The sequence below is a fragment of the Coffea arabica genome, chromosome 5c (genome assembly GCF_036785885.1).
Source record: "Coffea arabica cultivar ET-39 chromosome 5c, Coffea Arabica ET-39 HiFi, whole genome shotgun sequence".
In the NCBI taxonomy this organism is placed as follows: domain Eukaryota; kingdom Viridiplantae; phylum Streptophyta; class Magnoliopsida; order Gentianales; family Rubiaceae; genus Coffea; species Coffea arabica.
In genome coordinates, this window is record NC_092319.1 from 35,588,251 (window position 1) to 35,647,924 (window position 59,674).

Here is a 59,674-nt window from a genome sequence, read left to right on the forward strand (position 1 = left end):
AATATTGTGGTGGTGGAGGTAACCAATAAAGGTGCTACAAGATGGTTAGTGGTGAGACTAGTAAAAGCAGTGGTGATAGAAGTGAATTTGTTGTCTTTTGCTTCAAATTTGGCACATGTTGATCTACTTATGTGGTTTTCTTTTTTAACAATCTTTCATCTAAAAAATGAAGGAATTAAAAGAATAATTTGGAAAGGTTAAAGAGAATGAGGCCTATATGTTTTTTAGTTTAAATTCTTTGAGTTGTCTTTTGCCCTTACTAATCAAATATGTGGTATATGAATTTATTGTCTTTTGCTTCAAATTTGTCACATATTGATCTAGTTATATGTTTTTCTTTTTTGTACAACCTTTCATCCGAAAGATGAAGAAATAAGAATAATTTGGAAGGGTTAAAGAGAATGAGACCTATATATTGTTTGGTGTATACACTGACAGTGTATACACTATCAGCGTTGGATGAATGACAACTATGCAAAATTTAATTTGAAATTTAACTTTTGCACACATGTCATGAATCAAACGGTGATACTTTATACACTGTTAGTATATATAAAATTTACTCTTAAATTATTTGAGCTATTTTTTGCCCTTACTAATCAAATATGTGATATATGAATTTGTTGTCTTTTGCTTCAGATTTGGCACATGTTGATCTAGTTATGTATTTTTCCTTTTTTACAACCTTCATTCAAAAGATAAAGAATTTAAAAGAATAATTTGGAAAAGTTAAAGAGAATGAGGCCTATATGTTGTTTGGTTTAAATTGTTTGAGTTGCCTGTTGCCCTTACTAATCAATTATGTGATATATGCATGACTTTCTCTGATGACAACATATGATAAAAGAGTGTTTAGTTGGGAGGGGGGATGGTGCATTTTGAATTTTTGCAGTGACAAATTGCTTCATTTTGCTTGTATGAGATGAAAAATCAATATCACCAAAATGTGATGGATGACTAATGTGGATTTTCCATAACCAATTAGTTGGCAATTGAATTTGTTTACGTTTTATTATAGGATAATTATAAAGGCCAATGAAATATATATATATATATATATATATATATATATATATATATATATATATATATATATATATATATATATATATATATATAACATTGGACCTGTTTGGAAGGTGAGTTTTTTGGGTGTTTATATAAAATTTTACTTTAGATCACTGTAAAAGTTGTGGAAAAACTTTGTAAGATGAAAAAACTTTTTTTTTCCTTTTCCTTTCTTTCTTTTTCTTTTTTCTTTTTTTTTCCTTTCCTTTCCTTTTTTTTTTTCTTTTTCCTTCCTCCCTTCCTCTTCCCCCTCCCTTGTTCCCTCTCCCGAACTCTGCAAACACATACAAATTTTTTTTTTTTTTTTTGCTTTTCTCCTCTCCCTCCTCCCCCACCATCCCTTTCCTCCCCCCACTGCCCACCATCCCTTTCCTCCCCTCTTCCCCGCCACCCCTCCCTCTCCCTCCACCGTCATCCCTTTCCTCCCCTCTCCCTCTCCTCACCCCTCCCCCTTGCACTCCGACTCCAGAGGAAGGCCGTCCATGGATTTTTATTTTTTATTTTTAGTTTTTTCTCTCTCCCTCCTCCCCTCCCCCGCCACCCCTCTCCCTCCCTTAGCTGCAATCTGCGACCAGACCGCAATGGGTCCCCCTCCCCCTTTGCGGTCTAGTCGCAGATCGCAGCTAAGGGAGGGAGAGGGGTGGCAGGGGAGGGAGAGGGGAGTGGAGGAGAGGGGCAGAAAAAAAAAACTTTTGAGGTGATCGGCGGTGGAATAGGTGGCCGACGCCGGGAGAGGTGGTGGTTGGCGTGGTGGGTTGGGTGAGGGAGGAAAAAGAAGAAAAGTTGAAGAGAAATTTTTTGTGTATTAGATTTTTTGAAGTGTGTAAGTAAAAAATAGGGATGGCAATGGGGCACCCGCCCCTGCGGGGGGCTCTCGGGGCGGGGGTTGGGGCGGGGGGGGGGGGAATTTTTTCCTCCCGCTTAGAAACGGGGCGGGGGGCAGGGGTATACCCCCGCCCCGCCACCCGCAAAACAAAAAATATATATATAATTATATATAATATGTAAGTTAATTAGTTATAAACTTATGATAATGATATTATTAATTAGATGTATTATATAATGTATATTAATTTATGTAATATAATTGATATTATCAATTATATGAATAATTATACATGTCTACTAATAGAATTTATTAATTAGTTATACTAAATTTACTAATACATTTATACTAAATTTCTAATTACACTTAATAGAATAACACTTTTTTCTAAAAAAAAAAAGCACAAACACAATAATAAATTAGTGATTGCATTTGTACTAAAAGTGAAAACTTGACTATTTTAGTTATATTTATTTCATTATATTGGATTGTATTCAAATAACTTTTGTTTGATTGTTTTTATGAGTTTCAATTGTAAAATTACAATGAATAATAATTTGGTGATGTGTTGATATTTTAGTACTTGATTATTTATTAAAATTTAATTATAATAAAATTATATAATAAAATTTTATTAACCCCGCGGGAGCACCCGCGGGGGAAGCGGGGCAAGGCGGGGCGGGGCGGGGGGAGCGGGAGGCGGGGGACGGGGGAAACTAATAAGCAACGGGGCGGGGGGCGGGGGAGGGGTCCCTCGCCCCAACCCCGCCCCGTTGTCATCCCTAGTAAAAAACTTTGAGAAGTTTTTTGAGATTCCTGTAGCAAAAGTTGTTAAAAAACTAATTTTATATAAACTTGTTAAAAAACTACACTTTCAAACAAGCCCATTGTTTAATTATATAGCAGTAGAGAAACGCTATGAGGGAAATAAAATTGAGCATTGTTCCGTATTGAAAAGACAACATTCAGCAATCTAAGTAGAATTGCAGTTGAATTGTAAATTTGGATTCTAAAGCAATAAGGTATGACTAGAGCACAAAATTCCGTGAAAAAACAACATTCAAGACTCAAAGTAGAATTGCAATTGATTTGTAAATTTGGATTCTAAAACAATAAGGAACGATCAAAGTACCGAATTCCAACAACTTAAATGAATATAACATTGAACACCAAATGTCAACTTTACTAAATATATGTTCACATTTTCTTAAAAAAATGAAAAAAATCAAAAAATAACAAAAAAAACTTTTTGCTATGTGATTGTATGTAATTTTTTTTTGAAAGAAGAAACATTTTGATTAATATTAGAGTATGTTTGATAAAATAAAAAATTAAAAGTTGATATAGTATCTGAATATGGAAACTTAATTTTTAAAGTTTTAATTTGCTGAACCATATAGGTGAATTGGTTTGATAATCAGTTAATGTATAAGTGATTTGAAATATTTTAGTCCATATGTATAATAGTTTAAGTAATAATATGTTTATATTTATATTATATTTATTTTTTAATTAGTAATTTTTAATACTAATAAACTATATGCTAATATGGAAAGTGTATTTGTGTGCGTGAGAAAGAGAATGTGTTTTATGTGTAAGATGCCTATACCTGACAAAAGAGAAATGCAAATCTATATGTTTGATAGAGAGATTATATTTTAAAATGTGTAGTATAAAAGAAAAATATGTGCATATGTGTAAAGCTCTGTTTGATAACTCAATTCAGCATTTAAATTTAATGGATTCAAATCTTAACATATTTAGACATATTTGATGATAAAAAATAAAACATTTGAGTTAATTAAATGACATTGAATTTCTTAGGCCAAATTTGTTTCAAAAAATAAGTGATAAGTTATTCACTTATCACTTAAATGATATACACTTAAATGCATCAAAATTTAGTACTTAATAATACAATAACTTAAAAAATTCAAACTTTAGATTTCAGATTCCAGATTTCAATTTTATCGAATGCACTCTAAATATGTGATAGATTTTGAATATGTATACTTTTTAAGAGACGATATGTATATGTTTGTAAGAATATGTAGAAGTATGAGGGAAAAAAGATTTTTTGAGTAAGTGTTTTAGTTTAACAATTCAATAAATTAAGAGATATAATTCTGGCTAAAAATGAGTATATAAAAATTAAGTGAATCATGAAACAAACACAATAGATGAAGCAGTTTGGATTGTAGTTTTCTAACAAAAATTTTTAAATGTTTCATATACACATTTTTCATTCATTTTTCTATCTCACATATATTAAATTGCTACAGTATATATATATATTTTTTATAAAAACTTCAAAAAATAGCAATCCAAATAGCACCTTAATTCTTTAATTCCAAGTGGTTAATGGAGTTCGTTAACACACACTTTTACCTAGGAGTGGGCAAAATTACCCACTAAATCGAAAATCCACTGTGTCTAATATGATCTGATCCAAAAATTAGGATACTCGATTCGTATTATTTGATCGAGTCAAAAGAGGATCTGGTATATTTAAAAAAAGGTGCTACTTATTTCAAATTTTTATTAATTTTGAATTCTTTTAAATTTTTTCATTTTTCTTGTATTCTCTTTGCATGATTATTTCTTGGTGGAAGACTTTTTTTGAAAAAAAAAAATCTTTGTTAAATATTATATGAATATGTAAAATACAAATTTAAATTAGTGCATAAATTATTTTTTTAAAAAATTCAATAATAAGTGGAGTGGGGCGAATACCCCTTGATCCGATCAAATAACCGGATACCTCTGATATTTGGGACGGATAAAAATAAAAAAATAGTTGACCTACAAGTATAGATTAAGTCAGCCAAGTGGTACATGAGACGGATACCCTGCTCGTGCCTAGGGTTGCAAACGAATCGAGCCGCTCGCGAGCTGCTCGAGTCAAGCTCGAGTCGAGCTCGTTCAATATCGAGCTCGAGTTGAGTTCGAGCTGACTCGAGTCGAAATCGAGTTCGAACTCGAGCTCAAAATATTAAGCTCGTTAGCTCGCGAGTTCGAGTATATATATATAATATTTTTTATTTTAAGTATATATATTTTTTATTTTAATTATATATATATTTTATTTTCTTATTATAATAGTAAAATTACATATATATTCTTAATATTTTATTATTTATTAAGAAAAAAAATATTATATTATTTATTTTTTTAAAAAATAAAATAATTATTTTTTATTTTTTTTGAGCTCGAGTTCGAGTTTTAAATTGCCGGCTCGTCGAGTTCAAACTCGAGTTCGAATTTGATAAAATTTAGTCGAGACTCGATTCGATTAGTCCAAATTTTGCCTCGACTCGTTTGCAACCCTTGCCCAACCTGCTTTTACCACCCTACTTTTACATCTAGCAAAAAGGCTTAGAAAAAGACTAGCTAGAAAGTCTAGGGAGGTACCACAGTATCAACTCCTATCCAAGCACCCACCCGACCAAGTCTCATTTCTTCCGACCCCTCTCCTCCGCCTTCTATCTCTTTCTCTCTCTCCGTTTCCCCCTATTTTCCAGCAACTAGGGTTTCTGCTTCCCTCTTCACTGCTCTATTTCCCATAAACCCAGCAAGACTTCTCAGTCTTCGGCTTTTCTCAGTATTGTCCAAGCCTTTTAACCCAAAAATAAACATAAAAAACGATTTTTCATATTTTTCTCAGTCCTTTTCGTTTTCCCACTTACTGATTTTCCCAGAAAATTTTTTTATCATTTTTCAGGGTTTTTGAGTAGTCAAAGCTAAAGGGCTTCTACTGAAACTGAGAGTTATGGCGAAGACTAAACCTGGGAAGAAGGACCTGGATTCTTACTATATTAAGGGCACCAACAAAGTTGTCAGACGTAATTTTTTTTTTCTAATTTTTGGTTATTTTGTTATTTTGTTTTTGGCTTTGTGTTGTGCAAATTACAATGCCTGTTGATATTTGTGTTTTTTGTTGATGGGTTTAAGGTCAATGGCTTTATTTTGCAGTAATCAAGTTTTTAACATGCGTTTTAGAGTGTAAATGTGGAAGTCTGTTACTTTGGTTGTTTCATTGCTCTTGTTTTTATTGGCACGGCTTGTTTTCGCACATTTGAGCTGGTTTGAATTTTTGGAGTTTGATTGCAAGCAGAAATGTTTGTTGATTTTGAAAAGTTTGAATTTTGTTTTTTTGGGGGGGGGGGGGGGGGAGGGCTATGACAAATGTGCTTATGTACTGAAAATCAATGTATTTCGGTTGACTTGGTGGTAAGTAAAGATTGAGGTTTGGTCTGTTGTATTAGTGGACATGTTTGGTTCATTTTTGGCTTTGTTAACTGTGACCTTTATCAGGTCATGGGGCCCGGAGTCTTGTAGACGTTTTTTCTTGTATTGTAAGCTTTGGACTTGGACTCTTTTGACCAGAATCTAACTGTTTGTACTTGCGCATTTATATGAGATCATGATTTTTCTGTCAGTAGAAAGTGATTTGCCAGCTATGTTTGCAGCTGGAGATTGTGTCTTGATGAGGCCATCTGATCCCGATAAGCCCCCATATGTGGCACGAGTGGAGAAGATTGAGGCAGACCATCGAAACAATGTGAAAGTCCGGGTAAGGTGGTATTACCGGCCTGAGGAGTCTATTGGGGGTCGCAGACAATTCCATGGGGCCAAGGAACTTTTCCTTTCAGACCACTACGATGTGCAGAGCGCTCACACCATTGAAGGAAAGTGCATTGTGCACTCATTCAAGAATTACACCAAGCTCGAGAATGTGGGTGTTGAAGATTACTTTTGTAGGTTTGAGTACAAAGCAGCCACTGGAGGCTTCACCCCCGATCGTGTTGCTGTGTGAGTTTTAATGTCTCGCATCTGTATGATGGATGGCACAAGTTAAGTTCCTTAAGGCGTTTAATGGTTTTTTCTTTTTTGTGTTTTGTTCTTTCTATAGGTATTGCAAATGTGAGATGCCTTACAACCCAGATGACCTGATGGTGCAATGTGAAGGGTGCAAAGACTGGTAAAACTATTATTTATATTCAGTCTATATATGTGGTTTTAAAACTACTAATTTACATGTAAGTTGAACTAGTGTGTAAAAGTGAAATAAGTTTCTTTATCTCTTTGTTTTGGTCATGGCTCATTTTAGGCACTGCTGATTGAGACTTGTTCTTTATCTGGTACTTTAAAATCAATTTAGAAATTTAATTTGTTTCGTGCACCTGTACTTTTGCAGATGGTTAATCCGTGGTTATCCACTCTGGACAATTAGTTTTTGTGGTAACTTAGAGGATTACGAGAAGGAATATTTTATATTTGGTAAATATAAGAATAGAAATCATGAACTTGTTTACCAAATGAGCCATGTAAGAGAATCCTTTGTCCTTTGATAACAAAATGTAAAGATCTTTGCTTCAAAAGAAAAAGAAACTAAAAGAAACCCAGAGGTAATGGAGTAAAAGAAATTGTATCCATAACACTTTATAATGATGACTGAAGGTCCACCAATAGTCGATCTTTTCCAGTGGCCATTCAGAGTTAGGACTAGTTATAGCAGGAAGCAGTGTGTTAATGGATCACTAAATGGCATTTGGGGTTCAGAGACACCAAAGTACAATCTGACAAGAAGGAAATTATTTAAGGAGCAGAAAATTTGAAACTAGATGAAGATTTCTTGCCATTTTTCTCCTGAGTTTACCGGAACCCAAGACATAGAAAAGTGCAAGGACTGATCCATCATTCACTCAAGAGTATTATAAAGAAATTATCACTAAATGAAGTGTATTGACTATAGTTTTATAGCAAATTTAGAGAAAATACTGCATATTAAACACATCTTTATAAGAAAAGATTGACATTTTACTGTAGATTCTTAGCATTATTCTTCAAGCAGGCGCTCTAAGTTAGTATGGTGCATGACCAACTAAACTAGATTTGACATGCCCTTTGGCCGCCAAAAAGCAGAGCATCACTGTAGTGAGAGAAAAAGGAAATGAAAAAGAAGCAACATGGATTGTAAGACACATTTGTGGTCATAATTGTTGTAATTTTATAGTTGCAGTCAACCAATCTGGTGAAATGTTGTTCCTTTAGGTTGTGTTAGTTGGGTTCTTTTAGTGACAAATTATTCGTAAACCAGTTCAGAATTTGGAAGATTTTCTGTATAATTATTCGCCAAAGTGTATTATGGATATTTAAAAAATTATTACTAAAAAGATTAGGGAGAGAATGAATAATCGTGAATGTAAAAGTACACTAGAAGTTTCATTGCACTAATACATAGTTTATGTCTTCTCTTGGAATGTCCTAATTAGATCCAATTATAAAACACCATTTCCTTAGGCCTTAATTGAGGAAAGAAAATTAACTGTTTAATGACTTTGGAAGCCTGACCTGTTGACGAAATTCAACTATTTTACACCTTTACAGTTTGATGGTTCGTCACATTACTCTTCAATGGCCCTTGGAATTTAAATTGTAATTTTGAATAGTATCTGACGGTCCACTGACAAAGTTAAAAGAGGTTTTGGGCTTTTAGCAATTTGGCATTTAAGAACGAGGACATTAACTATTATATCACAAGAAATGCACATTTTGAAAATGTTTGTCTTTGCACTTGTATGTGTTTATGCGGTTCATATGGTTCTTGATTATGCATGTTTGATTCATAAGATGCTTAAATGTTCTGACTTGATCTTCTCTTGATGTAATATCTTTATCATGTTTTTGTTGTTTCAGCCAGCTGATTGCCTTAAGGAGAAAAATATAATTTAATTAGGCATCAAAACTGCGAACTGCCACTTCAACTGGTTTTCCTCCTTTATTTGGTTTTGTGTCTATTTTTGTGTATCTTGATTTTTCCTTGTTATTGTTTGTGTTCAGTTTTCTTCATCTCTTACTTGTCCCAACAATTTCTCATGTCAGAATTCTATGTTGTAGCTATATTGGAACTCATGCTTCCTTGAGCTATCAAAATTTGTGGGTGAAACTATTTCTTTCAGATAGATGTAAGAAACAACTTGACTGTCTTGGGCTTGCCAAGAGTATTGTCATTTTTATATTTTCTGGTTATTTTCAAGCCTTCTGTTTTGTTTTTCTTTGGTTTAGAATAATTTTTTTTTTAAATTACTGGTAAAGTGTATAGTCTTCCGGACTTCCAACAAAAATGGCTTAGGAGAGGAATCTAGAAGTGTGCCAATCTTCAATTTTGCAGAGATTATGTGGAATAAGTATCTCTCTAAGCACACATGAAATGCATTGCATGCCTATATCTGTTCATCTTAGCTGCTTTTTCCCTTTTTTGGTGGGGGATTAATGGTTCCATGTGTTCTTGTGCATCTCAGTGTTTATTCAATAAAAAGCTATGTAAATTTGGAACCTTGTGGCCCTAAATTGTGAAGAATGAGGAGACAGATGATGTTTTCAGTGGTGGCTCGTATCAAGGAAAAGTGCACACATTTTGTTGAAAACCACTATGAATGGAAAAGGCAGTGTAAATTGTTTTACAAAAGTACTTGGAGATGGCTTTTATCATTTTCAACGCGAGATCAAATGTTGTAAGATGGTAAATCCAAAAGGAGGAGAATTCTGTGAAGGAAATACGCTTCTCTTCTATTCAAAAGCTTGGCTGTTAAACACAATCTCTTTACAAAATGGGATTGAGTTGTATGAGAATCTTCAAGGAAGGAAACTTTTCATCAGATGAAATAGTTTGTATTACATTTCTCTTTTGTTGGGTCATTGTGTTCTCTGGAAGAAATTTCTAAGCATATCATGTAGATTATATATGGCCTATGCATTTGCTATGCCAATTAATCAGAGTTCCAGTTCCTGAAGTATGTATCAGATTTTCTCAAAAAAAAACTGAAGCAGGCATTGATGCTGGCTCTTCCTACAGAAGGCTTAATGTTCTGCAAGATAGATTAGCATTTGGAAATGTAACATAAATAGGTGAGTTGGCGTGATCCAAAGCCAAGAAGCTAAGAACTAGTGCAAAAGGATTAATGTGCTGATGATGGGTAGAATTGATCTATTGGTCGAGAATGAAGATCAGAATTGGAACAGGTTTCTGGGGTTGAACTTCTAAAATGAAATAGGATATGATGGCACCTCTGCGTCTCAGTTATAGCTATCTTATTTTTTTTTCCAGTGAGGACCTGACAGTGAGTAGCAGAACACTGTTATCCTAGCTATGGTCAGTGTTGGTTATTCTGATGCTACATATCAAAATGTATGCACGCCAAATAGGACATTATAGAGAAGTTTCTTGATTTAGCATCCCTTCCTAAAACATGTCAAAGAGGAGCAAACTGATTCATTCTTCCTTTCTCCTTTTCTTGGAGTGAATGACACAGAGGATTTTCTCCTTTTTTTGGTTTCTTCATTTCTTCCCTGAAATCTGATTTCAAAATACCTTGCCTTTTCTTTTATTTTTTTTCCTTTGAATTTCCTGCTAAGTAATGATATATGGCAACTCTGGTAGTCATTGTATCTGAACATGTATGGAATGACTTTAGCTTGTGTTCTAAAATTTAGCCTTTTTGTTTAAAGAAACCTAATGATATGTTCATCAAATATCATTAGATCAAATGCAAGGTTTCTCTTATGGGATTAGATGTGAGTTTCAATTTTGGTAAATAGAGTATATAATAACTGGGTTGTATGGCACTTCCTCCTGTTGATACGGCCTGGGAGGAACGTTTATAGTTGTCTTACCGTTGCTCAACTTATTGACAGGCTTTACATCTGGAACTTTGGATTTTTGAGCTGCTTAGATAGTAAATGTTTATAGTTGTGTTGTCTGTATCTCAAGTTATTGGGCTTTACATCTGGAACTTTTGATTTTTGATCTGCTTAAAGTGCAAACGTTTATAGTTGTCTTACACTGTAATTTTGGAGTTTTTAGCTGCTTAGGTCTCCCTTCTGCTTCCCTTGGGCTGCAATCACTTCAAGTGGATTTCATTTGATAATAGTTGAATATTTAGATAAAATTCAGTCTAGAAGCAGCAATGCTGCATTGGTTGTGGGCTGATTTCTGTTTATGAAATTGGACTTTGGCAATTTACTTGGTTCCAATTGTGTTTACGTGCGAGAAACTTCAGGCTACAGTATGTTCATGGTTCTGCTTGATGGTTATGATAGCTCTGTTTGGTTGCTTTGGCTGATCTATTGTAGGAAAGATTAACAGAAGTCAAGGATCAAAGAATCATGCTAATTTAGTTTTTTCAACTTAATTTGTATGCTATAGTAAATCTTACACTGTACTAGCCTATAGAACAAAAATGAATAATAAGCATCTTTCTTCATATGTGTGCACCACTCATCTTGCAGGTTCCACCCTTCTTGTATGGGCATGACTATTGAAGAAGCAAAGAAGCTGGATCATTTTTTGTGTTCTGATTGTTCGTCTGATGATGATGCAAAGAGGTCTTTGAACTCATTTCCTGTTTCACCTTCTATTGAGAAGGTAAGCATGCATTACCCTGTGTTAATCTTGATTAAGATGCTTGTATCGAATTAAGTCTGATATGGTTAAGAATTTATGGCAGTGTTACTGACAATAATAATAGCTTAATATAGATGTCTTGAATCTCATCCGTCAAACCAACAGTTTGCGGTTGCAAAGTTTGTGTCATTGCATGATTAAATAGTTGTCAAGTTTGCCAATTTTCTTCAAGTCACATGAAAGTTGGAACACTTCAAAAAATATTCAGACACGGGTATAGAAAATTGGCTGGTAAAGAGCACAACAAGAAGATATATTGCTAATATCATGCTTTCTTATGTGGCATAATTGATTCTGTTATTGGCTGAAGAATAGCATTTTTTTCTGCGTGTGCTAAAGAATAGCATTTTAAGAACATTGCAGCTATCGAGTAAAACTTTCATGCCTTAGCCTTAGATTGGATGTCTTGGGGTAAAAGGTGTCAGAAGGTAGTCTTTGATTTCAGGAGCATATTTTGCTGAGCACGGCCTAATTTTTAAGAGCCCAAATACAGTTTCTTTTTATCTATCCTAACAACATCCTGTCTCTGATGCCTTCGCCCTATTACTTTTTGGAACAGATCAAAGGCATGTAGTTCTCTTTTCTTTTAGCACCATGTTTATCTCTGTCTGTGATAGTTGCTAGGGAAAGTTGAACGTTTTTTCAACATGAAAGTTTGAGGTCGTAAGCCACTTCTATTGTGTATTTGCAAGGTGTAAAAAATGTCCTCTAGCCTCTGCATTGGCTTCTTTTCTTGTAATATTCGTGTGATACCCTTCCTTAAGAAGCTTGTATGTTTGTGAACTGTTGCTTATGATATCTATTCTCCGTTTCAATTGTCTTTAAATTCACTTGGATCCATCTGACTTTGTTCCTGTATTTGATTGCTAAGTGGAGCCTAAGCGCAGAAAGAGATGACAGGTTGATCTTGTTGACCTGCGGGGAGAGGCTCATTTTCGCGTTTAGCTCCAGAGTTTGTTGTTGTGTTGTTGAATTGTACAGTGAAGAAAAAGATACTAGTGAGTGTGTTTGGATTGAGATGATTTGAGATAAAATAATTTGCTTTGCAAATTCTAATCATCTTTTTATCTTCACAATTTTTTTTTTTTTTATCTCACATACATCACATCATAAAAAGTACTAGAGTAATTATCTCAAATAAATCATCCAAATAATCTTCTATCCAAACAAACTCTCTGCGCTTGCAAAAAGACCAGATATTTCTTTATTCACTGCAAAAATGTCAAATTGAACATGAGTAAGAAATGACTGTGGATTTCTGATATGCACGAGTACAACCTAATCCATCCAGGTAGAAATTTCTGAAGTTATCTTTGTCAAATTGCAGAGAATCACATGAAATATGTCATGGTTAGATGAGGAAAAAATTGTTAAAAGAAGCTGATGTCTCATCTTGCTAGTTAAACGAAGCAAAGTTTTGATGTGTTGTAATGCTACTCTATATATGCTGTACTGAGCATCCTTGCCCCGTGTAATTTCTTTAATAACAAGATGCAAGGAGAAAGGGGCAGATATTATAGAGTCCGAATCGTAGGCAGCAGCAAAATTTACCTGGAGTCGTTGTTGCAAGTGAAAAAAAGATTAAATTTGTACACAGGCTTAGAATAACCATCCTGGACAACTATGGTATAGAGCAGAGGTGTCAAGCACGATTCAATTATGTTGGCTTGTCCAAATTCGTTCATTAAGAACCTATTTAAATTAGCCCATTAATTATGAATGAGTCTAAAGGGGTATTTAATTGAATTTATTTAATTGGTAGGTAGTGGATTCATTCAATTCATTGATTTATACTCATTTAAAAATAATTAAACATTTAAATTTAACTTTTAATGAGTGTTAAACAAATAAATTTGAATGTTTTACCTATCTGATAATAATAAATACCGTTATTAATTGTCAAATAATATGCAAAAAAAAAAAAGAATAAGTAGAATTTTAAGTAACTCGTAAATGGATAATTGGGTATACTAATATTCATTTATTAGGTGGATACCTATTGATACCCATTTATTTAATGGATAAATTGTGTTGATTCAATTATACTCATTATCTAATTATGATTTGTTCAAACTCGCCTGAAATCACTTATTTTGACACCTCTGGTGTAGAGTACCAATAATAACATCCCCCTATTCAGAGCCGCTCTTTAGGCTTATGATTACTTAAACATCAATTAATTAACTTACTATATTTAACAGGTTTTGTAACTACTTAATAATAGCTAAATTGCTGACTATAGTTGAACGTAAAAGAGAAAAAAAAAAACACAATATAACGAGGAATTATGTTAAACTTAAACGAGAAGATATTCTAGTTTGTTAGTTTGGTCACTTAACAGCTCTACGCAACTTGGGTCCCAGTTGCTTGACTCCTATAATTTGGGTTACGGATTTGGACTTTACCTGCCAAAATGGGTCACCCATTTTAGACTTAAGTGTCAATGAGTTTGTTTGAATAAGAGTTTATTTGGATGATTTATTTGAAATATTTACTGTAGCATTTTTTATGATGTGATGTATGTGAGATAAAAAGGTGATTGGAAAGATAAAAAGGTGATTGGGATTTGTGAAAACAAATTTTGCAAACCAAATTTGGCTTGTCCAAACAAACTCAATATAATTTAAAAGACGTTCGGAATTTACCTTTTAAAATGGATCAATATTGGATGGAAGATATATGGGAGTATTAATTTTATTTTTATTTGTATTATTTTTTTAGATCTGTTATATCTATTGATTTTAGATCTATATGTATCCGTGTCATGTTTGTTTGATGTATTTTCTTCTATTAGTGTAGATTTATTTGAATGAAATGACCTTTTCTATATATAAAAAAAAGATCAATATTATAGATTTAAACTCAAATATAACCCAAAATGGCTCGTATTTGACAAGTTTAATTGATATATTAACGCAAAGCGTTCAAGCTTTCCGATTAATACCAACTATGAGTTGTAAAACAACCTACAACAATATTAGCTTACTTCAAGCATCTCTATGTGTGTATGTGTGTATATATATATATATATATGCATACATACATATATACATACACACATATTTGGGTCCCAAGTTCATGTAGCCTCATTGCTTGATCTATGAATTGAAAGGTCAAACAATTAAGAAAACCAAGCACATCATTTTCTTAAAGAATAATTTATCACAATACACATGAGAAACAAAATTTTTTTTTTTTTTTTTACCTAAACACTAGTTAGGGTTAGGGCCCTATCAAGTGATAAATTTCAAAAAAACCATAAATCATTGAGATTTTAAATATGCATGGGAGCATGTTTCTGGATTTCCAAGTACACCGAGGAGAGGAGTTACATGCATTGTGGGGGAAAAATTGGTCAGGGCTGTGCTAATAATTCTGACGAATTGACTAATAGTTGCAAGTTAATTGGGTAGATTGGTATACTATTAACCCTTTGTACTGCGTAATATAAATGTAAGATCCAATAAAATCTAGTTTGCTAAGTATTTTTTTTTCTGTAAATTGAACTACTTATAATTTGTTGTATTAATCACACAGCTATGGATTAGATTTCACAATCCTAGGCACGGTTTTAGCTTCTTTCTATTGATTGAGTTATTTCGATACTATTGACTCTTGAATAAAAAATGACAATCACTTTTCGTTACGGATTAATCATGTCTTTTTTATTTCACTATGAATCTCAATTGACAAAATGATTTTAAATCTTCACTACGTGTGTAGATATGATTTTTATCATTTCAAAAACATTTATGAGTTGAGCATCTAAGGTTGAGACTGCAAAAATTAGCTGTTTTAGATTCAATTTCTCTCTTCCCCTTCTCTGTTTCGTAAATTTCAACCCTCCTTTGCCAAAAAGACCGAGAAAAAAAGGCTTTACAAGGTGAGTTAAGTGTCTCTAATAATTAAGCGTCTAAGGAATGAAAACAATTTACAAGATCATGCATAAGAAATTTGCAAGATGAGTTAAAGTGTCTAGGAATGAAAACAATTACAAGAGGATGCATAAGCAATTGCTCATATGTTGTCCAATTGTTTTCCTAATCTTGTTTTCTACAATTTTTCCCCCTCTGTTCATCGAAGTTTCCAAAACACATCTCTCCTGCTTTGTTGGGGCTTTTTTCCAATTTCTTTTAAGTTACATACGCCCTTTCTGAAGCATAATCTTAATTCAATCAATAATATATATTCAAAATGTTCTAAATGTAGACAATCCTCATGCTTTACATAGTTCTTCTTATTAATCTGATTTGAAGTTTGAACCCAAAAAAAAAAGAAGAAGAAGAAGAAGAAGAAAAAGAAAACTAAGCGCTACCAATCTAATATTCAGCCACGTACAAAATTAGACCTAAGCCTAAAAATAGTACAGTATGGTAGGCCCGTGCAATTAAGGAAACTTTTAAGGGAAATCTTTATAATTATGGCAAATTTGAAGGCAGTTCGCATAATTATCTGCGCTTTACCTTTTTCTTCCCTCCTAAATCCATCAGACTGAAATATTTCAAAATTAGGGTTTTTTTTCCGATCAAAATCCACCGCGAAAATCCCTCTTCGAACGTTCTATACTCTAGGGTTTCCTTATTAATCCTCTCATACACTAAATTTCTTTAGTTCATCTGGAATTTTCTGTTTATCCCATTTGTTACTCCCTACGTTGAATTGATTTTTGATCAAATTTCTTGGGTGTTAGATTGAATCTCATCAATTAAATCTTCAATTCATACCTCAGATTCATTGTTCAGAAGGTAAAACTTTTCTTTTTGGGTTTCTCGATTCTTGATGATTTCAGATTTTTGCCTTGTTTTTTGATTGATTTTTTTATAGTGTTTGATATTAGGATTTTGTAGATAAATATGATGAAGAAGATAATTGGCAAGTTTTTAAAAAAATCATCGTCCAATAAGGATAAAGATTCCAATAAGAACAAAGATGGCCAACACTTTAATGGCTTCTCATCAGTTAAATCAGATGTGGGGATGAGTGTTAATAACAGCTATAATTCCGTTGGGAAATCCAGTTCTGTTATGCGTTCTGGTGGTTTCTATGGTTTGAATCCTTGTAGCTATAGTCATGGAAATGCTGATCTTATGAACTTGAAGATATTTGGTTCTAAAATGGGCACCAAAGTAGGCCCTGTTGGAAGGCTGGATATTGATTCTTTGCCAAGGTTTGGGGAAGTTCCAAGTTCAGAAAAAGTGGGTCTTTTTATTAAGAAGTTGAATTTCTGTTGTGTGGTATTTGATTTTAACGACCCCATGAAGGATTTGAAAGAGAAGGACATCAAGAAACAAACTTTGGTTGAGTTGGTTGAATTTGTGACCATTGCAAATTTGAGGTTTGATGAGGTTATAATGCAGGAAGTTTTCAAGATGGTGTCTGCTAATTTGTTCAGAACATTGCCAGTTTCTTGTCAGGACGCGAAAAGGCTACCGGTTAATATGTATGATATGGAAGAGGATGAGCCAATAGTGGACCCTTCATGGCCTCATCTGCAAATTGTGTATGAGTTTCTGCTAAGACTTTTGTCCTCCTCAGAAATGGATCCAAAAGTGGCTAAAAGATACATTGACCATTCATTTGCGTTAAGACTGTTGGAATTGTTTGATTCAGAGGATAAGAGAGAGAGGGAGTATTTGAAGAATATTCTTCATAGGATATATGTAAAGTTCGTAATGCATAGGCCATTTATCAGAATAGCAATAGATAACATCTTGTACCAGTTCATTTTCGAGACAGAGAAGCACAATGGAATTGCAGAGTTGCTGGAGATCTTGGGCAGTATAATCAATGGGTTTGATTTTCCTTTAAAGGAAGAGCACAAGCTTTTCCTTGTCCATGTGTTGATTCCCCTTCACAAACCAAAGTGTCTCTCAATGTATCATCAGCAACTCTCTCATTGCATCATGCAGTTTTTGGAGAAGGACTTCAAGCTAGTGGACACTGTAATTCGAGGTCTTCTGAAGTATTGGCCGATTACTAATTCTGTTAAGGAGGTAATGTTCCTTGGTGAATTGGAGGCAGCTCTGGAAGCCACCCATAATACAGAATTTCAGCGTTTCATGGTCCCCTTGTTCCATCAGATTGCTCGGTGTGTCAATAGTTCACATTTCCAGGTAATGCAGATGCACTTTTTTCTTTTTTTTTTTTTGTTGTTGTATCTTTTCAAAATCTGCAGTAACTTTTGACCAACCCATAGCTGGTTTTCTTCTGTGAAATGTTTTTCCTCTACCTAGTGACTTCCTCATTCTATTTTCCTGTTCATGTTTTCTATGCGTACATTAGTTCAACTTTCATCTGATTTCTTGATAGATTTGCTCTAATTTTAGTTTATGGGGATCTTTTCCCTCCCCTTGTATTATGTATTCACGGCTTGACAATCTGATCTCTTTAATTGTTCTACATTTTTATTGATATTGTAGAAGAGTTAAATTCATAAATGCTTTTGACTTTGTGTTTGTTATATGTGATAAAGTACATGAAAGATGGATTAACATCATAAAAGTATTGATAAACCCTTCTAACTGCTTATATATAGTATTGGCAGTTTTGGACAAAGTCAGTACTAAAGCAATCTAATCTATCTTTAGACCAATTTTGGTTTCATACTCTGAGAGAATTATAAGATGAAAAGTCTTTTGCTTGCATTTGGTCTGAGGGGAAGGGGAAAAGTAAAATTGAAACGACCTAAAGAGATAAAAGGGATAGTGAAAAAAAAAGGCTTCAACCTACATATTCTTAAATTATGCAATGAAAAGAAGAATGCTATTTCATGTGAAGTTAGATCATTATGCCCCATTTCTTCCTTCCAGGTTTTGGAGCGAAGCCACCATTTTGATACCTTGCCTTTTCATAAGAGGCAGGTTGTTTACTGGGCTCGAAGAGTTGTACATGATGTTTCTTTTAAGCTTTAAGAGGATCTATTTTCTCTCATATACATTAGATCTCTTGGAGGTCAAGTTGGTTTCTGTACCTTGTTGGCTATGATGTTTGGACGGAACTCCTGTTCATAGTTCCTGCTGTCATTGGCTTATAATGTTGTTTTGCAGTTTATTTCTTTAACAACTGTTTAGCATATGCTACTTACCTTCTTCATATTGCATGTTTTCCTATCTTCTGATGCTGCTCGTGGACAAGAGTTTGTGATCTTCAACTATGATGTACAATTCTTGTGTCTTGTGTAGTATATGCCGCTTCTGAATGTCATCTATGCTTGAAGACCTAACTTGTCTTGCTGCATTTTTTCTGTTTTCATCGCTGTTCAGGCAGGATAGTTTGTGGTCTTCAACAGAATGTATGACTAGCACTGTTCTTGTGCTGATGTGTTTCATTTTTTACCTATATAGAGTTGACTGTCTAGAGAGATTAAATTGCAGGGTCCCTTAAATGTCTGCATGATTTTTTCATGAGATGCATATGATCCTTTCCCTTTGGAACTTTCAGGTAGCTGAACGTGCTTTGTTGCTGTGGAACAATGATCATGTAAGAAATCTGATCATTCAGAACCGCCTCATGATAATGCCTATTATTTTGCCATATCTGGAAAGAAACAGCCATATCCACTGGCATCAGTCGGTTCAGAATCTCACGTTCAAAGTAAAGAAAATGTTTTTTGATGCTGACAAAGAATTCTATGAGGAGTGTATGGTGAGAGTACAAGAAGATGAAATCAAGGCTGCGGTGGCTCGTGAGAAGCAGGTGTTCACGTGGAAGCAACTAGAAGATCTTGCCATGTCCAAGGCTGCAAGGGAAGACGCTGTGAATGTCTCTAGGATTGCTTCCTCTCCAGTTACTGCTGCCAGCACTGTCTAATCGTGAATTGTCAAGTTAGATATTAGCGCTGATGCAAATAATTGTCATCAGCTTGTTCGCTGACAGATATTGAAAGATGGACAGTTCATAAGATTAGGATCCTTTAGTCCCATGTGATGTTTTCCGTGCATATGAATGATAGACTAAGAGGCTGGGAGTTTCTGTAAATACTTTTTCCCCCCTTTTTCTGGGTAGAATTCTTCTTCACTCAGTAAAATATCTGCAGGAATATGGCCTCTTTTTTTTTTTGGTGGGTTCACCAATGAGGCATGTATCATATTGACTATCAGGGTAGTGGCTCATAAGATCTGTACCTGATCATAATCATCACATCTAACTTAGTTTTGCTTAAGTTTTCTGGCACTGTGAACTGGAATTATTTAATTCTATGATGTATGCTGATAAAGTGACCTATCTCGTCTTTTCGCAAGGACTGATGGTTGCCATCCTTCAGTCTTCCATGAAAATTCAGGAAGCGTGTGCTGGTCTCCTTGTTTGTGGGAAAATATCTGCAAAACCATGCAATAAAGCTTCTCAACTAAATTGTACCAGTTCCTCATTTTTGTTTGAAAGAGTTTTCATCAAGTCTTCAGGCAACCCCTGCCATTTGGGTGGATTGTGATTTTGGATGATAGCCACTAATATTGTACAAATTACCAGTGGCCTCCTGGGAGTCAGAATCTTCCTTTTGTTTCAAGAGGTTCCAAATCTGTGATTCCATACAATTGATGACTAGCCTCAAGGAAACTAGCTTTTTTGTCTGTCTTCTCGTCAGGGCTACATCTTAAGAAGTTTTATATTGTTGGGCAAATGCAGGCCACTGTCCTCAACCCGTTATCTGGAAAACCTTGGCTTCGTCGGGCGACTATGGTTTTGCTTTGTAGTCACCATTCAATATGTTATTCCTTGATTTGCCATCTGTTTCTAGGAAGTCAAGCATTTGATTGGATGTGTTTTAGGAAAAGATGTCCTTGGTTATTAATTCGGTATGTTACACTGTGCTGGCACGGGTCTGACTTTCCCGACCTAGTGCAAATGCCTCTCGGTAAGGTCGACTCGCCAGCAACAAAGAACGAGGTTACAAAGCGGAGTTTTACCTTGGTGTAACTCCGATGCCTAAGTTAGCAAATGAAGTGTTGAATGATGAGTTCATGAATGAGTAGTTAGTGGGTTTCGGAAAGATTTGATTACCTTCAGAAGATAGAATGAGAGGGTATTTACAAGGGTAAAATAGTATGGTTCATTGGTATTTGAGCCGTCTACTTGAATCGATCTACTACTGTAGGACGGTAAATATGAGATAGGCCTATTAGAGATCATATCAGACAGCCTTTGTCCTATCAATCTTGTCATGTTGCATCCGAATTATTAATAACTCGGACTTTTCGAACTACATGAAAAGCAATGATCAACAAAAGACGCTCATCGACAATTGAAAGACGAGGAAGCACTCTAAATCCGCAACCACTTTACCCGCCTAACCTCCCTTGAAAAAAATCCTTTAACATGAAATATCTAACAAATGGCAATTTTGTTGTGAAATGACAAAAAGCGGCAAAATAAATCATTTACATATCTTTTATCCCTTGCACGTTGCACCCAAAAAAAAAAAAAATCTAAGATGCAACTCAGCCAATGTAATTCAAAGTTCATGATCATCACGATCAATCGAGTAAATATCATTGGTTCCGTTTGTTTCACATTGTATTTAAGAAACTTATTTTGAAAAGATTACCTATAATGGTATTGTAATAAAAGTTTCTCTGGAAGTACCTTAGAAACAACCATCCATTGGAGCCGTAAAACAATGGTTGTGGCATAGAAGCATCGTTACGCATACATGGACAAAAGAACTCTTGAAGGACATTTTATTTGTCGTTGAAACTGTGAAACTTTTTCCTCCCCTGTAGGAAAAAGTCTTGATAAGATTTTTATGAAACAGATTACAAGAATAAAAATGTATTGGAATACAAAATGACAATGCTTGTGGGTGTTTTCAAGTGACTTGATCCTCAACTATGTCAAAAAAGGAGCATAACTAGCGATATGGAAATTGGAATTCTAAAATTCTTTTTTCAGGTAACAAAGGATTAAAAAGGTCTCCACCTAAATCATTCAGGGTTATGCTTGTTTTTTCATAATATATTTCTGACTTGTCCAATGCTTTTCATTTTGATCATTCGAAGGGGCTGAAGTGTGTATTCCTTTGGTTCAGGAGGTAAACTGCAGCAATGAGCCCGCTTTAGGGAGGTAGGGGTTAAGTGTAATTAACCCTTACATATAGCCATTAGCCTGAAGCCAATGCAAAGACTGTAATCTTTCTGAGACAAACTGACGACTGCACGAGACAGATGCAAAAGTCATATGACTAACTCTCCAAAGTATTTTCGTGGTCATTGTTCACGATTAATATCCTGGTCTGCACTGACCAAACATGTTGTAAAGAAACTCCGTAGGCTATAGTAAATGTAGTAAACTCAAACCACAAACTCATCCCTGCTACAATCAAAACTCAAGTGGAGAAAGTGCTTTTACACCTTCAATTTTTTGTTTCACTTTCCGTGGGCTAGTGTTACACTCAAAATCAAGTGTTCAAAGTCGTTGTGGTTGAAATAAAGCGGATTTATAGCCAAGCAGTAACTTTGATACAGTAATCCTTGGCATTTGATGCATCATTGCTAGTCATCTCCATATGCTCGAAACTTGTAGCGTTCTTGGTAGAAATCATTAAACCATAGATCTGCTTCAAACCATTTTGGGTAACGAACAAGGTCACCAGCCACGAACCGCATAAAGCGTTCGCTTCCTTCAGGCACTACCCTTACCTCCCCTTCTTCGATATAAACCAACTGATCGACATGCCAGTCCCAAGGAAGCTTGCACTTGCCTGTCTTCCACACTGACCATTTTGAGACACCAAGCTCTGCTAATCGCTCCTTTGACACATTCCTTTCTACCCTTACATTGTATAGTTCCTCCAGTGGTTTCTCTATTCTCATGGCTTTAATACTTTGGCACGGCCTAGAACAACTACCTGAGTTTTTATGCTCTCTGCTGCTACTTTTCATGGAGAAGGAACTCCATGGAGGAGTCATAGTTATTGTGGCCATGTTCAACCCTCAACTATTGCCAGCACGAGACAGTTGAATTTGCCTGCAAATCTGCAATGGAGATAAAATTTTAGTTTTACAGAGTTTGCAGTTTACTCAAACAAATAACATATACGTCCTCCAAGCTTGCTGCCGACACATGATGCCAGCTTGTTGAAAATAAATTCAGTATCCAAACATCTATAATAGTTGCTTGGATGTTCTATGAATCTTTGGAGCAACCAATCAATTTTATCCGGAGGAAATATTGAGGACAACAACTCACAATGACAAATACATCCAAAGCTTTCTCAAAATTGCTTCGGAACAACATGGTGCGAGTTGAAATCTACATCAATACATAGACAATATACAGTAACATCAAAAGGAAATCCTACCGGATAGCTTCTTTGCATTGAAAGAAGCAAAAGAACTAGGAAAAGGGATCTGCCACCAGTGGGGAGGATGATTTTGGATTAATCTTTATAATGATATTTACAGAAATAAGGTCCAGGAAAGGTCTTCATTAACAGTTTAAAAGTATTTAGGTAAAAGAGTCAAACAATTTAATGTAATAGAAATCAAATTACAAGATATCAGGAACACCCCCTGTATCAATGTGAAGAATCAGTGAGAACTACTCACTATGGCAAAAAATGTATGCTGAATTGGAACACCACTCGGCCACTCCACACATAAACCCCAATTAGCCTTTTCATATCTTACTTTGTTTACAACCAGCATTGTACATGCCTACTATCATCTGCTATAGAACAAACATAGTAGAAAATACCCACAAATGAATTTAGAGGGTAACTTCATTCCTAGTTTCCTAGAGGAGATAAAATTGTAGGAGCTAGAAAAAGTAACATTATCCTTCCAATAAAAGAAATTTATCCAAAAAAAGATTCAATCTACTATGGAAACTTTTTACTGCTTCTTCTTTTTCTGGAGTTCATTCTCCAGGAAAGTCTGCGTGAATTTGCAGTCAAAACTTTACATTATTGTAAACTAACCTACACACTTAGTGACACATCTTCCATGACAGGGAAGAGTTATGAATTAGCGGGTATTAGGTATGTATCCATGTCGAGAATCTATAGCGGAATGAATTTGGTTCTGATACGCTTTGTCTGACATCTGATTAGTTGATAAGTCTAGGATTAGCTACCCAGGATTCACATTACTGTGGCACATAGCTGACTTCCTTCTCAGCTACCACTATAGCAAAATTGCTGTTCGCCACCACTTTTGACAGTAAATTTTTTTTCTTTTACACTTTATTACACTCGGGTAGTTTGTATGCCACTTCGTCTTTGGCTTAGTCTTTTGCTTCAGGGTCATTGGGTCGATCAATTTAATATGTAATGAGGATTAATGTGCTCTATAGTTTCTCTCTCTCCCTTAGCAGCTTTAGTTGCCATTCCATTCCAATGATTTCTCTTCTGTTGGCTTCACCTATTTCATTCTCCAAATCAGCAGGCTTCAACTTCAAGACTAATAATTAAATGCCCTGATCCCAACCTACAACTAATTGTTACATTTTGTTACCCTCAAGTGGGTAATCATGTTTTTGTTGAATTATTAATAATTTCGCCAATCCGATGAGAAAATTTGTTCCATATTACAATGTCTTGTGTAATGTATATCCAAATTCTTCATTTTCCTTCTCTTTTTGCTTTTTCATAATAATTTATACTTGCTTATATCATCTCCAAAAACAACAAGACAAATACGAACGTAGGGATCATTCAATTCTCAAATAAAATATTTCATGCTGATTCCACAGGTACAACAAAGGTAAAGGCAAAAAAATGGCTATCAGTTCAAGACGATAAGTAACAGGAGGAGTGCAAAGCCAGAAAAAATAAACTTTTTCAACATCTATGAAGTGTGTGTGTTTGTGTGAGTTTGCTGGGAAAGAAATTCTGGTGTCCCATCCCCTCAACCAACTGATCTAAGTAGACCAAGAATAACTCCTTATGAGAATACCCTTGCCCTTTCTGCCAAATGCACAATATTCAAGCTGAAATTCATCCCAGATTAACTAATCTTGAAAATGCTTTATTTTTTCTATTTTTCATTTTCTCAACTCAACAGAGGATTTTCCAAGGAGAAAGTAAAGAAATGAAAAGGGTCAAATTCAACAAGCTAACAAACAAGAAATTATTGCGCAATCAACAGCAAGGAATAAGTAAACATCTGAGAAGAATTGGGTTTACCTTTTTCTTGATTTCTGATGAAACTGGACGATTGAATTGAACTTTCTTGTGAAGATTGACCAAAAGGGTCTTAATTCTTAAACCCTTTCTTGGTAGAGACCGGGGAGCTGGAGGGGTTTTATCAATTGTCTCTGTCTGTTTCTCTCATCATCTTATCCAGAAAAAATGCACTTTACAAGAGGTGTATGAGGAAAAATAAGATACAAAAAAGTTTTATTTGAATTATGATCCCCATAAGAGAGCAAAATGCTGTGCTGCCCCACCAATTATTATGCATTTTCGAGCATTTTGAAGTCTAATTTGGAAGGAGTCTGGGAAAAATAAGATTACAGGTTATAGGACAGGTTCTGAGTCTTTCTACAAATTATGGGAAGATTTTACTGTTATTGTACCATTCAGCTGGTTTAACAGTATGTTTATGTAATAGTTTATACTTGATTAAAAAGATTATTTTTGGAAAAAATGTACTTAACGTTTATATTGAATTCAATTTTGAATTATCTATTTAGGATGTGACGAATATTACTATCAAGTATAACAAATGCATGTATATGACTATTTAGCACATAGATTTACCAAAACAAAGAGTAAAGAAATTTTTGTATCTTATTACATATTTAGAGTAAAGAAACTTTTGTATCTTATTACATATTACTTGCATGTCGATACTATAAAATGATAAGTTGATTTTACTTTTTCATATCATTTTATTGTTAAATGTTGAACAAATACAAAATGGGACACCATGATTATAGAAATTTTATTCTTTTCTCCTTCTTTCAAAGATAATGATTGCATAAACTTGAGTTGTAATTGACTTAAAATTGTGATGCCACTATAAGATATTTTGCCTAGCCATAAATTTTATTTTCTCATTCTTTTAGAGATAATGATTAGAAAAAATTGACTTGTAGTTGATTTAGATAAAACAACACCACAAGATATGGTCCATTCAACTAAGGCTGAAAAGCATGTTCCCATTTTTTCCTCTCACTAATTATATGGATCTAAATGTAAATTAATACACATTTACAAATAATTGTATATCTAAATCAACACACATTCACGTGTCATACAACTATTACGCCAATCAAAATTTGATTTTTATACATTAGTTTAGTAACCTGGAATCCAAATGATAATTTGGGCTTTCACTTTGATATGATTTTGTTTCTTCGATCGATTGGTTATAAATCCATTAGCTTGAGTTTTTGAAACATGGAGGGGAAAATTAAAAGATTGACAAAACTTTAAGGACTAAACATCCAAATTTTCCAACTTTTAAATTTGGGAATAGCGTGTCTAAAGCTTGTTCTTACATCCTTTGTTCTACAGCCTAAAGCGGTTTTATCACAATCTTTTTTCTTAGGGAAAAAAAACAGCATATTCAATAAGATAGTGCTCCACTGTATCCAGTGGCTTGAAGGAAGTGAAGAAGATTCAATTGTCACCATTTTCTCTGCTTAATTATAATGTTGCTGCTTCAACTTCATCAATCACCCATGAAAAATGGAGTCTTTGGAAGCCCCATTAGAGCTTCACCTATTCCAAGAAGAAGGAAGCTCTTCCTGCTATCACAAGCCATTCCTTCCAGAACCCAAGTACACCCTTTTCTCTATTTCCTCTCTTCAACATTGTTTCTTGGTCTAATACTGCTCTGTCGCCAGTACTAATGAACTGAAATGTACATGCATTGGATAGAATTTTACATGCCCAGAAATTTTCTTTTCTTTTCTTTTTTTAATAAATTGAGAGCAATTCATGGTTGTATTAAGTTCTTGATGAAATTCTTGAAGCTGATATTGTCAAAAATATTCAATCTTGAGTAGAGGATAATGGAAAGCATTTCAGTAAGCGGGGAAGTTGGTGGTGCTGGTGGTGCATATTCATATAATGCCTTAAAAAGACTGGACCAGCTGTGGTCTACCATCTGCTCTGCTTCATCAGGTGTTATGATCACCTTGGCTTCTCCCCCCTGTTTGCTTGTTAGTTTTCTTGATTGTGTGCTGTAAATTAGAAAACATGATGATATATTTGAAATTGTATGTTTGCAGCTGTCCAAGAACCTCAGCAAGTAGTTTCAAATGTTGCTGGTCTGTTTACCAATTCTGAATTTGCAGAAAGATTTGAGGATAAATTTGATGTTGTAGTTTGTGGAGGTACACTAGGTATCTTCATTGCCACAGCATTGAGTTCCAAAGGACTACGAGTGGGAGTTGTAGAGAGGAACATATTAAAAGGGGTATGGTGCTTAATTGCAGAACCTTTGTTTAGCCTTTCTTAACCTGGAGAAAATATAATTGATTTTCTATACATTTTCATGGAAGTTTCATATCTGGTGGTTAATAATCAGAGGGAGCAAGAATGGAACATATCAAGGAAAGAGCTTCTGGAACTTGTAGAAGTTGGCATTCTCACAGAAGATGACATTGACGAGGCTATTGCTGCCTCTTTCAATCCTGTATGTTCAATAGTCCTAGACAGCTTGAAATTTTTTTTAAAGTTGGTGAAGAAAATTATGACTATAATCTGCCCAATACAAAGCCTAAGAGGCTATGTGGTTGGCATAATGCTACCATTCAAGTATTTCAATCTGCTCGACTTTTGTCTGCAGGACACATAATTTTTGGCATAACAGACTGAATCCACAGAGATAATAGCTGGAAGTATCTTGCTAAATGCATCAGATGTCTTATTTAAGCCACCCACATTGTATCATTTCTTTGTGGAGCATTTATTGGAAGCTCAAATGTGCACTAATTAACAAAATATGGAAAATCCATCTTGAAGTCACCGCTTTGACATCTCTATCTTCTTGATGCTTGTTTCTTTAATAGCATCTTTTCACTGTTATTTGTTAATCTCTGCAGAACAGATGTGGGTTTGAAAGTAAGGGTGAGATTTGGGTTGAAGACATTCTTAATCTTGGGATTTCGTAAGTCACCTTAATTAATTTCGGCTTGTGATATCGTGAAACAATGTTAAGATGTTTGATAAAGGCCATTATTTTCTTATTATAGCACTACTGGTTTTATCTCATGGGCTGCAAGCCTGCAAGCTAGGTCCACTAACAATGGATCTTCCAATTTGATGCTTATGCAGTGGCCACACCATATTCATATTTTCTCCTTATAAAAAGGTGTAAAATACTACATGAAAATAGGTTTTGCTTCACATAGATTAACCTTAAATAGACGTAAAAAACGAACAGCATCGTAATGACAGGTAGTTGTTGCCCTTCTATGTGTTGATGACTGGGCTTTTCATTATAGCAGACAAACCAGATAAAGTGACCATGTTGAGTGGTTGAGCAATTTAGAAAGATTTTTCAATCTTTTCCTGTTTAATGGCAGAAAAGGATAAGAAAAAAAGGCTTCACTGGTTCAATTATTGTCAGTGTTTCTTTTGATTTTTCTATCTCTCTCTCTCTCTCTCTCTCTCTGTTGGGTCCCATGTCCCTTGAATTTCACTTTTTAAGACACGATGTTAACTTTGTACAAAAATGATGAAATTCTGTCAATGTTATCTGTAAAAACAACTAAGGTGCATGGATGTGGTCATCCTTTTATGCTGAAAAATTGAACTTGCGCATATTACATGAATATAACTTGTGGCTGTGCTCATTTGAGTGGCTTTCTTTTATGAGTTTGTCTTTCTTTCATTTGTGCTTTTTTGCCTCACTGCAGGCCAGCTAAGCTCATAGAGATTATGAGAAGGCGCTTTGAGTACCTTGGTGGTGTCATTTTGGAGGGGTACAGTGTGGCTAGCATACGTGTCTACGATGATACAGCAGTAGGTTACTAACATGAGATATGATAGCACATTGCTTTGTTATTTATGGTCTTCTGTGATGTTTACTGCTTCAGTGTTTCATTGAATATTTTATTCAAGATTGGAATTGCAAGATGTGCTCAATCGGTTGCCAAGATGTAATGATATATGTGTATGTACATGAACTACGAACTGTCTCGAAATACAATTCTTGAGATCAACACAATGTTTGCTTCAACATGGAACTTGGGTGTCTTAAGTGAGCCTCCAAACTAGTGAGAAATTTGGAATACATCTTTGTGGATACTTCAATGGTGCCAGAATAATCTCTTAAATTGTTTTAAGTTCTATGGATGGACATAAATTTTGAAAATTTCGAAGCCGAAATGTAGTGACACAATGCTTTCAAATAACTATGCACGTGTATGCAGCTTTGGAGTATAACGACTGATCTTTTTCTTGCAGGTCCTGGAGCTTTCAAAGGGAAGGATTTTGTCTTCAAGTCTCGTAATTGATGCAATGGGGAACTTTTCCCCCATTGTAAAACAGGTAAGATTTGTCTACCCCAGTAGCTGCAGATTTGTGCAGGGTCTTCAAGTTTACAATAGGCCTTCTATGATTCATATGTATTCTCTCCCTTACTATATGCATGTGTCACATGTAAGATCTTCTATTTTGTTTTATAAAAAAGTCATGGTTACCGTCACATCCCTTTGGATTACGAATTGGTTCAACATAGAAAATGAAGAAACAAAAGCAGTTAAAATTCAAAACTCAGATGATTGGGAAATTCAGATTACAATACTATAAGGATTAGATGAAACTATTCCATAATTTGTCCAAAATTTAGGACCACAGAGCTTGCTGGTATTGCTTCAACTGTAGTTATGAGTTTTATTGCTCCCAGTTCCACTGTTTCTTATTTGAATCAATTGACAGTATTAGATCCTTCGCAATAGTTAATCTCAACTTGATGTCAATTTTGGAGATGTTGAATTCCTTCTTTAAATTGCTTCTTATGCTACAGACATATTGCAGATCAGACGTGGTAGGAAACCTGATGGTGTATGCCTTGTTGTTGGCTCCTGTGGTCGTGGATTTAAAGAGAATTCCAGGAGTGATGTCATATACAGCAATGCTTCTGTAAAGGAAGTTGGACAATCACAAGTACAATATTTCTGGGAGGTAATACCAATTGCTCTTGTTTCTTGTTCATGTCTTGATATGATAGGATGAACTTTGGGTAACTTTGCTCCAAAAGATTTGCAGGCATTCCCTGCTGGCTCAGGCCCAACAGATCGAACTACTTATATGTTCACTTATGTCAATCCACAACCCGAATGTCCAAAATTAGAAGAGTTACTAGAAGATTACTGGAATTTAATGCCAAATTATCAGGTAGCTGTCAAAGTGTTAGTCTGTGATTTGACAACCAGCGAAGCATCTTGTTCATGTCTTTATTTAGATCATTGAGCACTATCAGTCCTATTCTGGAGTTATTTGTTGCTCATGGAGGCATTGGCTTATCTAGAAAAAGCATAATTGTCTAACATATGGTTGTCCATGACATAAGTAGGTTTAAATGTCATTGCTGCAGATTTTCTCTTCTGCATGTGCTAATGTTGGAATCGTGCTTTTTCAACAGGGAGTGTCACTTGACAACCTGGAGATATTGAGAGTTGTATTTGGCATTTTCCCTACCTATCGAGACAGGTAAAGACATGGATGTGTTATATGAACTGTAGTAAGTTTCTTCTTGCATGTAATATGGGATTGTGCATTCCATATGTGGTTTAATAGAGTTCTAGGTCAATATACCACTTTTTATCATAAGAAGCTTAAACAAAATTAAGGAGCAATTTTGCAGCATCTAGACTTTTGACTATTATCCATCTTTACCCAAAAGTTTTCCTGGCAATAAACTCTAACACTTTGAAATTGCTCTGAATTGAATTGGCAGCCCATTGCCTGCAGCTTTTAACCGCATTCTACAGGTGTCTGCCATCATACCTTGAAAAACCACATAATATTCTGGTCATATGGAGTGTGACGTATATAAATATATTCTCTACAGTTTGGTGATGCTAGTGGGATACAGTCACCAGTCTCTTTTGGCGGTTTTGGGAGCTTGACCAGACACCTTTGGAGATTAACAGAAGGTGTGAGTTTTTGCTTAACCATATAGTTTCTTGTTTATTTTCTCATTCCTACATTTACAAATAAAACTGAGCCATAAACAATTCATTTTACTCTCGTTCTGTTCAATTAAAATCTCTTAGCTTTTCTATTAGTGCATATGTTATAGAGTACATTCAAGGACACTGAAACCAACATATGTTTGTATTGTTTGGTCAAGTTTATATAGGTCCTAGGGACCAAGTTCATTCTATTTCCCAAAATCTGCGAGTCTAATTTTTTATATTTTATTTCATTGGTAGTGTATTATTTGGAGTACTAATCACTAGGAAGGAAATTTTTTTGCATGAACTTGTATATTTTGTGATGTTTATAAATTTGTTTGCCCAAGTATCTTATATTGCTTTAGTTTTACAGACACCTGATAACAGAAATTTATCATATGGACTTAAATACCTGAGATTATAAGGATGGTGAATTTTGACACTTTAAGCATGATGGCTAACATAATAGTATAACTTTCTGTTACGATTAGTCAAAATAACAAGTACATTGTTTTTGCTAAGACCACCTATGATGATAGTCATGCTTGCAAGACAAGTATGTTTTTCATTTTCCATCACCAGAATGTCAGCAGTGTCTGGAGAGCTTCTTACCGATGAAGAATGTGCATATCTTCTGAAGCTGATCTCTCCTAACCAACAAAATTTCAGTCTGGAAATTATTGCATTATTGGAGAAGGAGACTGTAGAATAAAAGGCAGCAATAGCACAGATAAACAAAAATACTCCCAACCCACTGTTACCTATGTAACAGTCTAAAAGAACAAAGAAGAAACAAATGGAAAAGAAGGCATGCCAAAGAATAGCATTGCTTTTCATCTATCTATGTTAAAAGGAAACAAAGAAATAGTTGAAGGAAGCTTGAAATTGAGAGGAGCAACTGATTTAGTTTCAAGCTACAATATCTGCTGTGATACAGTGTTTTGTATGCAAGGAAACATTTACTGAATTTTACTGCTCCACCATGATTGTTTTCTTGTACATGGTAAACACTCTTTCCCTAGGGGAAACTAATTTCTCGTGTCAGAATGTTGCAACATAATTAAGGTGATTTGCTCCTAAGTCAAAAAAATGTAATAATTGGTTTAAGGACTGTAAGCCCTTGATTTCCTGTCACACAGCTATTCACAAATTTTGTTTTTGCATCATCTGAATTTGCTGCACTATTGTCTCACTTTCTTCTTTTTGAGGATATAGGCATTTGTGAAGCAATTGAAGGCAATTTTCTGGACCATAAGAGCTTGTCCTTGCTAAATCCATACTTGGTAAGTTGTTAGTATAACATAAAGAATAGCACCGTTCTGCAGTTTTTGCTAATATTATGTCTTACAGCCAAACTTAAGTTCATCGTGGTTGTTTCAAAGAGCAATGTCAGCCAAGAAAGAGTCCAACGTTGCTCCTGATTTCATCAATGAACTTCTCTATGCGAATTTTCAGAGCATGCAGGTAGATATTTGTTCACAAGTGCATATGCATTCTCATTTTGCGGGAATCTCTAAGCGATCATTCTGTTTACTGCTGTGAATGAAAGAACTCATCTTTTTTTCTTCTGCTTTCTGTTTTCTTCTCAATTTTTGTTCCATATATATCAGAAACTAGGGGACCCTGTACTGAGACCATTTCTCCAGGTATATCTAGCTTGTCTCTAATTTGCAAGTCAGGGTATGGAAGTTATGAAAAACATGTAGTTAACTTCAGATATGCATGTGCTAAAACAGGATGTCATTCAGTTTGGACCTTTAGTGAAGACATTGGGCGAAGTAATGTTGACAAGACCTCAAATTCTTCCATCAATATTTCAGCAGGTATCGTACTTGGTAGCTCATTCTTCGTATGTTTGCTCAGTTGCTGTTAAATTTCAGTTTTTGTTATAGCACGTATTATCCAGTTGAACATCTTCCATTGTCCTGACTATCAAATATTGATATTCTAATATGAATCAAAAGGCAAAGGGAAAAAAAAACATTGCTTTGCTCTATAAGCTGCTTCGAGAAACCCATATTTCAATGGTTCACAAAAGAAACAAACTAGGGACTTTACAGCGATATCTCAGGCCTAGAACTGTAGGAAGAATGAATACTTTATCTCATTTCCGAAACCAGTACACGTTAAGCAAATTGCATACGTACTTTAAGGCGCTATCTAAGAATTTAGTAATTCCACCTGCATACTGACCTTACAAATTCTTATGTAAAAATCCATCAGAATAGGTCCTTTGTTTTTGGGGGGTCGGGTCTGTGCTGTTAGCTGCAATTGTATTTTGCTCCATTGAGGAAAATTGTTTCGAGTAGATACTCATACAGCTACTAAGACAAATTTGTGTCATTTTAGAGGATCATATTTGGGTATTGCTATCAGGTCTTTGAGCTAAAGGTCATATGCTTAAAACGAACTTAAATCTGTATATCTTCTGTTCTGCAATCCTTTCCTATGTGTCAGCATTGGAATTCTCCTGGTTCCTTCAAGCTAATTCAATTATGGTCCTAATTCAGGTTGGAATACCTGTCCTGCTTGACTGGTCTGGGCATTTTGCCATGTTAGGATACTACACATTCCTTTCCACCTACATTGACCCTACAATTAGGTAATGGCCTTTGATTTAATATGCGTTTCATCTGTATAGAACTGTGTAATAGTTCTGATGAGAAAAATATATTTTAGGCCATTGGTAAAGACATTCCCCCAAAAGATGAAATACAGATGGAAGAGGCGTCTTGAGGCTTGGCAATATGGAGCTGGTTTAGACTACAAATTTGAGGCACCCCAGAACAGGACAAATATAACCTTTTGAAAATTATCCAAAATAATGCTATTTTTTTCTTTGATGAATAGCTATTTACTATATATAAGAAAAAAAAAAGATTAGCTGTAAGTCAGAAGAGCAAACGCTCAGATCCTAGCTGTGCTTATTGGAATTTCCTTTACTAATTGACTTATTTTTCTTGGTTATTAGAAAATTACAAAAACAAAGACCAGTAGCAGAATTGCAATGGCTACAAGAAAAGAAGCCTTTTGCATGAAAGGCTTGCTCAGTCTAGAGGGTTATGATCTTTTAACCTCTTGGAAGATATTCTCGATAACAAAGACATAATCTGTAACAAAAATGAGAATTTCACATTAAGTTCAAACAGATCTGAAAGAGATACACATACGAACTTCCCATCTCACAATTCAGGGGAAAAAACAGAGCCTGTGCAATTGTGCTAGCCACAAGACGCCACATGAAGTTCTCTGGTACAGCATTTTGTTTTTCTAAAAGTTAACACATACTAACTCGTATGACATCCAGTCTTGTAATTTCGGCATAACTTCTTACAAACCTCTGATCTTACTTTTACTTCCATCTTCAAACGATCGTTGATAATGTCACCAAAAAGTTCTCTTGGATGCTTTTTGAACACCTCCTCAAGTTCCTCCAAATACTCCTCCTCAAGTTCCCCGCTCGTTTGACTATGCAATTCTCGCAGAGATTCCAAATCATCCTCTGAGAAGTACACTTCAATGTCTCTGATAAACTCACCCTTGCTAATTGAATCCAAACACTCCAGCACTCTACCAGCAAGTTCTAAACTATCAATTCCTCTCTTGATAGCTTTTTCGACTTTAGACAGTTGATTTTCGATTACAGTAGTTTTGATTTCTTCGATTTTTTCCCGAGTTTTCTTATCTAGATCAGTGAAGAAATAGCCAAATTCCTCCATCAGATCAAAATGGCCAATGAACAGCTTCAAAATCTTCTTATAAACTTCTACCACATTACTGTCACCTTTTTCATAATCTTCCAACATTGTCAGGAATTTTTCATAAACATTAGAGTTTTTCTCGAATCGATCCTTGACTTTTTTCAGGTACTTCGTGCATGCTTCGTCGTTCAACTCAAAACCACCATGATTGCGATTGCCATTCTTGCTTTTGCAACTAACCAAAGAAGCGTGATCAGTTTCTTGGCCGTTAAGCAAGAACTTCTTGAATCCTGAAAACAAGATTTCACGACCTTCAAGTGTATCTTCAACAGTGGACATTAAATCTTCGAAACTAATTCTTCTAAATTTGTAGTCTTCCATTCCGAGGAAAAATTTGTCGTACTTATTTTTTCCATCTTCATCGCTGGAGAGGGCTTGTTTCATTTGTTTGATGAATAAAAGTGCTCTATTCTCTAGGGTTAGGCTCCTCAGATTACCACATGAATTTGTGACCGACTCCATTGAACAAAGATTCTGGTTAAGCAAATAAGATAGAGAAATTTTACGACAAAGAGTCTTGTTAAGGCAGTACATATTTTATAGAGAGAATTCAAGTACCAATGAAATCCATCTAGGAATTGGACAACGAATATTGAAATTCAAGTGGGATTCAAATTGGAAGTTTCCTTTTTCTTGTGGTTAAGCCAGTACATAATATTTTATAGAGAGAATCCGAGAACAATCAAATCCATCAACGAATTGGATAATGAATATTGAAATTCAAGTGGAATTTAAATTGGGAAGTCTCCCTTTCTTGATTTGTCTGTGTTTCTTTAGTTTACAGAATAAAAAAGAGTTGTCATTTTTAAAAATTCAGCATTCCTGTTTTTAAATTCAACAATACTCTCTTTTAAAAAAAAGAAAAGAAAAAAAGCAATTAATTCATGAGGAATATTTTTCAATGCATCTCCATCACCTCTTTTTCATTTTTTATATTTAGTTGCCAATTAATGTGAGTTGGGATCTAATAGCTAAAAAGGCTTGATGACGTAAGTCAGCAACTTGCTGATTGGATACATAAATCGTAAAACAATGTCAAACCTAAGTTACTAGCACGTCTAGAGAGCATGTTGGAGAAAAGAAATTTTGAACTTGACATCAAAATTGATCAAATGAACTTTTTTCAATTATCTATCCAAAATCCTATATATTTTCATTAGTTGTATTTCCTTAATCATATGTCAAGTGTTAGCTTTTTCGACAAAGTGAAATTAAATCTAGAAAAATTGCAAGTGTAAGGGGGCATTTATGGAAAGTTAGCAAGTGTACGGGGACCCAAGATGTAGTAATGAATCTCGTTACACTCATTAGAAAAATACTTTAACTTTTTTGTTTGGAAAATTTGATGGCGAATTACGTGATTTCGATTAGATTGTAGTTGAAACTAAAAATAAAAAAAAAAAAAGAAAGAAGGGAACTCAAACACAATAACAAATGGTAATTGGACCCGGTATCTTTTGAGATTTTGTTAATGAATACTTAGTCTTCAACTCAAAGTTTCCCAACCGTGGTGTCTGCATAGAAGTCCTTCCATGTACATAACTTCTTTCACTATTTATAAGGGCCAGATTCATTCACTTATTAATATACTTTTTGGACAAAGAATAGCTACCATACTACTTGATTTTGTAACATTGGAAACATTTTTCCTGGCTTTCTGATTGGAAAGGCTTAAGGCTGGCAATGTGGATAAATTGAATCAAAACACAGTTTATTTCCACTCAAAATGAAGTAAATGTTACAGCAGAGGAAGGGGGAAAAAAAACACAGACACAAGCATCTGCTTACAGTCTTGTCTAGACATAACGCAAAAGGCACAAAGAAGAATGTGCAGAAATGCACTTATTGAAACCCTTTTTTTGCAGAATTTGACCAAAGCAAAAAAAGAGGGGAAAAGAAAAAGAGAACCTTTTTTTCAGGAGGTTCTAAATTATTTTTCAGTACTCTCTTCTCTGATCATGCAGGAAGGACATAGGTGGGAACTCCGGGGACCAGAAGAAGTACTGTTCCAATTACGGCATCAACTATCCTAAACACTACCAAAGGGTACCTAAGGATGCCATTTGGGATGTTAAACATGCAGGAATTTTGTGGTATGGTCGCTTTAACATAGCACTTGTTGGGGTCACTTATCAAAGTATCAGCCGTCGTGAAGAGGAAAAAATATGCCCCTTCAAGATTGGTTACACCGGATTTTATAACACTTGAAGCGGAGCCATCTCCACACACGACATCCACCGGTGCATTGGATATCGCGGTGTGAGTTCCTGCTTGGGACAGAGAAGTGTTGCTGCACTCAACAGTTCCTGCAAGGATAGCACCCGCGATGGACGGACCAACGGTGTTGGTATTGGCATTGGCTGCTTGAGCTAATGGAATAGTGACTGAGACAAAAAGGAGAGTCTTGATCAAGAGAAGTGTTGAAGGAAAGGGTGCCATTACTGATTTTTTAAGCTGATGCTAGCTAGTTGGTTTGTGACTTTGTTGTGGTGCTAGGGGTCCTAAACCAGTGCCAATTTATCGGAAAACAGGAGGGGATTCTCAACTTGGCATTGATTATAAGATCCATTTGTCCATTGGCTTTATTCTGAAGCCCATACCTGTGAGCGATTGTACCAGTCTAACAAACCAAACCAGGAGTATGGGATTAAAACAATTCATGTGGATATTGACTTGATTCTTTTTTCAATCTTAAGGAAGCATGGGTTGGACTGAGATGAGTACTGACCCTAACAGAATAACTTCAGCAGAGTATTCTAGCCCTGAATTGTATTTAAATCAATGGCATGTAACAACCTTTGGCAATTTAATTATTAATTTCCTCTCCCACGAGTAAGAAAACAGTCTCCCTTGGCTTCTTATACAGGCTGCAGCAGAATATACTAAAGCAAAAAATATTACAGGTACAAAAGCAAAAGGGGCAGAAGGAATATAATTAAATGCTATCATTCAATTGAGTTCAAAGAATTAATTGATCCACCTTCCAACCTACAGGATCGGTAACTAGTTTTAATTTGACTAATCATAGGCAAGAATTCTTGAAACATACCCCAAATTAGTTACACAAAAATTAGTTAGTTGACTCTGAGTACAACATATTCATCTATGTTCTATCCCAAGTCCCAACAATCATCAAGCATCAGCCGAGCCTTCCTTTTCCTGGAAATGCAATGCAACCGGCGAATTTCTACCAGAAAGTTGAGAGCGTATGATCGATACCTCACTAGTTCCTGTTCTTTCTGCTCCAATTGAGATAATACATCAGGGAAAATCTCTTTGGGACTCTTTTTCAAGGCCTCAATTTTTTCCATATCAAATTGTCCATAAAATCTCTTAAAACATCTGAAACGAAGTCCCCTTAATGGATCTTCAGATTCTGGGGAGGAATTTGACTCAGGATCTGATTCAGGATCGAACTCAGAATCTGGCTTCAAAAGCCCCAAGACTTTCTGCAGGCGTCTGATTGAAGTCCTCAAATTCGACAACAGCACTTCCAGTTCATTCATGTAATCATCGATTGTAAAAACCCGAATCTTTTCAACTTCTTTTCGAGTTTTATGGTCTTGATCGACAACGAAACCCTCGAATTCATATACCAAATCAGCATGGCCAATTAACAGAGTAAAAATCTTCTCAGAAACTTGTGCGATATCTAACTGACGATCCTTATACTTGATCATCATCTCCAAGAACGATTTGTAAACTTCAGGATTGCCTGCGAATCGAGCCCTGACTTTGTCCAAAAACTCGTGGCATTCTTGCCTTCTGGATTCAAAACGGGGATATTTCTTGTTTCTGTTAACAATCCGAACGACCCTTTTGGTTTCTTGTTTTTTAGGCAAGAAATTCTTGAACCCTGAACTCAAATTTCCGCAGCCTTCAAATAAAGCTTCAACAGTAGCAACTAAACCTTCGCGACTCAGTCTGTGATGGTAGAAGTTATCAAGCGCAGAACCAAATTGTTCATACTTGCTTTTTCCGTCATTCAGATAGACAAAGACTTCTTTTACACGTTTGATGAATTCTAAGGCATCATCCATGGTTGGGTTTTCCGTAGATTCTTCCATGGTTTGGCCGTTTGAATCCTTCAGATTTACTTGAACACTAAACATGATGGTACAACAATAAATCCCATATGAATTAATTTATATATTTTTCAATAGATATAGCAAATCCGTATTCCTTTTGGAGTTGGATGATGAATATTCGTATTCGAGTTGGATTCAAATTCCATTTTCTTATATTTTTTGTTAGTTTCCAAAAACAAGGAAAGTAACGGTATAAAAGAGAGGCATGTAAAGTGATTAGGTCGGTTTATTATGTGAACACCACAATGTACACCTCGTAGTAGAAGGAGGAGAACTTAAGCAATCAAATGATTAGAATTTCAATTAATTTTGAAATTAATAATGGATTTTTCTAATGGACGCTTGGGACACTCATCAATATATATATATATATATATATATTATGTCTAATTCACCATGTGAGTGCGTACACTAGAATTTATTGCATTTACATGTAGACATTTTTCACATTCATTTATTTTTGGCAAAAAATTAATGCTTGAAACCATCTAACGAGTGTCTCAAGGGCCCACCTTAAACAAACTCTGGCAAAATTTGCAAGCAAAATCTTGATCAAATCTAAAGTTTGTCTTCTAAACATGCAAAATAATTTTTCTCTTTTTATGAAGAAAATCATAAAAAGAGAAAAATCAATAATAGCAAGTAAATTCGGTAAGACAATTAATCGTTAGCCGTGATTACTACGTTCTTGTCTATTTCGACAAGATTGAACATTTTGTAATTTCCAACAAGGTAAATAATCTTCATGAAAGATAACCTAGTTGTCGAAAGTTTGAAGATTGATATTTGTACCCTTTTCTTAAAATTTTGTTAGATGAAGGTTCTATTAATTTTGATAATTTTGACATAGTCATACATAAGAGATTAGGAAATTCAGAACACTATGGGATAAATATTCAGACCACAAGACAAAAAGATAAAGTGTATAACAAAGAAATTTTGTTGAGTTCAACAGTTTTATAAAAAGGTTTAGTTAACAGGTGTTTAGGGTACTCGTTAAGAGGGGCCTCAATTGTTAAATTTTTTAGAAAAATAAAATTAATTTGGGAGAGTATTTAAATGCCTTTATAAGAACATAATTAAATAATTGTTTGAAGATTGATATTTGTTTGAGAACATAATTCAATAAGCCTTTATCATATTAAATAATGTGTAATTTGAAAATTTTAAATTTATTTATCGCTTTATTTAGTTCATAATACTAAATAAAATGATTAAATTTAATTCTAAAAGCATGAAATTTAAACTTTTACTACAAGTACTTTCAACCTCAAAAACTGCACTCCTAATTTTATGAAAGATGTTCACCAAACGCTTCAAAACTACTTTTAATATTTAAAAGTGCATTTTTTTTAATCAAAAGCACTGCAATCCCAAACCGTCCTTAACAGTGTATATTGGAGACATAGGGAATGAAGGATAGATACTATTAAGCATTTGCAATTGGAATATCACGATAATTATTAACCATTTTGGGTTTCAAGTTAAGTTTTCCACAGCTGGGCCAGAAAAAATACTGAGTGGACGTCGTCCCTCCTGTTGCTAGCAAACAACCAACTGAAGAGGCCTTTCTATGGTGGTCAAAAACAAAACTTATCTAGAAAATTTATGTATTTCAATCGATTTTGATGGCAAAAATGCTCTTCAAAATTATGACTTGGACATCTTAGATATAATTGTTTGATCTAGTCATGATTTAATTTTAGTTTCAAATAATTTCGTGAGATTGTAAGTCATATTGTTATGAAATTATAGAGGAGGATATAAATCTCACACAGCAGAAGCATTTTCTTTTTCTATCTAATGAAAATCCCAAAAGCTGAACATCTGAGCTTGTAGGTCTATTCGAATTGCAAAGCTCATGCACAAATCCCTATTCAAGCGTTACTTTATATTGAAAAGTTAACTCCTAAAAGAATTTGGGTATAATCAAACTTGACATTTTTATTTAATTATTTTTCGCGTAAAAGAAAATGAACAAAAGAAGCATGTATCCGGCTCATTATCTTCTCTTAAATAAAATGTATAAAAAAACCAAAACCTTTTGTTGATAATCCAACTTTTGGTGATTTTTACTAATTTAGAAAAGAGGAATAGATTAGATATCTTACTTTTTTGTACACACATACCTATATTAAAAAAAAAAAAAAAGACTATTAGCAAATCTGGTTGAATAAAATGGAGGACGTAATCACTAGTCTTAAATATGTAATGGCCTGTAGTAATATTCTTAATTTTCCTTATATGGATTGGTTAGGAAAATTTAGAGCAGTGATCTCCCTTGTCACCAACCTAAAGGCTGAGATCCTTAGATCTTTAGCCCATATTAAGCACCAACTTCTAGTGAAGCCAGTGGATGTTACATTGAGCTCCTCATGTATAACTATACTCACCTATGGACTTATCTGTAGAATCTTTCATCATTTTGATAATAACACTACTAATATTTGGATCAAATAAGCTAAAGTTAGCTGATGGCTATTTTGTAAGAATATAAAACAAGTAAAAGTAAAATGAAATGCATGTTGTTGTCTATGTTTTGCTAATGAGATGTTATACTCTCCTATTACTTACACAAGATTCAATTACATCCACAAAATCAGAAGCTTAGCTGCATGCACCAAATGTCCAAAAACAATGTTCTTACAAAGTGGAGAAGTGAATAAAAATTCAATTGTACAACTCAAAGAAATAAAATGTACATAGAAATTTTAGAAATTGTAGGGTTAAATATGATGTATAGGTTAATGTGCAGCACAAGTTGAGGAAATTTAATTTGTGCCACCGCTAAGTTTAGACTCAATCCTTTTCAACTTGAATTAATTGCTATATGCACACTTAAACTATTATTGATTCACACTATGTACATAAATTGCCAATCTTACAATTTTAGTATTTCATACTATCACTTTATTGCACATTGTTTGATTGATTTTAAAAATTAATGAATTGTCCTGTCTTATTTTTTAAGGAAAAGACTTTACTATCCTAATTTATGGCTTTCTCTTAAAGTATTGTTATCCATTTAGGCCTGCTAAATTCTTTTTATTCAAAAAATAGCTTCCGCATTTTATTGGTCTTCAATAAATTTGAGCAATATGTTGCAAATTAAGAGTTTAACATGCAAACTACAATTGGTGATAGTTTGAGCTTGCAATTTTTTTTTTATTTTATTTTTGGGGTAAGTTTGAACTTGCAATTTGCATACACTCTTTCAACTTCCAATCTAACATGGTTTGAGAAATTTCCAAATTTGTGATGAAATTTAAAAAAATTCTACAAAAGGGGTGATTTTGGTGAGGTATTCCGTAGGGGGGTCTTCGCATTCCACGAATGCGAGCTCAGCAGAATTTTTCGCATTCGCGGAATGCGAGATCTACTTATTGAGCGAATGCGAGCTCTCCCAAATTTAAGCTTTGGGAATTTAATCTCTCCCAAATGACACCTGCACTGGCTCATGGAGATCTTTATATGTTGCAGCCACTGCCTGCAGTCCTTCATCGCATACCGAGTCAAGCACCTGCATAAATCAAGGGTAAGGAAAACCAAAAGATTGACAGAATCAACATTCAAACGGAAATTCCATTTACTTACCCACAAAGTCTGGAGCTTATGGCAATGATAGATAAAGGATTTCAGTTGTTCAGTACTGATTGTGGCGTAGCTAAGATTCAGAGAGGTAAGGTTAGCACACACTGGAACTATTGCAGGCAGATAATGAGCATTGATTTCTCTGAATCCAGAAAGGCAAACTAGAGATTTGCATGCAGCAAAAGCAGAAACGTAGTCTGGCTCCTGTTCACCCTGAGCAACAATCTCTCCGGGGCATAATGAACCAGTTCCCAAGTGGGTGAGCTGTGGAGCTCGAACCATCAAACGATAGAGCTGCACAATTGTTACATGTCGATTCAATCTAAGCTTCTTCAAAGACGGTGACTTAACCACAAGTCTCTCCAATGCCTCAAAATTAATAGGGGAGTCCACACAGTCAAATATCAAAGACTCAAGACAAGTTCCATTCTGTGGAAAACATGAAATCCAGTCCACTTCATCTTCTACCAACTCTGACTCAATCAAATCGAGCACTCTAATCTTCCTGAGATCACGTAAAAACAACTCACATTACACAAAAGAAGATCACATTAAATGCGAGCTCAGTGAGCTCGCATTCCCGGAATGCGAACACCCTATTTGTAGAACTCTCTCCAAGAAACGCCCTCGTTGTAGAATTCTTTTTTTTTTTCATCATAAACTAAGAATTCACCCAACATGGTTTCCACAATGATGTGCTGAGTTGCCACTAACTGTGGGATCGGACTCTGCAGCCACCACAGTAGAGTGGGCTATGTTTGTTCTGGTTAACCATCCTCAAGAGCGGATGGTTAAAGAAAAATGATTTTTTATTTTTAGAAAATAAAGAAAATTGACCTAAATGGGACTAAAAAGTGCGACGATTTTGCCCCAAGAATAATAGTTTAAAAGGGTTTTTAATGAAAATAAGGAGTCGCCACTTGTTATTGAGTTAAGGTGTACTAAGTCATCTAAAAATGAATTTTAGATAAAAAGTAGAAAAAATCCTTTTTAAATGACTCCAAGTTTACGAAAAATCAGAGAAAAGTGTTCGGGAGTCACATTTGAAGAAAGGGAAGGCAAGGATAAAATCCAAGGCACCCTTTCAATCTAGCCAAGGTTAGTTGCGTGATTTAGTCAAAGATTTTCTTATTTTAATCTAAAAATTTATCACATTTAGAAGTCACTATCTGGATGCAAAAAACCTAGACCTAGGAGTATATCGGAATATCTCTTCGAAGTTTAATTTGTTCAAATCGCATTAGTTGTGGCGCCCAAAAAGTGACTCTTTGAAGAGGTCACGAATTTTGCAAAAAATGAGACTCGAAAGAGGGAAAATGATAATAATATACAAATATACGTGATCTAAGAGAATGCATCATAATGGGTGCGGGGAACTAATACTCGTGACTTTTCAACTTTCCCTTTAATAGAGGGAATACGAGCGTGCTAAGGCTAGAAAGCCAAACTCGTCCATATCCCATATTTAAGGGGTTTTTCCCATCTAAACAAGCAAATGATCTACTCTAGTTCTAATTCTTAAATAAAATGCCAGTCTAATGTCATGTATCGCATATGGGGATAAGGGATATACATATAAGGAGAGAACATGCATGGGATAAGGGATATACGTGTAAGGAGGGATGCCATGCAAAAATGATAAAAGACCCTAGAAAATAAAAAGATATGCATGAAAATGTAGTGTAGTCACACAAACATGATCTAGTGAGTGAATGGTTCCTAAGGGTTTAGCGTTGGACTAACCCACATCTATGAATTCCCACTAGCGTTGGGCTAGCGGAAAATCGAGGGAAAAGGCCACAACTAGCGTTGGACTAGTGTGGTGACGTCACACATTGAGTACAGCTAAACTAATCATATAAAACCTAATAAAGCAAGTAAACACGTAATATCACATAAACACGTAGCACATAAGCATGAAATCTAGATGCAATGCCCTAAGAAAGCTTGTAACACGTAACACCTAAGCATGCAAAACACACAAAGCAAATAAAGTAAATAAAACCCTAACTATTACATTTGGGGGCCCTAACTACAATCTAAAGGGGGAAAGAATTAAATAAAATAAAATAATAACCTAACTATTACAATTTTGGCATTTAATTGCCTTCCAATTAATTACAAATTAAATTAAAATAAATATACAAAATTGAAACAAATAAAGTGACTAAAGAAATAAATATAAAACATTCAAAAGGCATACAATTAAGCACATAGGGGGCACATAGGGTCGAGTAAAATCAAAATAAGGGATAGAGTGTACCTTCCTTGAATTGGCACCCTAATGAAATGAAATTTTCTTATTTATCCTCCAAAAACAAAGAAAAGGTCAAGGCATCACTTTAATTAACAAATAATCACATGAAATGGAAATAAACACGAAATTGAATCACAGGCATTCAAATAAACTAAACAATCCATATTCATCAAACTAAAACAAACAAGGACCCAATTGAAAGAATTAAAGAAGTTCGAGGGATCAATTTATTATTATTACAAATATTAAGGATCCAAAAGGAAATAAATTAAGATTAAGGGCTTAAGGTGAAACCTATCAAAACTAAACTAAAATTCACAAAAAAATAAATGAAAACCATTTGTTACAATTAAACAGCAAAATACCCAAAAATTTTACTAAAATCCAAATCAAAATCATAAATCTCTAAACCTCAAAGTTTCATCCTAAAATTCGTGAATAATTTGTCCAAAGACCACATTACAGCATGCCAAATTGCCAATCAAAAAATAACATTTAACTGGGACCAAATTGATTAGTTTTCCCAATTTTCCGGGCCATAATAGCATTAAATGCATATCAAGGGGTTAAAAGGCAGTTTTTTCTTTTTGATTTGCATGCAAGCTACGTAGAAGAAGCTTTCTTTTCTGCACCATTCCAGCCGCAACTTTCTTTCCATTTAGCCGAGACATATCCATGCAAAGCAACCCAAGAAATTCCTAATGGATTTGATAACTCAACTCAAATGAAAAGAACTTGGGACAAAGGGGAGAGGAAGATAAAAGCACAACGGAATGCTATGATCATTTGCTGAAAATTCGACTCAGACTTCCAAGAAAAACAAACCCAAAACAAGATAATGAACGCTGATGGGCTTTACCACTAAGCTCCCCAACATGCACACGACATCTCAGTCAAACAGCAAACAAATCAAGCATTTCAAGCAAGCAAATCTTTCACAACAATTCTTCTACAACTCTCCTAGATTGGTTCTACCCAAGTACAAACCGAAAGGAAATGAAATCCAAGCCAAATCATGCAGCTGATGCTTTTTATTTCAAAACTAACACCCAAGACACACAAGACAGAAAAAAAGGAAACAATGGCAAGAGAATCATCAAAGAACAACCATGTTAAAGCTGTGGAACAAGCTCAGCAAACCAGCGGCAAAAAGGTTTGACAGTTCATGCATCCTCTTAGCAGAAACCTCCTTTTCTTTCGCTGGTTTCTTGAGCTGCAATTTCTGGGTTTTGAATGCAATCTTTTCCGTCTAAACATTGCTAACGACTCAACCAACAACAGCTTGGGCCAAAGTTACAAATTCACCAAGCATTCTCTCCACTTTGTGACCCTAAAAACTGAAAATTTCATAGGAAAAGAAAAAGCATGCGAAATCTGAAAATTTCTGCAACTTTCGACCATGGCTTTCTTCCATTTCATCACGCAAACAAGTCCAACGAATATCAAGACTTTGGGTCAAAACAAACGAACACTACAAGTCTCAATCATCAACTAAACCAAATACTATATTTTGTTGCAGAATTAAAGCAGAAAATCTGGGTTGACCAACAGTAAAAGAAAGAAAAAAAAATGCAGCAAGAACTTCTCTGCAGCTTCGCACTTCTCCGCTGCAAATTTGCAGCTTCCCCCCCCCCCCTCACGCGGACATTTTTATGCAAAACTCAAATGAAACCCATCAACTAAACTCACATAAACCTCAAAACTTTTGTTCCCCCCAAACCATTCCAAACCCACGGATTTCTTCATTATAAGTCGAAAGAACAGAAAACAACGGCAAATCCATAACTAAACATGGATGGAACTCTACAAGAACCAGCGAACTTAACAGGAAACAAACAAAGAAAACCCTCCTTGACACACAATCTTAGATCAAAGGCCTTCTTCTTCCCCCCCCCCCCCCAAACCCAACCAAATTCAGAGAAATTTCTAAAATTATGATGATTTTTAAAAAAATTCTACAAAGGGAGCATTTTGTGTATGGTTTTCTATCCTTGGGGTCTTCGCATTTAGCAAATGCGAGTTCTTTTAGCTCGCATTTGCTAAATGCGAAGTCTCCCTGAATTTTTCCAACACCGAAATAAAAAAAACAAACAAAAAAAATCAGACCTCGCATTTGTGAAATGCGAGGTATATGAGCTCTCATTTTACAAATGCGAGGTCATAAATACCTCGCATTTGTGGCAATCGAAGAGAAAGGTAGATTCGAGCCTCGGATCCGAGAGGTGAAAATGGATCCGAACTCGAATTTTTAGGATCCGAGGCCTTTTTTATGGATCCGTACTACTAAAGCCCGGATCGTTTGTACTCGGATACACTGCTCCGGAAGTACAGACGAGGGCTCGGATCATCTCTTTAGTCACACGGATCAGGGCTCGGATTTTTAGGATCCGAGGTCTTTCTTTTATGGATCCGTGCTCGGATCGTTTGTACTCGGATACACTGCTCCGGAAGTATAGATGAAGGCTCAGATCGTCTCTTTAGTCACACGGATCCGGGCTCGGATTTTTAGGATCCGAGGCCTTTCTTTTATGGATCCGAGCTCGGATCTTTCGTACTCGGATACACTGCTCTGGAAGTACAGACGAGGGCTCGGATCGTCTCTTTACTTGTCTTGGCTATATCAATCACTTACTTATAAAATTAAGTAAAAATGAAAATATCATTAAACATGCAAAATTCTAAGCATAATTTTCCTTATTTAGCCAAATATACCTTCTAAAATATAAAAATCCTAATTGCATAATGACTAATTCCAAGTCAAATAAGCACTAAATTTTTCCAAAATACATATAATATTTTATGTAATGGAAGAATTAGACACTTAAAATTGAACATTTTGGCCATTTAATTGAAAGAATTGCAATGAAATATTGGAAAATATTTTAGAAAAATTTTGACAGAGTTTCCCCATAAAAATGAATGAAACTCCCTGCCAACAACCTCAATTTCAATAAAATTAACCTCATGACAATATTTCCAAATATAATTCCAATATTTTTAAGCCATAGACAACTAAAATCATGCATTTCAAGACACAATTACCCATAAGATCAAGTAATCCCTCCCTCACACTTAAAAGCTACAATGTCCTCATTGTAGAGGAAGGTTAAAGAAACTGAAACTTCCCTCAAAATAAGTGGTGATTCAGTGTGAAGCCATTAATCCTCACGATCATCGAAATTATGTCCACCATGAAACAAAAGAGTACAAAAAATCAAAAGTAGCACAAAAGATCCCAAAAGAAAACTACAATGTTTATACCGAACCCAATAAAAGAAAAATAAAGCAACAACGGATGTAATCAGCTAAAAATCTTCATGGCTACTCAGAACGAGGGTTTACTGCCTCCTCAACTCCATGAGGACCATGTGAAGTACCAATATGCCCCTCCTCATGCTGAAGTGTCGGAGTAGGTGACCATCGGATATGGAAATGATCCTCGATCGCACAAAAATGGCGATCATGTCTGTCGAGTCGCTCAGTCATCATCCGCTCCGTCTGGTTAATGCGCTCGACGACTCGTGTCTCCATACAACAAATAGCATTGAGAAACTCTTGCCACTTGGATCGCGGCGGAGATGGTGGTCGTGGAACGGGAGGAGGAAGACTCTGTTGTGCCTTCGTCTCTTGAGTTTCCGCTTGTGGTTCAGTGTGAGGTGGAGGCTAAGCAGAAGTCGAAGCCTCTCCAGTGTCTCGAACCAGAACAGCTCCAAAATCAGTAGGGATATCCAAGGATTTAAGTATCAAGACACTGACCTCCTCGGTGGACCTAGTGACAACGGCCCGCTCGGTTCCAAGAGGAACCTTGAGCTTCTCAAAAAGATGGGAGAGCAGTTGAGGAAATCCGAAGCAGGTCTTGCCAGCCCTCATTCGAGCGGTAGTCCGCATGTAGCTGATGATGATGCTGGGTAGAGGAATACCGGTCAACTGTTTACCCACTCCATGCATAATCTTATCCAGAAAATATAAGTCACTATTACGGAGCTCCCGTTTTCCACTCCTTTTGGCACCACATTAAAGGCAAAAAGATAGGCGATTAGGTGGTACCGATACTCGAAGGAGTCGGCGTATACCGTGAGCTTTTTCGCACTTCCTCGCTCACGGTACTGACCCTTAAGACGTGCCACGGTCTCTCCCACTTGCCATGGATCACGTGCCTTGAACTCCTTGGTCAATTTAACATCTTCTCCTTCATCTTTGAGTTTGATGAATTTGGCGATTGCATCCCGATTTAGATCAACTCTTTTGCCTCGAACCCACGAGACGATGAGATTGCCACTGTGACTCTGTTTGTTTTTCACATTGGCATAGAACTCTCGGACCAGATTGGGGTAGTAATGCTTCAGCAAATTAAGGATAGTTTCCTATCCAAGACGTTTGAATGCCATGGAGACCTTGTAGTGGTCATCCATCTCCGGTGCCAAATATTTTTCAATAATGATTTCTTTGTTCAAACCGGTCTCGTACCACTGTTGATTCTCGAGCGAGGTGAAACGAGTGGTATCGTAGTCAAGAAATGGCTCATCACGGCTCGTGGACACTGTCTTATGCCGTGAGCGTGGAGGCGACTCGGGTGAAGGGGATTTCTCCACTGGTGACTCCTCAGGCGAGGGAGTGCGTTCCTTACTTGAAGAGGGGGAAGGAGTGCGAATAATAGCCCTTCTTGTGTAGACCATGGTGCCTATATCAAGAACAAGATCAATGCACATTAAAAGCAATCTAAATTCCTTGAAAATACATTTCAAAAAATGTTGGAAAATAATTTGAAAAAAATTTCGGCAGAGTTTCCCCTTGTAAAATGACGAAACTCCTTGCCAACAATCAACATATTGAAACAAATACTCTACTTAACACATTCTCAAATCCACTTTTAACATTGAGAAGATATATTTTCTATAAGGAAATTAACTCTCACATGATAAATCCAAATGTGTGAGATTTAAAACCAATTGCAAGCATAGAATATTATCTCAAAGTAAAATGGACTATCAAAGACAATGTGCTATTAAGTTAAGCCTTAATCATCAATTGAACACAACATCTCCTCATGCATTACGAAAAACATCCTCAATTCAAACAATTCTCAGCTTTTGTCTATTTCCCTCAAAGCAATGCATAACAATCCACTATACCTACTACAATTTATCATCACTTTGCATAAAATGAACTTCATTTCAAACAATCAAATGCCACATATACAAAGAAACAAAAGTATAATGTGCGTTCATGAGAAAAATTATACAAAATTTATCATCATATTAACAAATTTCTCAATTCTAAGCAAACAAGCATTTCTATTGACATATACTAGCACAATATAGCAAAATTAAAGCATTAAAATCCAAAATTTATGCATTTCCCAAATTTATAGAAAAATACAAAAATTGAAGAATTGAGAAATGTGAAATTCCTTAGAAAGTTGAAAATAGTTACCTTAAATGTGTAGAGTGATGATGGAAGGTGATAATGATGCAAAAATGGAAGAGAAACAAGCCCAAATTCAACCTCAAATTTGAAAAAACTAGGTGTTGCCCGAATTTGTTTTGACGATGAAAATCCTCAAAATTGATGTTTTGGCCTCGAAATCGTTGAGGGTTAATGCTCGCAAGAGGTTAGGGAAGGTTTTTATTGTGAAAAATTGAAAATTTTATGGATGAAATGGAAGATTGGCGGAAGGGATTAAGGTTTCGGTGAGAAGAAGGAAGAGAAAATCTGGAAAATGAAGAACCGAGCCCTCGGTTTCATACATATCGCGAACCGATCCGAGCACGGATCGGTTCTGGATGTCCTCGGATCCGACAAGGCTCGGATCCGTCTCACCAGAAACACAGACGATCCCTCGGATCCATCTAGGTTGACTTGGATCCGAGCTCGTTTCTTATGGATCCGGGGTCGGATCCTTCTGGATTGACTTGGATCCGAGCTCGGATCTTTCTTTCTCTGCACTAATTACAAAAACTGTAATTTTTCAAACTTTTTCTCCCTTTTCCGGCCAATTGAGAAATACACATTGGACAAACTTTTTATCAATTCCAACCTCCTACGCACATGTCATATACAATAAACACAATATCTAACCTTTCAAAACACATCAAACACATCCACATTGCAAATCGAGGGATGAGGTTCTTTGATCATTTTTGTATTTTTACACAAAAATGGCATTTTTAGGCATTAAATGCACATCAAATGAGTCCATGAGCATTGTTATATATTGAAAAAGTTAAATTTCTTAATCAAATGATTATTACGTGATTATTTATGTTATAGAGTACAAGATATACTTTGCTATAAATGCTCCATGTGTAAAGATCCAACATAATAATCATTTCCAAATTTTATTTGTTTATTGTAATTTATTATGATTAATAAATATATATATATACATACATTTACTTTTTTTTTGAAAAAATTTTGACAGAATCTCCCCTTAAAAGTGGACTAAACTCCCTGCCAGCAAATCCAAAATAGACAACATTTAATCTAGACAATATTTCCAACAACTTGTCCAAATATTAAACATAAAACTACTAAAAGTCCCACACATTTCCTCCCCTACACTTACAATAATATTCATAACACGAGCACATAATTAAAGTTTCGAATATCAATGATGTCTAAGTTTTCCATGAGTGCCACATCCTCTGGCTTTGTGTACTCTTTGTGTTCGACGTGGCTGGGCTGGCATCACTATATCGACTTGAGTAATCTGTGACTCAGGTCTAGCATCAAGTGCTTGGGTACTTTGGCCTGCATCTGTACCTCCTACATGTTGTTCACCACTGCCATAATGTAAGTCTGTATTGGGCGTAAACTCCGCCATAGGCACTGGGGATCTAGAATGGCCAATGGACTTAGGGGTGCCCTGATACTCAGTAGCCTATGACCCTCCATCAAATCTAGTTTGGACGGTGGGTTCTGGTGACCGGAGTCTACGACGCCGTCCACCACCATGCTGACCTCCGTGAACATTCCTAGGAGCTCTTTCAACGCGGCGTGGGTCAGCTGGTTGTGGAATTTGTTGTGGTACTCATGGAGGGTGAAATGCAAGTCGGGATGATTCCCCTACAGTTTCCAATGTCATGGATGCAAAATCCTTTATTGCATTAAAATAATTCGTGTGTTGTTCGTCACTCTGTGCTAGAGAAGTCTCAGCCATGTAATATACCTGAGACATAGCATCCATCTGGAGTGCAAATATTGGAATGAATAAGGATTAATAGAGTTAAATCTTAACAAATTGGATGAACTCAGAATCTATTTCAGTAATTGTAAGGAAACCTTACTAGATATTGTGCTCTAGCGCTATCACCCTGAAAGCCCTCCGGAAAAACGGGATGCCTAGTAGGATTTGAAATATATAGCACTGTCCGCTCGCGATACCATTGACGACACTTATCGGATGGATATGTAGGATCTTCAGTTACAACACCGTCTTCCACATGCATACGCCGATCAGTCCACACATCAATATATACTCCATGTGTAGTTATCCGGTCTTGATTCCCCTTGCCACGACGATCAAGAGAATGCAGTGCCTGTAGATTTTCAGTCATTATTAGATCAGGCACGGGCTGATGATATCCGAACTGCCTCATAACTCGATTAGGAAGATGTGGATCGACAACTTCCCAACATATGAGATACATGACAGATCTTCAAATGTCGTGTCCTGCAGTACAATATGCAGGCAGAGAAGTGAGAATATCGTCCGAGTATGGCTGCCATATGAACTGCAAGACCAATAATTATTCAATGACATACATACAAATGAGTGCACAATAATTATCCTCCATTACACTTAGAATTTAGAAAATTTGGGCAGCATTTCCCCTATAACTGGACGAAAACTTCCTGCCAATCAAATCATTTTGACGATGTTCAAGCATAATCTTGTTGCTATACAACCAACATATACGAAAATTTTAAGCATCTTACTCAGATATAACGGCAAAGAGCAATCACAATGATATCAAAGGATAGTTAGTGTACCTCTCAGGCACATAAGCCCGTCAACTGATCTCGAAATATAGATACCACATGTCTTGCCACTCTGTGTACATCAAATTCAACATTCCACCTACGGGAACGAATTCCGAATACTGTGTCTTAAAGGAGATAGTTGATTGCTATTAGTATTATAGAAATATATTTGATATACATACCAAGCTCCATATAGACCAGGATAGTGCTCTTACGGCTGCACTCGATCAGGGTGCATTGTTGGTATACATTTCCACGCCTATAGCTGTAATTAAATTATATTTGAATATATTAATTGATCATGTAATAATTCTATAGTTAAATTTAGACACGTTGAATGAGGCAAATGTACCTGGAGCAAAACTAATGGTCCCGCAATGGCCGATCTAGAGAGAGATGTGGCTACACAATGATCGATACAGAGTTGCTAATATCGTACTACCCCAACTATATTGCCCAACAGTTTTCAAATCTCGTAGTAATGGCATATACAACAGCGAAACTTTATTACCGGACTTATCCGATAATAAATGACCGCCTAATAGCAGGAGCAGGTATACGCGGGCCCGCTGTCTACATTGGACATCCAAAGTATCGGGTGCCAACTCTGTATCTAATACTCTAGATAAACACCCCAACTTGAGCCGTTGCCCATCAAAATCTGACATCGTTGGAGATAAACCAATCAACTCCTCACATATATTCATCCACTCTTGAATACTGTGAGATGTATCTATCCCTATAACTGGAGGACCATCTATGGGTAGACCCTACAGAATCTCTACATCCTGTAAGGTAACAGTAGTCTCTCCAACGGAAAGATGAAATGTATGAGTCTCGGGCCGCCATCGCTCCACTAAACTAGTGATCAAAGCATGATCGAACATCATATATCCACAGTCAAGTACCCCTTCAAAGCCAGCCAATCGAATATAATGCCGAACATTCTCAAGGATAGGTGTATGGTCCCAAAAATGCCTATCACATCATCTGACATCAAGCTGATCACCTAGAATGTGCCCGTAAAATATAGAATGTGCCCGGTGTGCAGTGCTTGCTGAGATTATATCATACACAAATGAGTCCGGATGCAAGGCTGCCTGTGTAGGAATGTCGGTCATACAAAAAATAATAGCTGCAAATACATTATGTAACATATAAGACTTCACACATTTGAATAGTGGAATATAAGTTTCTAAAACTAATGCAACACTTTAAATACAGAGCTGCTAAAAACGACACAAAAATATAACGAGTAAAATATTGATCAACAAAATATATCTCATAAATCATATTAATTCCATAATCCAAAAAATGGTGGATATCGGAGTACACTGGTTCCTATCCCTAAAACGGATGATGTCAAGCTCTAAAATTTGGACAATTTCTTCTATTATGACCCGATTGATGACAATTTGTGCATCTTCTTGGTTTCTCTGGGTCTCTCTCATCAATTTCATTCCGAATTCTTCTAGTTCGTACCTTTTCAGCCCGACGTGCAACATATTTACTACTATCTGCTCGTAGCTCCCAATCTGGTTGGAACCAAGTATCCGGATGTGGCAAAGGGCTAAACTTTCCTCAATACTGCACCGTCCACCGCCTTTTTGTAAATTAGGGATCTACAAGTGCTCCAAGATTATCACCTCGGTGCCTGCACACAGCCATCACATGCGAACAGGGAAGTCTGTAACACTGTCACTTACCACAAGAGCATGTTTTATCAAAATACTTGACCGTTTGTGTATTACCCCCTTTGTCATCCATACGTCGGCCAGTCACAATTTTGTACACTCCCGATGAGCCATCGAACTCAACAACTCTGTGGATTCCCGCTTTCAGGTCCGAATTCTTAAATCGCCGCCATATTTTTGGAGGAAATGAATTACAGGAATGTCTAACATCCTCTCTTCTGGTTTTAAACAACTCAACTATCCGATGAAATGTCATATCAATACAAGCCCGGATAGGAAAATGACGTGCTCCTCTAAGTACATTATTATAACTTTCGGATATGTTGGTTGTAAGAATACCCCAACGGTTCTCACCGTCATGTGTTAGACACCACTTTTCAGCTCCAATGTTAGACAGATAAGTCCATGCATCTGGAAACATGTTCCTCAATTCTCGTTTGAATGCCCGCCACTTGCGCAATTGTCTGGCTCTTCCCATTACCCAACACAACCTTTTAAGGTGCAAGCCTTTGAAGTGAGTCATTAGGTTACTCCTAACGTGTCATAGGCAAAATCTATGAAAAGCCAAAGGTTCTTGCCAATAGTCATAATGTGTCATAGCATGGATGATACCATTATGCCGATTCGAAATTATACAAATAGGATACCGATCACGGGCCACATTATATCTTAGTTGTTCCATGAACCAAGACCAACTAGAAATAGTTTTTTCGTCGACAATGGCATAGGCTATCGGAATAATCTTGTTGTTGGCATCTTGCGTAACTGCAAGAAGTAGTTTACCTTTATATTCGCCATGCAAATGAGTGCCATCAACACATATAACCGGTCGACACATGTGAAATGCATCAATAGCTGGTCCAAAAGCCCAGAAGACATACTTAAATGTCTTCACACGATCCGTACTATCGAAATGGTGCAACCACCTGATCACAGATCCCTGATTTGATTGCATAAGTGCATCCATATATTTTGGTAGTTCGACAAAATTGGCATTCCAAGAACCAAATATAAGTTCAATAGCTTTGCATCTGTCGTATCAAGCCTTTTTATAAGAGACATCTACCTTCAAAACTTCCTTAACATGGCTTACTATATTATTTACTTTAAACCCAGGATCATCTTCAATGCTACGAACTATGTGTCTAGCAATAACCGAAGATGTAAGGCTAGCATTGCTATTACTCATCAAATCACCAACACAATTATGGTCGTTGACCCATTTGGTTATTTGCCACAATCCATGAGTCTTTTTTTTCACTGCTCGGACACACCAGTCCCATGGAGGATAGATACGTCGGCCGTAGTGGTAGTGCTCCTTTCAAATGCAAATTTACATTTGGCAACCCAAGTGTTACTCTTGCTCTCAACAACCCTGAACCCCCTATTATGATTGATAGAACATATTCTAATAGCCCTGTTCAGTTGTTGTTTGCTCTCAAATCTCATGTGCAGACTTATATTATTATTCTCCTCACTGAATGTCACAATGCACTCCAACTCACTTTCATCAGTGAGTTGATCGTCATCATCTATATTTCCAAGGTTAGAGAAGAATTTGAATCCTTGTGGAGCATATGAGAGGTTGTCAGATGCATCAAAGGGCTGTTGGTTCTCGAGATCCTGGTGGACTCCACGTTATTCAATTTCGCCATCTGAGTCACTGCCTGACATATCAACCGACTCAGATTCTTCTACATCTTCTATATTATGCTCCGAATCATCAGCTAGAAATGTGTTACAATGACTTGGACCAGCAGTGAAATCGAAGCCATAACTACCAACATGATCCGGCGATTCTGGATCTCTATAACTTTGAATCGAGTCAAGGCCTTCAACAGATTCAACATCTGTCCTTAAGCCTGATGTAAGAAGTGGCTCTACCGAGTCCCTAACACAATCCCCATGTTGCAATTGTGATACCGATGCTGTCTCTGGTACTGCTGTACTAGATTATGGTCGAAATCTTGTTGGATCCATGTATGCATGGACAAGCGACATTATCGGACCACAATTGGCATTTGGTGAAATGAATGTGCTACTGACTCGAGGATTTTGGAATATTTCCTCCTTCTCAATATAAAGTTCTGCGATGTATGGGACAATTTCGTTCCATACATCATACATTATCTCCAGAGTTTCATCATCCACCACTGGGGAGACATTATAAGAGGTCCGGCCACAAGGTTGGTGGAGAAATATATTCAACTTGAACAGCCCCCTATCGACCCCCATATATTGATAAATTCTATCCACCAATTCATCATATCCAATTCTGGATCGTAATGAGAATGTACAGTTGGAGGTACGAGGCCAGTAACGAATTGACCCATCCTCATAGTGTATTTTACCTCCCCAATAAAGAGACACTCGCAGATGTCTCTCTATAGACATATGTGTGAAAAGAATCCCTATTTTGGAATAAAAAAAATTAGCTCATGTAGTACAAGACTATATAACAAATAACAATCCCTACTTTTTTATACTGTTTAAATTGTGATACAAAGGACATATATTTATCATTTTGAATGTGCGTTTAAGGTACAAATTAGTAAACGAATGATGTAGTCAGCATATCTAAAACTTTTCACCTTTTCCCAAAACATTTATGATGTTTTTCGGAAACACTAACCACGAAGAAAATGCGACAAATAATATGCGACTATGAGATCGCGTATTGTGTGGTCGCATATTTTTATTTGTGTGTGAATTTCCATGTGTGCTTGTGTCACCCACTTAACATTCTTGCAATGTTAAAAATATCACTAACTTCCCCTACAATTATATATTTTGTAACAAACTCACCCCTAAATTATAAAAATATTCTTAAAATATTCATTTAAAGAGAGAGATGTATTTGCTCCAAGAGAGATGTTAGCATTCAATAATTATTAGATTCACCATTTTTTGTAGGTTTACTTTTATTATCTTCTTTTTTTTGGCATATATAATGGTTAGAATGATGAGGATAATTTAATCAGAGGTAAACGTAGGAAGACTAAAAATCGAGGAAATGGGTGTTTAGGGAATTAATAATAACTGGAATTGTCAAATCTTATATAGTTTAGTTTTTCCCAATGTTTTTAGCAACAAGTTTTTTTTTCTCCAAATAGCGATACTAAATATAGGATTGGTATAAAAGACAAAAGTAGTGGAGTGGGAATATTAAGCATTTTCACTTCAAACCTTGCCTTTACCTCCACAAATGTTAGCTTTAGTAAGGGGTGTTTAATATAAAGTTCGTATATAGGGTTTAAAAATTTGGAAGGATAAGGGTGCTTAAATTCAAGTATAATTCAAGTAAAAATTTGGTAACCCAACAATTATTATATTGGTTCACCATTGCGGTCAGAAGAAAGCTGGAAAATGAGGAACCGAGCCCTCGGTTCCGTTCATATCGCCAACCGATCCGAGATCGGATTGGTTCAATTAGGGCTCGGATCCATGGGCTTCGGATCCGTTCCTCCGGATAATCAGCCGAGCCCTCGGATCCAACTGGGTTTTATTGGATCCGAGTTTGGATCTGTCTTTCTTTGCACTAATTGCAGAAACTGCGATATCAGAAAAGCCACTTCAATTCCAATAAATTGTGACAACAACAATGTCCAATAAATAGCGACAACAACAACAATGTCCAATAAATTGCCATATCAGAAAAGCCACTTCAATTCGGAAAACAAAAAATCCCAGAATAATATTTAAACTCAGAAAAAAATTTAATTCTTACCTCTTATACTGTTTCTGGTGAAAGGACTCAAATGGAGAAAGTCGGATGCCAAGAGAAAATAAAATGTGTAGTGCAAATGGGACTCAAAAGTGAGGGAACAGCTAGCTAGCAGTGATGGGTTCCCAAAGGGGAAGCTCTGCAATGGTCGAGAGCTTCCGTTGCTTCCGATGAGAGCTTCGGACCAGAAATACTGCGGCTCTACAAATTTGAAGAGCTTTCGAGGAGAAGGCCGAGAGATTTCCGATGACAAAGCGGTGACCAAGATAATTTTGAGAGTGAGGAGTTTTGGCTGCACGGAGAGAGTGAAGGGAGAGTGAGACAGACACCAAAGATGAAATTGGTGTCTGTCTAATTGTTTTCAAATTGACAGTACCTCGCATTTCTTGAATGCGAGGTACTCAATCTCGCATTCTCCAAATCCGAGCTTATATTAAGCTTGCATTCTACCAATGCGAGCTTGCAAGCTCGCATTTGGAGAATGCGATCTTGTTTTTTCTTTTTTTCTGGAAGCACCTACCTCGCATTTGTGAAATGCGAGGTATCTGAACTCGCATTTCACAAATGCGAAGATCACAAGTCTGGAATCAGCTTTAAAAATTACCCCCTTTGTAGAATAACTTTTTTTTTTCATCACAATTTAAGAATTTTCTCCCAAATTCACGGCAAGATATACAAAGAAATAAAAACAACAGAAACAGTCATGACTCTCAATGCAGATCCAACAATCTGCTATCAAACAAGGTGGAAAACATGACCTTTAACCTTTTAAAAGGCAAAGCAAGCCATGAAATGATCGGAAAGAGCAGGTCTTGTGCTGGAAACAACTCAACTCCGGTGCTGATGATGCCGTGGGTTCCTCCAGAAACGTTCGCTGTCTTTCTCCTTCCAGCTTTCTCTCTCACTCTTTCTTCTTTCGGTCTCCCCCCTCTCACTCTCCTCTCGATCTCCTTCAGCCCCCAGAAACCCTTGGTTCCTTCCTCAGCTCCGTAGGTTTCCCTCTCTTGGTTTCTAGTTCTTTCTTTTTTTTCTCTCCTGTTGCTCTTTTCCTCTCTTATTTTCTCCTCTCAGCCGCCTCTCTTTTTCTTCTTCTAGCCGTCACTCCTGCTCCCCTTTTCCACTGATTCTCTTCCTTTTCTAGCTACAAAGATCCCTAACCCTATCATCTAATGGTGTCGACTGAATTGGTATGTTCATGATGATTTATAAGCCATTAGATGGACTTCCATTCTAGATCCTTCTTAGTTTTTGGATGAAAGCTAGGTGGCTTGAAGTTAAAATGATCCAATGGAGCCAAAAAATGAAAAAAAAAAATGAATGAGAAAAAGCTAGAAAATCGCGGCTGCATTTTTAGTCCTGTAGCTTCAAACTGGTTGTACGATAAAGAGAAGAAGTAGCGCGCCTTCCTTTTTTTTCCTTATTATTTTTTGTTTTTGCTTTCCAAATCAATTTTGGGTTATACAAAACAAAATTAATTCCTAATAGAAAATACATTGCCCCCAAAAACACATTTTTCATTTATTTTAAAGTAATCGAATATGTTTTATGAAAATTTTCCTTTTCAAAATTTTAATGCAAAAATATCTTAAAAAATGAAATTATAAACCTAACTTAAAAAATAAATAAAGATAACACTAACCATCATTTAATAAAAATAAAAATAAAAATAAAATAGTGTCTACAACATCCCCTTCCATTATACATATTAAATTCAAGAGTTTCACCATTAATACGAAAATAAGCTTATCTTCTTGGACATCAATTAGGGTACTTCCAGTGGCAAGGAATGGGTCTTTCAAGAATGATAGGTATGTTCATATTCTCTTTTATGTCTAAGACAACAAAATCAACAGATACAATGAAATGTGCAATTTTTAAAAGCACATTTTCCAAAATACCTATCAGATACTTAATTGTCCTATCCACCAACTACAATGTGATGTTGGTAATTTTCAATTCTATCAAACCAAACTTTCATGCCACTGATAGAGGTATAAACGAAATACTCGTATCTAAGTCACAGAAAGCATGAGAAAAAATTAGACTACCAATAGTGCAAGAAATGGAGAAACTCCCTAAATATTTTAACTTTGGAGGAAATTTGTTTTGTATAATCACACTACATTCCTCTGTTAATACTATTAT

General features: G+C 35.8%; 5 protein-coding genes across 7 annotated transcripts; 3 read left to right on the forward strand and 2 right to left on the reverse strand.

Moving 5' to 3' along the window:
• Positions 1 to 5,290: 5,290 nt before the first annotated feature.
• LOC113689962 (chromatin remodeling protein EBS) lies at positions 5,291 to 12,419 on the forward strand. Of its 3 annotated transcripts, XM_027207780.2 has the most exons (6): positions 5,291 to 5,495; positions 5,616 to 5,736; positions 6,364 to 6,706; positions 6,807 to 6,875; positions 11,186 to 11,321; positions 12,232 to 12,419. In XM_027207780.2, exons 2-6 carry the CDS (start codon positions 5,664 to 5,666, stop codon positions 12,385 to 12,387), a joined length of 777 nt encoding a protein of 258 aa, XP_027063581.2. In that variant the 5' UTR covers positions 5,291 to 5,495; positions 5,616 to 5,663; the 3' UTR covers positions 12,388 to 12,419. The 3 variants fall into 3 exon arrangements, with proteins under 3 accessions (XP_027063581.2, XP_071906922.1, XP_027063582.1); XM_072050821.1 differs by having other exon boundaries at positions 5,291 to 5,736; XM_027207781.2 differs by having other exon boundaries at positions 5,292 to 5,736; positions 12,237 to 12,419.
• Positions 12,420 to 15,413: 2,994 nt separating this feature from the next.
• Positions 15,414 to 19,526, forward strand: LOC140007719 (serine/threonine protein phosphatase 2A 59 kDa regulatory subunit B' gamma isoform-like). The gene is made up of 2 exons (XM_072050819.1): positions 15,414 to 17,473; positions 18,801 to 19,526. The coding sequence occupies exons 1-2, from the start codon at positions 16,214 to 16,216 to the stop codon at positions 19,167 to 19,169; spliced, it is 1,629 nt and encodes a 542-aa protein (XP_071906920.1). The 5' UTR covers positions 15,414 to 16,213; the 3' UTR covers positions 19,170 to 19,526.
• Positions 19,527 to 21,627: 2,101 nt separating this feature from the next.
• Positions 21,628 to 24,621, reverse strand: LOC140003870 (uncharacterized). Its single transcript, XM_027207526.2, has 2 exons — positions 24,481 to 24,621; positions 21,628 to 22,330 (listed from the first exon to the last, which is right to left on the reverse strand). Exon 2 carries the CDS (start codon positions 22,277 to 22,279, stop codon positions 21,848 to 21,850), a length of 432 nt encoding a protein of 143 aa, XP_027063327.2. The 5' UTR covers positions 22,280 to 22,330; positions 24,481 to 24,621; the 3' UTR covers positions 21,628 to 21,847.
• A 1,187-nt stretch (positions 24,622 to 25,808) lies between these two features.
• Positions 25,809 to 33,377, forward strand: LOC140007720 (uncharacterized). Its single transcript, XM_072050826.1, has 18 exons — positions 25,809 to 26,081; positions 26,310 to 26,427; positions 26,535 to 26,722; positions 26,834 to 26,941; positions 27,351 to 27,415; positions 28,167 to 28,272; positions 28,717 to 28,800; positions 29,290 to 29,436; positions 29,521 to 29,649; positions 29,897 to 29,964; positions 30,212 to 30,245; positions 30,326 to 30,410; positions 31,647 to 31,714; positions 31,782 to 31,895; positions 32,042 to 32,077; positions 32,168 to 32,254; positions 32,942 to 33,033; positions 33,111 to 33,377. The coding sequence occupies exons 1-18, from the start codon at positions 25,953 to 25,955 to the stop codon at positions 33,238 to 33,240; spliced, it is 1,788 nt and encodes a 595-aa protein (XP_071906927.1). The 5' UTR covers positions 25,809 to 25,952; the 3' UTR covers positions 33,241 to 33,377.
• A 3,773-nt stretch (positions 33,378 to 37,150) lies between these two features.
• On the reverse strand, positions 37,151 to 38,289 carry LOC140007512 (paired amphipathic helix protein Sin3-like 4). The gene has a single exon (XM_072050186.1). The coding sequence runs from the start codon at positions 38,257 to 38,259 to the stop codon at positions 37,303 to 37,305; it is 957 nt and encodes a 318-aa protein (XP_071906287.1). The 5' UTR covers positions 38,260 to 38,289; the 3' UTR covers positions 37,151 to 37,302.
• Between the last annotated feature and the right edge of the window lie 21,385 nt (positions 38,290 to 59,674).

Coding starts and splice junctions, on each gene's coding strand:
- LOC113689962 (XM_072050821.1), top strand. CDS start 5,664: ATGGCGAAGACTAAACCTGGGAAGAAGGACCTGGATTCTTACTATATT. Junction 6,707..6,806: donor ACCCCCGATCGTGTTGCTGT/GTGAGTTTTAAT, acceptor TTCTTTCTATAG/GTATTGCAAATGTGAGATGC. Junction 6,876..11,185: donor TGTGAAGGGTGCAAAGACTG/GTAAAACTATTA, acceptor CTCATCTTGCAG/GTTCCACCCTTCTTGTATGG.
- LOC140007719 (XM_072050819.1), top strand. CDS start 16,214: ATGATGAAGAAGATAATTGGCAAGTTTTTAAAAAAATCATCGTCCAAT. Junction 17,474..18,800: donor TCAATAGTTCACATTTCCAG/GTAATGCAGATG, acceptor TGGAACTTTCAG/GTAGCTGAACGTGCTTTGTT.
- LOC140003870 (XM_027207526.2), bottom strand. CDS start 22,279: ATGGCCACAATAACTATGACTCCTCCATGGAGTTCCTTCTCCATGAAA.
- LOC140007720 (XM_072050826.1), top strand. CDS start 25,953: ATGTTGCTGCTTCAACTTCATCAATCACCCATGAAAAATGGAGTCTTT. Junction 26,082..26,309: donor CCATTCCTTCCAGAACCCAA/GTACACCCTTTT, acceptor AATCTTGAGTAG/AGGATAATGGAAAGCATTTC. Junction 29,965..30,211: donor TTCCCTACCTATCGAGACAG/GTAAAGACATGG, acceptor TTGAATTGGCAG/CCCATTGCCTGCAGCTTTTA.
- LOC140007512 (XM_072050186.1), bottom strand. CDS start 38,259: ATGGAAGAATCTACGGAAAACCCAACCATGGATGATGCCTTAGAATTC.